The sequence below is a fragment of the Tasmannia lanceolata genome, unplaced genomic scaffold (genome assembly GCF_043159265.1).
Source record: "Tasmannia lanceolata isolate RefF3 unplaced genomic scaffold, GAP_Taslan_0.1 ptg000007l, whole genome shotgun sequence".
Classification (NCBI taxonomy): domain Eukaryota; kingdom Viridiplantae; phylum Streptophyta; class Magnoliopsida; order Canellales; family Winteraceae; genus Tasmannia; species Tasmannia lanceolata.
Window position 1 is genome coordinate 10853241 of NW_027518684.1, and position 72089 is coordinate 10925329.

The following is a 72089-nucleotide window of genomic DNA, read 5'->3' on the forward strand; positions in this document are numbered from 1 at the left end:
TGTTATGGTCACACCTTTTTCCTTGTACGAGTTTAGCAAGTGCAGATGACAACGACTTCCTTTTTATCGTTAAATATGGTGAAAAATAGCTTGTGTCAGCTTCTAGCTATGACACTAAACCACTAAACCATGGCCACTTTTTCTTTTTTTTTTCTTCCATGCCATCGGAAACTAACCACTAAACCATGGTCCCTCACCTTTTCTTTTATGTATAGTAAAGTGGGATATTCAATGCCCACATCTTTTTGCCTGAAGGCTGCATCAGCTTTTCGCCTTGCTATACCACTTCTTCAAACATGCCCTTAAAATGATAAAATTACCCTTTGCATGGCCTTGTAAATTCTGTTTTAGTCATTGAAGAAGACCAATGAAATACGAATCGCCAGTGGGGACCAATGTCATTACACAGTATGATCTCGACCGTCCATTACTGGGCCGTGGAGTCGTTTAAGCTCTTGTTCAGCTGGTTTATCCTCAATATGCAATCTAATGAATTTTGTATATTGAATTTAGACCATTGGACTACTTCTACGGGGTCGTTGGAACATCATCACTAGAAGCAATCCTATCACACACGGATCACACTCACGTGCAGGGGAGGCGGAGCCAGGAATTTACACTTGGGGGGGTCGGACTAATTTACACTTGCTAAGCATTCGTCATTGGGGGGCCATGCCCAAAATGTAGACGATGCCCCACTGTTTTACAGACTCATGATCAGATGGTCCTTCGAAATTTATTAAATAATATTTTTTAATTAATACCGAATTTTGGCGCAAAATTTTGGATTTCGGTGGAGTCCGAAATCAGTACCGAAACCGAAATTTAAAACCTTGGATGCAACTCCTACATGTTGGGCACATACATAAAAAGGTATGGAGTAAAGGCTGATGGACTTGCACTATCCATTCAATGTTCCCACTATGGATGGGCCCAATATGTAATGGTCACATTGATAAGTGGATCCTAATCCCTCTTTCCTCACACCAAACACGTTATAGCTATAGCAAAAAAAAAAAGAATGGCTAGGATCATCCCAATGGGGAGATCTCTAAGGGCAGTGCCCACATTAACACCTACCAAAGAAATGAGCTCTGATCAGGAGATCCAAACCATTGGTCCAGTGGGCTGATGAGAAAGTGGCTCGTCAACAGTGGGCCCCGACAGATACATGGTCCATGCTTTTGATAAGTCCTTTTTACATGGTCCTACAAACAATGTGGGCCCCACTGTATTTTTGGGCTGCACGTGTGTGCACGGCCCTCTACCATATAATTTCTCCTATAAATATAACTGGCACACTTCATTTCTTGCAGCGAGAGAGAGAGAGAGAGAGAGGCACACTTCATTTCTTGCAGCGAGAGAGAGAGAGAGAGAGAGAGAGAGAGAGAGAGAGAGAGAGAGAGAGCGAGAGAGAATGGCTGCCTTAATCACCAGTTTGTTCGCTGGAATGGTGTCGCTGCTGATCGCTTTGGTTGATGCAAAACGTAAGAGAAATTATTCTTATTTTTTTATTTATTAACGTTCTCTTTAAAGTGTTGGTTTTTTTTCTTTTTTTTTTGGGTATTTTTCGCCCACAGTGGCTCTAGAATCTAGACGGTGGTTTTTGTTCTTGGAAGTGTATATAAGAGGAAGAGAAGATGATAGTTGATATCTACAAATGAACTACTGAGAGATTAAAAAAACTCAAAAGAATGTTTCAACCAATCTCTCTACAAACTACTGAGAGATCTTAGTAATATGCTTTTCTTTGTTTTAAGTTTTGACCCTTGGAGGTCTGATAAGAATAACATAGTCTGTAAACTCTGTCCAGATTTTTCCGCAAGTTATTTGTTTTTGTATCCCTATCAATCTGCAGTCCTTTTTAAATGAGAAATGCTAAAGCGAAATTTTGTTAGGCAGAAAAGTCGTGAGATATTGATTTAAGGCCATTTTATATTGAGTTTGAGGGTTACTCTTAAGGGAAATGTTATCAGCACAACCATGTTTTTGATAGTTGCACTAACCCATCTTGTCTTTTATTATTTAGAGAGCCATCAAAGGTTATTACAGTTCCCAATAAGCTTTCACAAGCCAATTGGAGAAGAAAAGACAAACTAGGTATGTGCAATTATTAAAACAATATATTTTTTAATGGAATTTAATAAAACATGGTTGTGCTGATATCATTTCTCATTCTTAAATCTTAACAATAATAGGGCTTTTGGTTTATATGCAATTGCCCTTTTTTGTTAAGTATTTTTGTTACATTTTTAGTGACACTCTGAAAAGAACATGTTGAATGCCATTCAAAAAGAAGAAGAAGAAGGAAAATCTCCGCTGGTTTTGCTTAAGTAGTTGCCACTTTTTCTTTTTATTTGTAAAGGGTTGCTAGCAAAACAGGATCTCGTGGTGAAAAAAATAAAATAAAAAAGACGATGCACTTGCGCAAAGAACAAAAGAGAGAGAGAGAGTATCCCCATAAAAATTCAAAATAAAAGGGGGGTGAAAATGGCCTAATGGGTCGGTCATTTTCACCTTGTTCTTCTTTATTTCAGCACGGGATCCCGTTTTAGAAGTATCTTCCTTATTTGTATTAACCTTTGTTATTTATTTTTCTTGCAGAACCATATACTAAATTTGGTTACGTAGGCCTGACTGGCCCGGCAAAATGGGGGAGCTTGAGCCCGGATTTTTATGCCTGCTCGAATGGAAAGCATCAATCCCCAATAAACATAGTAAAGAAGGATGCCATCAGGAATCCGAAATTCGAGCCATTAGCAAGAGAATACAAACTTGCAAATGCTACGTTAGTTGACAATGGCTTCAATGTCATGGTTTGTTCTTTATCTTTCATACCAAAAAAATATATATATAATATAGTAAAAGATAGAAATTTTATGAGATCTGTTTTCTTGGGGAATTGAAATAAGCATGAGTATGTTTTAATAAGGGAAATGATATCAGCACAACCATGTTTTGATATTTTCACTAACATCTTGTCTTTTAGTATTTAAAGAGCTGTCAAAAAGGTTATTACAGTTCCCAAAAACCTCTCACAAGCAGATTAAAAAGGAAAAGACAAGCTGGGTCTGTGTAATTATTAAAGCCTTGTGGTGCTGATATCATTTCTATGTATGTCAAAGATTATTACTGTTACCAAGAAGAGCTCTCACAAGCCCATTAGACTATGTTTTAACAATTGCACAAGGCCACAAACTCAGCATGTCTTTTCTTTTTCAATTGGCTTTGAGAATCGTAATAACCTTTGACAGCTTTTTGAATGCTAAAAGACAATATGTGTTAGTGAAAATATCAAAACATGGCTGTGCTGATATCATTTCCCAAAGAGAGTAAAAGATGGTACGTAATTCTTACAAGAGGTGGGCCCACATTTTTTCGAAAGAGGTGCTTATCTCATCAGGCAAGTAGTGGGTGGGTCCCACTATCTGTTCATATTCAGGTCGTGATTTGCTGGTTGGTTTCATGGATTGTGTGCCTGCACTATACAGTTGGTCTATCCGGTATTTATGACTTTATGTATCAAGGAAATCATTCCTTTTATATCTGATATCTCTATAATACTTATGTAGGGACAGTAGTATCAACGGAATTGATATCCGAACTACCTTTTCGTGGCATCCTTACCTTTACTTTATTTAGTCCTAGTGACCTGTTTTTTCTGATGGGTACTCCCAGTGACCTATTAAACGGCGGTTGTGAATCTGTGATTATCAGAAGACACATTAACTAACCTGAAAGGTGTTTAATGCGGGGAGTAGTGCTACTGGTTGTTTTTTTTCGATAGTAGTATAATCATGAAAAAGAAAAATTGCCAACTGGGGACATCAAAATACGAGAATTACCAGAATTGATAACCCCCTTTTGAGAGTTTGATAACCCCATTTAGAGGGTTGATAACCCAATTGATAACCCCCTTTTAAGAGTTTGATAACCCCATTTAGAGGGTTGATAACCCCAATTTCGTTCCTCTCTAACAATTTTTCAATAGTGTCCCCCCGTTGGCAACTCTTGGCTATTCTCGTATTTTGGTGTCCACATTGGCAAGTTTTCCTCATAAAAAAAGGGGACGGGGACATCATTTCCAATTATATTCACCCCATTTCTTACTTGGGAGAGCCCCCTCTGCTGTATAACAGTAGAAGAGTAGTCTTAAATACACCAGAGGGTTGTCCCAAGTAAGAAAAGGGGTTGAATAAGTCACCTTCTTAATATTAAATGAGCTTCTACAGGTGAATAGAGGTGGATGCACTTAGCACGAAAAAAATCGCCGTTTTAAATGTAGGATGATCCTAACCCTCCGATTAATGAAGGTTTCTAAACTGTGACGTCCATTTTAAATCTCCACAAATCTGATAGTTAGGTTTATCTTCTGCTACTGGGCTAGGGTTTGGACCACCCCAACAATGTAGGCCAGGGTGGGTTTTTTGTTGTTGCTTCATGTGCAAGCACGGTCGTCCACCATATAAAAAAATGCAGCTTAGTATGTCTCATTTTTCTATTATTAGGGGGTGCCATGATACCCATTTTTCTTATTTATGTAATCCTAATAGCTAATGACTTCCTTTAGGGGTTCCATGATACCCATTTTTCTTATTTATGTAATCCTAATAGCTAATGACTTCCTTTAGGGGTATCCAAACAGGCCCAAAAACACAGGAAAAAAGAGAGGACATGACACTGCAACGCATTTTATATTATAGCTTTTGGGAGAGGAGACGAGGAATGAGGAGATCACATGTTATGTTTAATAAAGAAAAAGGGCGCTATGACAGAGTGGGCCCCACCTCTGATTGGTCTGGACCGTCTATCTGATCGACTCGATACTGGATGTCCATTCCATGAGGGGGGCAGTATTACTGATGGATAGTTATTTGCATGTACATCATAGATTGGAATCTGAGACAGTTTGAATTATTTAATTGGGATTTGCTTAATTAATACCGAGTTTTCTTTCCATGAAAAATGAGTGATTGCGGAGGGCATTTGGGTCATTTTGCAGCTACGGATGGAGAGTGATGGGGGAATGTTGAGAGTGGAGGGCAAGAACTATACACTGAAACAAATGCATTGGCATTCACCTTCGGAGCACACCATCAATGGCATCCGGTAACCCTCTCTTTCATTCAAAACCTAGTAAATATAAACATATAATTATAACAAGAAAGTGGTATACAATATCAATGTGAAAATTACTAGCTGTTATGAGGTCGAAATAGTGCCAAATACTGAGAATTTAGGTGAATAACAAAATGCATTTTATATGTAAGAAGGATTTAACAAAAATGAGAGGTTCCCTGCGGAGCTTCATCTGGTCCAGATGAAGAAAATGGTCCATGTAGACGAACCCAACTAGTATCAGGATTAGACTCAGTCAATTTGAGATGGATAGATCCTTTCCACCTTCGTCATGAAAATTTTCTAAAGGATTCAATAGCCGACCCCAACTAGTTTGGGACAAAGGCTTAGTTGAGTTGTGTTGAGTTTTACAGGTTCCCTGCGGAGCTTCATCTAGTCCATCTTAGTGACGATGGCAACTTCTCTGTGGTGGCAGTTCTCTTCCAATACGGGGCTCCTGATCCTTTTCTCTTCCAGGTAGTGAAGACATATAGTAACACTAGTAGCAAATGCATGTGAAAAAAAAAACACTTTCCTTAATGACAATAGATATATGTTCTTTGGAGATTGTAGATAAAAGATCGTATGAAACAACTGGCTAAGGAGGTTTACATGGGTGACGAAGCCGCACGTGTCCCAGTCGGAATGTTGAAGACCAAGGAAATGAAAAAGAGTACTCACAAGTACTTCAGATATTTGGGTTCATTAACCACTCCTCCCTGCACTGAAAATGTCATCTGGAATGTCCTTGGAAAGGTAAATTTTTTTTCTCCCTCCTTATCTAGGGCCTCTTTAAATACCTCTAAAAACAGGATCGATAAAATCTTATATGCAAATCAGAAAATGGCTTTGAAGTTAATTTGCAAATAATGGTGATAATAGTCATAGAAATTAGGGGAAATGAAAAAGTAATTGCATTTTGAATCTTAATTTACTAATGTCTGGTAGTTTCAACTCTTTTTCAGGAAGAGCCTCTTGCAGTCTGAAAGACCATTTTGGCGCTAAGGCCTTTAATTGTTTGCTGATTTGAACCCATGTTTTTGCTGCCCATTTATCCACAAATAAGTAGCTTTAATTAACTTCAATCAACATATCTTACCTTCTACTTCTCTGACTAGACAATGGAAAAGGGTGCATATATTGATGATTCAGTGTATACACTTTATCATTTTTTTTTAACAAAAGAAGTGGTATTCGTTTATTAAGCTAGCATGTGTGCATGTAGGTGAGAGAGTTATCCAAGGAGCAATTAGCTGAACTGAGAGCTCCCCTGAATAAGGAATGCAAGAACAACTCAAGGCCTACACAACCACTCAACGGCCGACACGTGGAGCTATATGAAAGCGAGGAGCACGTCCGTTGACGTCATGGTGCATTCATGGTCATGGATGTTTCATGATGCCATCCTTAATCAGCATCTTATAGACATAATGCCATCCTAGTAATTTTAAGAGAGAGAGAGAGAGAGAGAGAGAGAGAGAGAGAGAGAGAGAGAGAGAGAGAGAGAGAGAGAGAGAGAGAGAGAGAGAGAGAGAGAGAGAGAGAGAGAGGTAGCTCCTGTCTTTAGTGATCCTTTAGTGATCCACGAAGTGTTATGCAGCTTAGAGCCTTGCACAAATTGGTAATTGCTCCCCTGATCTACGCTTATTTTACATGGTGCATATGAGAGAGTTGTTGAGTTTGAGAGCTCTATGATTGATGTTTTTAGGGTCTCCAGCTCTTTATCTTCTCTCTTGACTGTGAACTAGAATGGATATATTGTTGAGACTTTAAAATAATTAAGGTGGGTTTCTCAGTGGGTCTGTTTGGTTGCACAATATCACCGGTTTTTACAGAGGTTTTGTTAGGTTTCTTGTTGTCATGTCAGCAAAACACTCTATTTGGTTGCATGTAGAGTTTCAAGTAGCAAGAGGCCACTTAGCTTGTTTCCTCCTTGTCTCTACTCTCTAGTGTGTACTAGTAAAATCCAAGCAAAAAACCACCTTTTGCTAGTAGAATCTCAGGATTAATGCTTTTTCTTTCTCTCTGTACTGGTAATGACACCCCATACCACTACCACGAGGTTGACAACCAGATACTACTACAAGTTAACTATATATACATGCTTGTCTCCGCACTTACTGCTATTTAAGTTTTAATTCACCCCTTCTCAACGAGGTAACTATCTGCAACCAAACTCACCCTGGTTTGAAGAGGATGTCTTTGAGGGAAGCCTGAAGCAGATTTTTTTTATGGAAATTAGAAATTGATCAAAGAGAAAGAGGGTTGACAAAAAATTTAAAAATAAAAACAGAAAATAGAAAATTTAGGGCCCAACCGGGTTCGAACCGGTGACCTCTTGATCTGCAGTCAAATGCTCTACCACTGAGCTATGGACCCATTAATGCCTTAAAAAATCCAATTAAAAGATATTAATAATATTTATTCATCCCAAATGTGGTGCATTTATGACTTAATTTTTTCAGAAAAATAAAGCTAGGCCCTAAAATGTAAGGTATTTAATATCTATAAAGGAACCTGAATAATAAGGTATATAATAATTATAGAGAAATTTACATGTGTTGCATATTTAGTAGTTATAAAAAATATTTATAAGATATTTAATATTTAATTTGTAAGGCTTTAAATAAACTTGGGGTCCCAAATATTTTCTCATCTATCTATCTATATATTATAAAGCTGAATGTGGTAAGCTGGGGTGGCACCACGTGGCACCCACACTGCATCCCGAAATATAAAAACACTTGGTATTCTCCATCCCGTTTTTATAACTTGTGAAAAAAAAGCCTAAAATCAAGGATTACAATCTCTCTCTCTATTGAATAGCCTAAAACGGAATGATAAAAATGCCTAAAATCAAGGATTACAATCTCTCTCTCTATTAAATCTATCTATATCGATGTGGTAAGATGGGGCTGTGCCACGTGGATTATAATCATAGAATTAAAAAAATGCCTAAAATCAAGGATTACTATCTCTCTATTAAATAAAGCTTTCTATAAATAAATATATATATATATATATATATATATATATATATATATATTTTATTTTTTTTTCTTTTCTTTTTTAGTTATAAAGCTTTCTTTTTTGGGCGGCCCCATGCATCGCACGGGACTGCAACTAGTTATACTTATATAGTACAAGAGAACAGCACACACTGCTATGCACCCCATAAAATGCCTCCTTTTATGACTAATTTTTCATAAGTTAAAAATAGATCCAATTATTCAAATGTAAGGCATTTATTTGCTATAAAAAATTTACATTTATATGGTATTTAAAAGTCAAAGGAGACTTTACATTTATAAATTTTTAAATAACCTCAAACCACCCAAAATTTCCCATCATATAGAACATAGATCATTAGAGAAATTTACAATTGCAAGCTATTTAATAGGTATAGAGATATTTACATTTATAAGAACATTAAGAGCTACCAAAAATTATATTTTTGTCATTTTGAATAATGTGGGGCCTCCAAAGCTTTTCCTAGATAGTAAAGGTATTCAATAACCAAGTGAAAGTTTAAATAGCCTCGAGGGCCACCCACATTTTCGGAATGTATGTAATATGTAGTATAGACACTATCCCGAGAGTTGCCCACCAGATCAGCTACCACGATCTACAAACATGCGAACATGCCACAAGTACCCTTTGGGTTGGCGAACATGCCACAATAAGAGAATGATAAGCAAGAACAAGATCTCCTCAAGGAGGACGAAAGTCAAAGACTCCAGACCGAGAAAGATGATCCGCCACTTCATTTGTCGATCTCCTCACATGTTGGTATCTCACTATATGACTGTCAACCCTATCCAAGATCTCATCAAAGACATTAGAAAATCTCCATGGGTGACCGGATCGACCCTTGAATCATCTGATGACAGTTGGGATTAGACTTTAAATTAGGTATTAGCTATGTTCGCACTTTTTTAACACTTAAAATTAGATATTAGTTATGTTCGAGATTGGGATAGCTTTCAGGGTAGTTTACTAGGAAACTATTATAGATTATTGTGAATATACATCATATAATATCGCAAATAGATTGGGATTAGACTAGTTTTATTTAGATGAAGGTTGTCTTAGATTGACTTATTTTCATCTTTAGGAATTCTATTTAAAGCAACAACACCAGAGTCAATTCTCATCTTTAGGTATTCTATTTAAAGCAACACCACCACTAAAATGTGGTAGAGCTTTGTATTCTTTTATTTTGATGAAATTCTGTACAATACAGCTCTCAAACATCAGTACCATTGTGAGAGTTTTTGTGTTCCATTATTCCTTTTGTGTTCTTCGAATTCTTCGTGGTATCAAAGCAAATGATCCATTATTCCTTAAGTTCACCATCGGATACCACTCACTTATTATATCTACAACCATCAACTGTTTGGTCTTTGGCTCATCATGGTTCTGTGGAAACTCATTCCTTTTTCCATGAGTCTGTGACCAATGGAACACCGATGGGGTGATACCTCATCAGCTGATTGTATAAGGAAGCGGTTAGAGTTGGTGTTATTTAATTGTTTATACTTGAACACTGCCCCTTACGTGTGGCACCTCTTTTCCCACCGCAAGCCATATATGTGGCACATATGACCCCTCTTTTGGGTCGGCCTTGCATGTGGTTTTTTAATATCAAGAAGTTGTTGGCTGTTGGCTTTTGAACCAATGAGGTGCTGTGAGGCAATAGCTCTGGTATCATTTGAAACAATCAATTTCTCGAAAAGATTAAGCTGTAAGAGTTGGTGTTATTTAATCATTTATACTTCGAGAGGTTCCAACCTGCATGTACTCAACTTCACGACCGTGTCATTCTTGGGTTCAAATGAGGAACCATGTGTACAAAGAAGACAACGAAAAAATAGCACAATGAGGTACTTTCTGGCCCAAGGCCATTTTGGCTCATGAAGAGGCACAAAATTAGAACACTAGAGACCCACTTTGTTGCCGCTTTCACGCATCTTCATCATCACAATTCACAAAATCGACAGGTGATCTAGTGGCGTGTACAGTCAGAAGATAGCGGTGTTTTTTATCAGTCTATCTTTCTCACTTCTCTCTATTGGCAATGACACCCCCTACCACTACCCTACAAGAATGATAACCAAACACTAATTAACTGGTAACTACAGGGCTTGTCACCTCTCTGTTGACTACTTGTACCACTACTCTGAGGTAACTACATGAAACCAAACTGATCCTAGAATATTAGCACTAAGATAAGAGTATTACTAATGTGACAATCACTGAGTCTACGACCAATGCAAAATCTGGCTCCTCTGTTGCCTACTTGCTCGCTTTCTGAAACGGAGTAGCAGAACTAAAAAAATTTCATTCCTAAAGTAACACAAAATGCTTAATCAGAACGGAATTTCAGTAGCAGCCACTTAAAACCCATATAAGAACCGTTTCTTATCATTCCACGGGCAGCCTCAAATGGCTGAATCCATAACAGAAGAGATTGAACATGAGCTGCAGACCTACAGAGAATATTCATCCAATGCGATCAACAGCCACACCATGGAAGTGTTTATAATACCATAAGAAATAGAAATGACTATTGCAGTAGCAGCCACTTAACAGTAAACAGAATTTAAAATCCAATCCAACTAAGACTGAATCACCATGTAATCCAAAAACTGCAAACTAAAGCCATCATCAGTTACTCCTAACAAAAAGGCCACCAGTTGGCTATCCAGCCCATAAACTAATGAAAAAGGACTACTAGGTATTGGTGGCTCTGGTGTAAATCTGCTGGCTGGAGTGAGCAGAAATCATCCTGATAGAACCTCTCGCCATTAGATCTTTGATTGCCCTCCGTGTGAGCGATCCATTAATCTGAAGATGATGAGACAAACAGCTTTCCATTAATCAATCATTACCAAAACATATAGTTATTTTACAGTAACACATTAACGCAACAAAAGAAGAAAAAAAAAGAGGAGCAAAATCTTGGTTTTCTATTGGTCACCCTTAAAACATATGCTTGATTAACAGACAATATATTGAACAGGCCTGAGGCCTCATTGGATGCAACCAAAATTGGTCCTTATTTGCAGATTAGATAATTCAAATTTACTCTTATTTGCAAATGGGGCATTAAGGCCTCTTTAGAAGTCATCAACTAGATCATTTTTTTTATGACAATCAATTGCATCATTTTTAAAACTACTATAACCATTATTTACAAATAATCATATTTAATTTCATGCATACAAGAATTTGAGAGGCCAAAGACCAAAGAACTCCCATCACAGAATTAGAGATGTCATAAAGCCTGAATCTAGTACTATGGACATAGTTTTTAGAGGTATACAAAGATGAATGAAAACAATCATGAATCTGTGCATATGTGGCATATATGCTCGTAATCGAGATGGTTGATCTTCTGGACCATCACAACACAAGGCAACCTAGTGGGCTTGGCCTGATGCTGAACAGATATCTCATTCGCAAGATCAATGAAAAAAATCAATTGCTTAAAGACATCTTGAAGGACAGCCTTTTCATCATGTTCGATCATAGGTCTAGACCAACAGCATCCATTTAAAAAAAGAACGGCATCCAAGCATATAATTGATGAGATCTTTATTACATCCCCCAGCTCTTCTTTCAAATCCCCAGTGGGCCCCCATCAACCCATTGTTTCAAAGTCGATCAATCGGGATCATTTTTCTAACGTGCAAGAATAAAAAACAAAATCATTTGTTGAGAGTGGGAGCCAGGGCAATATGCCGTACTTGTGATGACCAAAAATATTCATTGATCCAATCATCATACATGTCGCAATGGAACCATGGCGTGATGATTGTTTAGATTAGGGTCGAAGCCAAAGGACTATCAACAAGGAAACTAAAACGTCTCTCTCTCTCTCTCTCTCTCTCATTTCATCTTCCGTATTTTATTAAGAGGAAAACCTAACAACTTTCTCTCTATCTTGCCTTTTTTTCTTTTTCCCATTCTTTAATCTATTTTTCCTCAATTTCTTTTTCAAATTTGAAATTAATTTATACATAGTATTACAGAGGTTGAACCATGGTCCAATGGTTTGGACAGAACAGGTCGTTCTTGGTTGGAAAGGGCAGAGCTCCAATTGATGCGTGGGTCTATGGAGAACGGAAAAGACGTGTGGCTGAGCACAGGTAAGGCATTGTATAAGGGAACGAACATGTTTGAGTATGGATCGTACATTTCTTTCTCCACCGTGATCCATTGGTCGAATGCATTCTCGAATTTTTCTTGATTTGGAAGCCATACTAAGAAGGGTGTTGCATTAGGTTCGAAAGGCATGGTTTTCTACGGTCGTGCCCTTGACCCCCCAACTCATAACGATAGAAGGGCTGAGCTAAATTATGATAGGGCTCAGTCAATAGGTAATGTTCTCATCCAGATAGGCCCTGTTTGGTTCCATATGGTGGGTGGGGTTTTATTGGAATTAGAAGTCAAACGGGATTTTAACAGTATGTCAGTCAAACGGAAAGAAGGTGGCGTTTTTTAAAAGTGTCGTTTGGTTGACAAGATAAAACCTGAAATTTTGGTGACGTTTGCATACATTGTTGCATTTGTTGAAAAGCTAAAAGTTGAATGGTGTGTTTGGTTGCGAAGAAATGGGCATTTCAGTATAATTTCGATGAGATTTAGAAAGCCAAAGCATGTTTGGTTGTATTTTTTGGGTGAAGACCCGTTTTGACCACTCGGCTTGTCGGAAGCGTGTCGGCTGACGTGGCTTACAATTAAGAGTTCAATGGCAAACCATGAAATCAGAGTTTTTTCTCTAGAATCTTAAAATTCCAGCTGTAATGACTTTTCAACTTTTAGCTTTTCAACATATGCAGCAATGTATGCAAACGTCACAATAATTCCAGCTTTTATCTTTTCAACCAAACAACACTTCTAAAAAACGCCACCTTTTTTCCCTTTAACCGACATCCTATTAAAATCCTGTTTGACTTCTAATTCCAATAAAACTCCACCCACCACCATATGGAACCAAACAGGGCCGAAAAGTCATTTCAAACGTTGAAATTTTAAGATTCGAGAGAAAAAACTCAGATTTCATGGCTTATCATTCGGCTCTTAATTGTGAGCCACGTCAGCTGACGGGCTTCCGACAAGCCGAGGGGTCAAAACGGATTTTCACCTAAAAAATACAACCAAACGTGCTTCGGCTTTCTAAATCCCATCGAAATGCTACTGAAATGCCCATTTTTTCGCAACAAAACACACCAATAAGGATTTCTTCTGCTAAGCCAGCCCTATTAGTAAGCTCTATATTAGTAAAACATTGCACCTAACAAACCCAACAAATGAATGCAAAAACCAAAATCTCTACACCCACCTTGAGGGGCGACCTCTTACATGAACCCACATGTTTCCAAAACTACCTCGGTTCTCCCCCTACTAAACCATTCACAATCCTACACATGGACTCCATCATGAAGATCTGCAGATCTCCCATATTCAACACCAGAAACACTACTAAAGGTCCTTTTCGAATCATAAATCAATAAACCTAATCTGGAACTCAGACTAAAAACCAAATTACAATCTAAAACTGGATCAACGCGAAGTCAAGAATCTATTCAATATTTTCGTAATCATGAGCCCAAAATCCTAAACTAGACAGGATGTGAAAAATCAAATATAACTTTAAAAGCGATGAATAGTTTTAAAACTTCCCCGCATCCGTGTCGACTCCCTTTTGCCTTGGCTGTATTCCGTGTTGTGCCACATCCGCATTCCAAGTTCTGCCCTACAGAGTCGATAAAAACTCTTGGACTCTCTAGAATTATGACCGCATCGACCAAGTATTCGACCGCGTCGTACCAAGTCGACTAGGATTTTCTTCGGTCGCGTTCCGCGCCGCATCCATGTTTTTAAACACCGGTAATGACCATAACAAAAGCCTTTGTCCACTAAAAGTAGTGAATAGTAAGGAGCCCTTATCTACACTTATCAGACCCTATCAGGTAAGGGCATTAGGGCACATAAAGAAACAAACTACGGACTGCGGATTTAACCACCACCACCAAAAACACCACGACATACTAAAAAGAGGTAATAGATGTCCAGCTAAACAAATTCAAGCACAATTCTACACAGGTGAACACAACCAGCTCGAAAGATAGATAATGAGAGAGTGAGAAAGAGAGAGAGAGATACCCTCAATCTGTCCGACAAGATCGACGGAGTGATGAGCTTGTACTTGGGAACTTCGATAAGAAGCTTGTCATAACTACCCTGATCAAAGAGAACCATGTTGTTCACCTTCTCCTTCTGCTTACCTTTGCTCCATTTCTGCGAAAAAATGAATAAATATATCAAAAATTTTTTTTAAAAAAAATGCAGGGAGAGAATAAACAAAAACCCTAATAGACCGTTTGGATAGGGGCTGTTTGGATACACGGATTTTAGAATCCGGGATTTCTTCAAAATTGTAGCTAAGAGACAAGAGAAGAAGACCAGCCGTCATTTTTGACTTCTTGCCCTTCTTTATGTCAGCAAGAGAGTAGCAGATCCCATATTTCCAAGTTTTAGAAATCTCAGGATGCAGGAGAGATTTTTAAAACCTGAATTTCTCACTTAAAATCCAAGAAACACTGTCAGGACAGCATCCAACAGCTTGATCATGAACCCTCTTTTACACTGTTTTCAAACTAAAACCTGGATTCTAAAATCCCGTATCCAAACGGCCCCTAAGTGAATTTCATAATCCAGGATTATAATGTCCTGGATTTTACAAGCTATAACTTGTATCTTGTAGACTAAAACCTGGTTTTTATTAGCTAAAACTTGATTTCACAATCCTGAATCCAGGTTTTAGATTATAAAATCCAGGTTTTAGCTTCTAAAATCCAGGGTTTAGCTTGTAAGATCCAGGATATTACAACCCTAGATAGTAAAATCCTTGTATCCAACCCGACCCTAAATCAGAATCAACACAAGCATCTAAAATACTACAATCTCGATAATAAACTTCAAAAGCCTCACTTAGAATAAGTTCTTTACAAAACTCGCTAAGATCTACATCAAAGGTGAAACCCTAATACTGAATCCATACCTTTTTTTTCTGTTTTCCACCACCAGATTTAGCCGGCTTGGAAGATGGAGGCGGGGCCTTCTCCTTCTTAGGCGCCTGCAACAAAATAGGGTTAAAAGAACAACAGATAAAACGCCATTAAAGTGAGAGAATAAACTCTTAAGTGAAGAAAAATAACAGAGATCAAAGCAGATCGAGCGAAATAGAGGGAAAATTAGGATCTAAAGATTGTTTCGATTACCATTTTGCTGAGGCTATTCCAAAGGTTTCAGATCGGATGGAGCCTCTCGCAAAGATGAGCTGCTAGGGTTTTTTTTTTTTGTTTGTTTGAGGGGGAGGCGCTTTTTATTAGGATGAACAAAGCTAGGGTTTGGTTATGGGTGATTTGGATCGTTGAATAAGTGGTCCCTACTTGTAGAGCTCTAGATCGTCGTTTACAGAAAATGACAAACCATGAGCTGCAATTATTAGCCTTGTTTGGCGTGGGGATAGTTTTACCACGGATAACTGTTCAGATCTAACATCGTGGATCCACCGTTGATTTTTGACGACAAGGATAGATCCGTCCGTCCATCGTGGGAACGACTATAAAACGAGATCGTCAAGTGAAGGTTTTGTAGACACCCTCGATTTTGCACACCATGGTGGGGCACACCTTGTTTTGCTAACCAAATCGAGCTCGGATGATGGTCCATCACCTCCTCCATCCCATATGCACCCGAGAGGTTGAGTTTAAGGGCAAAAGGAAATCAGGGATTCAGGGAAGAATCTTAGGCCACGTTTCGATACCCACAAGATTTAGATTTGGATTTAGTTGATATTTTGAACTGGATCAGATCCTTAGATTTTTATATCAGCTACACCAGTGCAAGAAATTCCGATTTTTAAGTCTGTTCTGCGAGACGTTATTTAGAAACCAATGTTTGTGGGAACTTCCTTCCCCGTCGCTGCTCCTCGACGTTGCTCTGGGGCAGCGAGACCTCCCTCCCTCCCTCTTAAAAAATGACCATGAACATGATTGATGTATTTTGTATCCAAAACTCAAATCCAAATCAAAATACAAATGCATGAGGTATCGAAACGGGCCCTTACATTATTTCTAAATTTAGAAAAATAGGGAACGGAGTTTTGATTTATAAATAGGTTTTAGAACTAGTTACTTATGCTTGGCCAACCAACTAGTTTATTTACCCCTGCACATGAGGGATTTTGCAAGTCATTGGGGCAGGGTTGGTCGTGGGGGAGGGGGTGGCATTTAGCCATTTACCCCTTCACATGAGGGATTTTGGTGTTTTCGGGTGGGGGGGACTCCATGCTATTTGTGCATCCGCCCTTGTCTCGGATCATATCTAGAAAGATCTGACCGTGACCGTTGGATCATTGCAGTGGTAGATTAGGGAGTTATTTTTAGTTATAGATTAGGGAGTTATTTTTAGTTAATCTATTTTGAAATTTAAACACAAGTAGGTATAGGTAACTAAGCACGTGTTTATCATGTTTTTCATGTAAATACTTGTAAAGCTCTCTATAAATATATGCATATGCAACCCACATTGTATCTAGCTCTCCCTTATTTCCGTGCAATTTTCAATTATTTTCATGGTATCAGCGCCTCCAACCTAGGCCTGAAAAAAATAGCATTGATTCCATTTTTCGGCGGACGGCCCATGTAGCAGTCCACCAGTCTTCTCCTCAATCTCCTGATTTTTTTAGACCACGATTTGATTCATCCGTCGCTTTGTTCCATCTAGCAAACATTGTAAGAAAGCCTTCCTTCGTCTCTTGAACCCAAAAATAAACAAAAACCAGTTTCTATAGCCGGCAGCCAAGTCGGCCTCTATGTTCGAATGTATTGGATTAGATCTAGAAATATCTGTCCGTTGGATCATTGTAAGGGAAGATTATGAAGTTATTTTTAGTTATCTATTTTTAAATTTAAACACAATTACTTATAGGCAGTTAAGCGAGTATTTATCTTATTGTTAATGTTAATTGCTTGTAAAGCTCTCTATCAATATATGCAAACGTAGCCCGCATTGTATTGGTTTTTCTCCCATATTTCTCTGTAACTTTCAATCTCTTTTACTCTCCATTGCGGAGCCCTAGAGATATTCCTCTTCTTATTTCCTATTGATGCTCGTAATTTTTTCTTAAAAAATAGTGAACAATCCAAATTTGAGTAAGGATAAGATCTGAGAAGGGACATATTATATTGTAACTTTTAGGGCACGGGTATTGAGTTTGCCTAAGGGTGTCAATGGACCCCGACCATTTGATGGACCATCGGAATCCAAACTTAAATGAACATTATCCAGACATATTATCAGGATACATGAACCTGTCTTTTGCCAGAGCGAGAAGCGAAAGCGGGAAGCGAAGGCACCCGGGATGGTGGGAAGCGGGAAGCGTGAAGGGTCGGGAGCATAAAGGAAGATCGAAAACCCTAAAGTGACGACGATTTTTCTTACCCCTTCGTTAACTTTGCTCCCACGAAATTTCAATCGACTGAAGCATGCAGATAGTATTTTTTATATGGTGTCTGCGCGTTAGTTTTTCTATGTCGTCCGCGCGTTGCAAGGCTTGATTTGGGCCGCCCTTGATATATGGAGATTTTATGTGATCCGTGCCCGTGAAATGCAGTTTATGTTTCTTTTACCCTGGGCCCACTTCTTGGGATGATCCTAACTATTCATTTAAGGCCTTGCAATAGGTTGGGGCCCTCACCATTGGTTGTTACAATCTGAAACGAACAGGGCCTTCATTGCTGTGTCGATACAATCGATACTAATTTCGGATACTGTAATAGGGATCCCCTTGGTACTTTCGACTCTTTTTATTTCCAAGGAAGTTCTTCCGCAACCGCTCTAACTTATCAATGACACAAATCAGGCATATGAAAATTGACATAACGTACAATGGAATGAGGTAGAGAACAAGAGAACAAGGGAAACCTATGAACATGTTGGTAATTATTTTTTGGAGCGATTTTATAAATTCCTCACTCTAAAGAATGGAATGGTGTTTGGTAAAAAGAATGCGGCCTGAGTTTTCATTCCAAAAGCACACTTCAGGTGGAGTTTTGTGAACTGAAAAGGAGTTGCTTTCGCGATTCCATGCTTCGTTAGAATGATTTTGATACTCCACTGGAATGATTTCGAGAACGGTTTCCAAACAGGCCTTATATTGTTTGTTCTTCCTAGTCCCTAATCCTTTCTCCTTACTTTTTAGTGCTGAAGATTGTGTCATACCATGGGTTGGATTTACTGTAAAGGACATACAGTTTGCTCTATTTAGACAGCAACTAGCTCCAGTCAGGGCATTTTGCACACTTTTTAGAGTGTTGGGAAACCATGCGAATACCCCTATAGAAATGTACTTGGGGGCAGGAAATAATAGCTGCTCCCAATTATCCTGTATTGGCTAATGAGTGCGTTGGAACTTGGAAGCCCTTGAAGTATAAAAGGTGCTCATAGAATCTATTAATATGCTTGTCACTGCCTCTTATGCTCTGTTTGGTTGCTTGTAGATGGCTGGGAGATTAGGAGAAGAAGTTAGAGAGAATTAGACAAGCATGGAAGATGGAGAGAAGATTAGGAGGAAATTTGTGAGTAGTGTTTGGTTGCGCGAGAAAATTAGCGGAAGATGTAGGGTGTCGTTATCAAAATATAGGGGGGAAGAGAGAGAAAGGGAAGAGGGAGAAAGAGCGAAAAATAATAAGACAAGAATCTTCTCCTAATTCCCCACACAAATTTCACAATTTTGGTGAAAAAAGGGGAGAAGATTATGGGGGAAACATCTCCACCATGTAGGCGCCACCTAGGAATCTAGGATGAAAAGCAATAATGATGTCTAGAAGTTGTCGAGTGGTCAAAAGTCTAAATGACAACCAAACATGCTTTGGGGAGATCTTTGGAAGTTGTGCAATACCCCCAAAATGAGCAACCAAATAGAGCATTGTGGAATTGAGAAAGGATGCAATGGCAATTATAATGGTATGTGCACGAAATGTGTTTACCATATTGCATTATGCAATGGCTGATTGTGAAGATATGGACCATGAGAAGAGAACCATGCGACTACAGGATGTTTACAATGAACCCATATGACTATACAAGACAATATTCTTGATCTACATCCCTTCTTGGGTACATTGTAATATATCGTACTATGTTAATCGCGTTCTAAATAATGTTTTTTAATGGAAGTATTCTAAATAATGTTCTATTATATTTTACTATGTTAATAATAGAATTCTAAATATTATTCTTGGACAGGTGTTTTTGCTATGTCTTATTCCTTTTCTGAATGTGCTGCTTTACTTTTTCATGAGCATTTGGAACTCTCATAGGTATGTTCTATAGACTGAAGGGCTTTCTAGTACATGTCTTTCTCTCAATACAAACTGGACTTATTTACCGTGTTAAATATTATTAATATTGCCATGTTTCAAGTTAAAAGAGATTTCTACTGCATTTCATCTTCATACTAAATAATTCTATGGATGTGCTGCAGAAAACTGAGCAAGAGAAAATGGAGAAGCTTGCACGCAAGGTATGCTTCTAATTAATATTCTCGATTTTTCATGGGATTTTTTACCTTTTGTAAGTACTTTGTTATTTGAGAAAAGGGCAAAGATGTGGTTACTCAGCCTTTTCTTCTTCAGTAGTTGGCACAAACCGTACTAAAGTCAGACCCATTGCCATTTGTATAGAACCTAAACCTTGGGCTTGTATAGCTGTTGCTGCAGTTCACGGTTGACTTGCATTTACTGTATATATGCACGCACACACACACGCACACACAGCTATTTAAGCATGTTGCATTTTTTTAAATGGGCACTGTTTCGGATGTAAAACCACTCTAAGAAGTGTAGCAAGTTAGAAAAGGACCATTCTCCCATAATGATGGATGATCGATGAGTTAAGTCCAGTTTGGATGTCCAGGGAATCTCAGGTTAGTGCATCTATGCATGTAGGGTCAAAATTGTTGTCAAGTCTTTAGGTGTTTGCAAGAACTGTGAAACTTTCACTTCAAAGGAATTTTCACCCATGAATGTGAGTTTGATGAAAGTGGCATTTTCATCCAATCCGTGAATTGCATGGACACATGCGACTTTGTTCTGGAAAGGTGTGGTACCTACACAAGTCCTATACAAATGGAGGAAAGTAGTCTGAATTGAGAATTGAGAATTGGAATGAGTTACAATAATTGGGAGGATTTACCCAGCCCTTCTGGTTCTTGGGTTATGGGAGGGCCTCTAAATTATTCTTTCAAAAATTTATTTACCTCTTTATCCCTGTTAATTGGATGAAATGATCTCATTTGCTTCTTTAGTTGAAGCATCTGATCATTCCCTCGAACAAATCAAACCATCAACATTCAGCATATATCATTTATGTCGGTTTTGTTGAACTATTTGTATGTAAAACTAGTTGGTAGATGGTTGTATTTTCAGGGCTACAAACCAGGAGAACAACCGAAAACAGCTGCAGGGACAACAAGCACTAATGCTAAACCAAGTGGCCCGGACACTTCAACAGCAGGCATGTCGACTGGCAAAGAGTGGAATTATGCAGTTCTTGCTGGTGTGGTAGCCGCCGCCGCCGGTTTGGGATGGTATCTCAAATCAAGCTCCAAGAAACCAGGACTGAGCTTCTCTATGACTGGGGGAATAGGTAAGGCAAGAATGCTTATTTTGCTTTGCTATTCCTAAATTTTAGGTTCGGGAAACATAATGAGAAGCAAACAAGAGAGTTTATTTCAAAGATCTTTGTTCATATGTTTTCTCTTTTCCTGTTTCTCATTTGTTTTTGACATGAAGTTCCAAATGCTGATGGTTTGTTGGCACAAGGTGACGCTCAATTTAAATTTAACTACGGGCTTAAAAGAAATGATGCAAAATAATCACAAAATAATCACGCTTAGCTGGTTTGTAAAACAAACAACAGAAAGTAAAGGCCCCAAATTAGATTCTAAATTTTCTTACACATAAAAAAAAATAAGCGGAACCAACATAAACACTTTTAACTTAGAGGAAAAATCTTTTCCTCAAGAAATTCAACAATGGTTTTACAGAGGATGGGCCCACCATTTTACACCTCATGATTTTAATTGGGTGGGGCCCATCATCTCACACTTAAGATTTTGTTGGGGGTGGAGCCTAACATCTTTACCCAAACCTATGGATTAAGGTGGGGCCCACCATTTTAAACACAAGCATAGCATGGGCCCGGAATACTAGTAATATTCTAAACACTTTATTTTAATATCTTAAAACCTAAATCAACAAGGCCTTAGAGGGCACATCGTCATGTAATACAAGAGGCATGCGAATTTTACATAGTGGGTCCCACCTATGGATGATCTGGCCATCCATCTTAAATGGACTATGTTGGATATTCGACAGACCAAAAATCAAAGCTAATCAGACAATTTTTCCACGGTAGCCCAAATTGAACTATTAGTTCTCCAAGAGGGTTACCTACATCGGTGTAAGTGGGCCCGAAATTTCCGATATAACCATCTGTATCCGCTGATATCACGGATAAAACTCCGAAATATAAGCCCACATATCGGCCAAGCTTACCACAAATATCGGGCTAAAAAGTTTCCTGCATTGGCCATGAGCGGATGCCGAGATATTCGGAGATAAAAATACATCCCGTGCGAGTGATTTGAACTCAAGTAATAGTTTCTATTTAAACAAAGATCTCCTTCTCTATCTTAAACTCCCTCTACTTATATATTGCACTTGACTCTCCACTCTATATTCCACATATCTTCTCCTTCTAAATTTTTTCATAGCTCTATACTATCTAAAGCAAGCTTTCTACTTATTCTTCAGTAATGGCTAACGTTAAGTTGAGCTCAATGTCATTTTTTGTTCCGCGCGTTGATTGTTCTGAAGAACAAAGTGTATTAATCCGAATCCGCAATACTAGCGACGATGAAATCGTGGAAGAAGAGTTTTCGTACTGTCTCAGCCAAATAATTAAACCTGAGACATGTATGATGTTGGTCACTCATATGCTCTCCTCATTCAACATTGAAATCATGGAAAACATCCAATTTCTGCAAGACAAGATGCATCTTTTTTTGCCTCCAATGTGGAGAAGAAGCTGTTCAAATGGGTTCGATGAATCTTGAAATCATCTTTGAAGTGGAGGAATCAATTGCAGTTGAGTATTAGGAAGGAGAAGAGACCGACTTGGATTTGATGGAATCAATGAATTCTGGTCAAGAGGGAGGGTTCGGAGGGATTCCGGCATCAAGATCATCGATCGAGGCGTTAGAGACGTGGATTTGTGATGGGAAGGATTGTGAAAAGAGTTGTGTGATTTGTTTGGACGAGTTTTCAGTGGGGATGAAGGGTAAGATCATGCCATGTTCCCATTTATTTCACGAGGCGTGCACTGTTGAGTGGTTGGAAAAGAGCAATATGTGTCCAATGTGTCGATTTCAGATGCCCACTTCGTCTGATTAATCTTATTGAGTTTGACGTTTAACCAATATTGGAAAGCTAGTCTTCTAATGTTATGTTGTGGGTGAAATGGAATATCACCTGTCCATGTCTGTGTAGACTTGCCAACCTATTGGATGAGATAAAAGATCTATGTTTACTTGGTGATTGTTCTTTTTCTCTCATTCCCAAAAGTGCCAACGATTTGATTTGGTGGCATTTCCAAATCTGAGAGCATACTACCTCTAAGGAGAGTGTTGATTCGAGGTTGGATTCAGTGTTTTGGTGTTTTCATGCACTCGAGAGACATATCTCCATTTATATACTCTAGGGCTTAAAACTCCACAAATTCTCATCCACATAGATCTCGTTTGGAAGAATGTAGGACATAATTTTTGAAAATACTTGTTGAAAATATATTTTATGAAATTCAAGGAGATAAAAGTTAGGGATTAAAACATATTTTTGATGGAAAAGCCTTCCATGATTGAGCATCCAAGGACTCTCCTACTGACCTAGAAGTGTTAAAAAAAAATTAAGAGTGCATGGTCTGAAAAGGTTCGACGGTGTTCTTTATCACAACAACTAACACAAGTGTGGAAAAGTACAGAAATTTCCACCTGAATTGTTTAATAATTCATTTTTCTCAAATTTTGACTATGAAAAGTTTTCATATTGGTCTTATGGCTTTGCATATATATAATTTGAGGAAAGTGTTGGTGAGCTTAAGCTCACCCAACTTATGGTGAGCTTAAGCACCCCAATCACATGGGTCCCACAGTTTCTGTGGTGATCCAAACCATTCATTTGCAAGGCCCTATCATAGATAGGGTGTGTACCAAAAATCAGCTCCATAGGATCATCCTAACCCCTCCATTTGTGGAGGACAAAAATGGGCAGATTTGTGAACAAATAATGTCTGTCCATTTTGACCTCCACTAATTGGATGGGTTAGGATGATCCTATGGAGCTGATTTTTGGTACACACTCCATCTATGTAAGGGCCTTTCAAATGAATGCTTTGGATCATCCTAACAAAGTAGGCCCCAATGTGAATGGGCGCTTAAGCTCACCATAAGTTTGGTGCTCACCAACACTTTCCTCATATAATTTATGCTTATCGATCTATTTTAGGAAATTGAAAAGGTTTGCAACTGTTTAGATCTCTCCACTAACTAATCCAAACTGTGTATTGTTGTGAGTTAAACTAGGTTACGATCTCTAAGATAACAAATCTAATAAATCCAAACCGGATTGCAGCAATATTTTGGAAAGAAAAAAATATTTCTAAATTTTCTTACACGAAAAAAAAAAGGTTTAACCCACCTAAACACTTTTAACTTAGAGGGACCTTTAATTTTTTTATTGGAAATCTTTTCCTCCAGAAACTCGGAACTGGTTTTACAAAGGATGGGCCCCACCATTTTACACCTCATGATTTTAATGTGGTGTGGCCCATCATCATCTTACACTTCAGATTTTGTTGGGGGTGGGGCCTACCATCTTTACTGAAACCTATGGATTACAGTAGCTCCCACCATTTTACACACAAGCATAGCATGGGCCCGGAATACTAGTAATATTCTAAACACCTTAATTTAATTTCTTAAAGCCTAAATAAACATTTCTTAAAGCCTAAATAAACATGGAAGGGCTAGGCTCATTCTATTGAAATGATTTTTTGGGCACAACCTATTTACGTTATGGCGCATCACATGGACCGATGGACAGTTTGGATCATTCTATAGTGTGGTCCGTACAGTATTTTTTGAAAAAATACGGGACTATAAGGGCTTACACCATATAAAATCATCTAAAAAGTACTCATCTTGGATATTCAACAAAACAAAAATCAAGCCAATCAGACAATTTTGGCATGGTAGCCCAAATTGCACCATTAGTTCTCCAGGAGGGTTACCTACATTGGTGTAAGTGGACCAGAAATTTCCGATAGAACCAATTTTATGATATCAGATGATGTCAAGGATTTACCTGCGATATACAAGCCCATATATCGGCCTAGCTTACCACAAATATCGGGCGATACAAGTTTCTTGCCGTGTGTAGATGCCGAGATATACGGAGATAAAGATACGTCCCGTGCGAGTAATTTGAACTCAAGTAATAGTTTCTATTTATACAAAGGTCTCCTTCTCTATCTCGAACTCCCTCTCTTGATCATATATCTTTGCACTTGACTCTCCAATCCATATTCCACATATCTTCTTCTTCTAAAAATTTCCATAGCCCTATACTATCTTGATCAAGCTTTCTACTTAACTTTATTTTGAGTTCAATATCATTTTTTGTTCCACGCATGGATTTTTCTTCGGACCAAAGAGTATTAATCCTAATCCGCGATGCTAGGGAAGATGAAATTGTGGAAGAAAAGTTTTCATACTGTCTCAGCCAAATAATTCAACCTGAGACATGTAGGATGTTGGTCACTCATATGCTTACCTCCTTCAGCGTTGAAATTATGGAAAACCTACAATTTCTGCAAGACGAGATGCATCTTTTTTGCCTCCTATGTGGAGAAGAAGCTGTTCAAATGGGTTTGATGAATCTTGAAATCACCTTTGAAGTGGAGGAATCTATTGCAGTTGAGTATGAGGAAGGAGATGAGACCGACTTGGATTTGATGGAATTGAATCAATGAATTCTGGTCAAGAGGGAGGGTTTGGAGGGATTCCGGCATCAAGATCATCGACCGAGGCATTAGAGACGAGGATTTGTGATGCGAAGGATTCTGAAAAGAGTTGTGTGGTTTGTTTGGACGAGTTTTCGGTGGGGATGAAGAGTAAGATAATGCCATGTTCACATTTATTTCATGAGGAGTGCATTGTTGAGTGGCTGGAAAAGAGCAATATGTGTCCAATCTGTCGATTTCAGATGCCCACCTCGTCTGATTAATCTTATTGAATTTGTCCGTTAAGCAATATTGGAAAGCTACTCTTCTATTATTATGTTGTGGGTGAAAGGGAATATCACCTGTCCATGTGAGTGTAGACTTGCCAACCTATTGGATGAGATAAAAGAACTATGTTTTCATTCCCAAAAGTGCCAATGATTTGGCCGATGGCCTTTCCAAACTGGGAGCTTCTAGAGTTCACTTATATGTAGGGCATTCTCTCTCCCCTCAAGTACATTTGTAATCTTCTTTTATTGAATTAATGGTTTCTTTAATTGTAAAGCTTGTAATTTTAATGAAAGTCAGATTTATTTTCGTGCTCAATAGGAATAAAAGATATTCATGCTTATTCATCAGATTGTACTACTTTAAAATGCTATGATATGTTTAAATCAATTAAGAAATCAAATTCAAGTACCTCTTAAAAATGAGAAGTATCTTTAAAAAGCATCATTAAACTTTATCAGTTAAAATTAATGCATATCCACATATTAAGCTATGAGACTAATTACAAGGCACAACTAGGTAAGGTTTTAAATCAAAATAATTAAACTAGGATAATCACTTAAAAACACACTACCTCTAAGGAAAGTGTTGATTAGAGGTGTTTTGGTGTTTTCATGCACTTGATAAAAATATCTCCATTTATTAACTTTAGGGCTTAAAACCCCATGAATTCTCATCCACATAGATCTCGTTTGGAAGAATGTAGATTTTTTTTGCAAATAATTGTCGGAAGAGGATATGGTTTGTGAGCAGCTGCTCAAATAAAGCTTATCTGAGCAAAGCTCACAAACCATAGGGGGGGCCACATTTTGGGGGTGATCCTAAGCATTCATTTGGAAGGCCCCATCATGGATGGGATGTGTACCAAAATTCAGCTCCATTGGGTCATCCTAACCATTCCATTTGTGGAGGGAAAAAATGAGCAGATTTGTGGACAAACAGTATCTGCCCATTTCCCCTTCCACAAATGGACACCGTAAGATGATCCAATGGAGCTGATTTTTGGTACACACCCCATCCATGATGGGGCTTTCCAAATGAATGCTTAGGATCACCCCCAAAATGTGGCCCCCCCTTAATGGTTTGTGAGCTCTGATTAGATAAGCTTATCTGAGCAGTTGCTCACAAACCATTTAATATATTTTATGAAATTCAAGGAGATAAAAGTTACGGATTAAAACATATTTTTGATTGAAAGCCTTCCATGATTGAGCATCTAAGGGCTCTCCTACCAACCTAGAAGTGTTAAAAAAAAATTAGAAGTGATTTGACAGAGTTTGAAAAGGTTTGAGCGTGTTCTTTATCACAACAGCTGACTCAAGTGTGGAAAAGTACCGAATTTCCACATGAATTGTTTAACAACTCATTTTTCTCAAATCTCTTCGACTCTACCAAGAAATTCTGACCACTCAAGCTTTCTAAGTTTGTCCAAGGGTGTTTTCTTCAACATCTTTCTCTGTAGTAACCATTGTAAGAACCGACCAAGCATTCCTCAAGGGATAAAAAACAACTAATATTCTGTCCATTCCTAAATATAAAAACCCCATCATGGAAAATCGGGTGACAGTTTGACATAGAAAATGAGTGATGGTTATTAAAGAAATTGTAAGTCCAAGTTCTGTCCCTGCGAGGCCATGATAAATTTCAGTAATGCCAAAAATTTTGCAGTCTGAAGAAGTGGGAGAAGTTGACAAGGCAATGCCGTGAAGGGAAAAATGATTAAACAAAACTGGTAGTTGGATTATAGCTTTGTCAAGTGATTAAAGGAAGTGACATTTTTGTTGATTTTTTGAGACATTAACAACCAACCATCTTTGGAACAATGCAAAAGAATACTATGGGTGCAACTCGGGTCGGGTTGAGGCCAACCCTAATTCAACCCGAGATAGGATTCCCTCAACCCTAACCCAACCCAATCCCAGCCTCGGGTTGAGGGTGGTCAACCCTAGCCCAATCCGCCTCTAAAATTTTAAACCCTAACACAACCCATCTAACCCGAAATCGGGTCAGGTTGAGTCAGGTTGGATCGGGTTCACCTTTGGCCAAACAGAAAAATTAAATAACCCAAAGAAAATAAAGGAAAAATTAGAGGACGGAGGTCAGGTTGGGTTGCCAAGTCCTCAACCCTAACCCAACTTGAAATTAAATTGGGTTGGCTTTTCCCAACCCAACCCGTGGAAATGCAGACCCAACCCGAGCCAAGATGGGGTTGAACCAGTCGGGTTCGGGTTGAGCGCGACCCCAGTTACACCCCTAAGTAATACCTTCCAAGTATGTTATCTCTTGTATAGAGTGAGATATCTTCAGAATGGAGCCACATATGTTTTTTATTGAGTGGAAGGGGATGAACACAGGGGAATGGGCCATATTTTGCCATGCACAAATTGCTCCGGGAACCATATGGTTGGGTGTTGTTAATTGTATTAGGTTCTCTAATGTCTTCTAATTAAACTAGGAAAGGTGGTTTATATACTTCTCTCTAGTATTGGGATTTCTCAACTCTCTCCTCATTACACTAGGATATAGCATTTGACATAGTGGGTCCCACCTATGGATGATCTATCCCAACAAATAAAGCTAACGTCTCGACTCCAACTTCCTCTCTACTTCGTTTTATTTAAGTCACTGATATTGGCACTACCATTTTGCGATAATTGCACTAATTTAGATTGTCGTTTCCTTTTTAACCGGCTTCTCAAAGGTTTTTTTGGAACTGAAACAACCTTTGACAGCTGTTTAAATAATAAAAGAAAAAATAAGTTCGTGCAATTATTAAAACTTGGTAGTGCCAATATAAGTAGCCTTTATTTACAGGCAAAACAAAAAAGTAGTAGTATTTTTCTTGTGGGTACTCAAACGCACCCTAAGAACGAATTTCAACACCCTTTTTCTAATCTTCGACTCGATCTAGAGTCTAGGCTGTATCTCTGCTTTCGAGATTTGGGTTCGTCGTGAGTTTTTAATTTTTCCCGTCTTTTTCCCGATTACTTTCGCGCCAAGATGGTGTCTGCAAATCGGGAAATGGCGGTCTATTGCTTTGACACGCTCGTGGCTCATTACAATTGCCAACAAGCTCCTCCCCCCGCTTTTGATGAAGCCCAATAGTACGTTTCTGGGGTTTCAATTTGATCGTTAGAATTCCCAAACTCTCTCTCTCTCTCTCTCTCTCTCTGTTTTTTTTCCTGAATTTGATAGATTTTTATGGGTTTGGGTGTCCGAAGGTTTTAATCTTATAGGGTTTTTCTTTATCTAACTTTTTTTATGTTATCTCAGGATTTGATGTAATCTGATGTGTGTGTGTGTGTGTTTGTTGTTTAACTTCAGTCCAATAATCAGTTTGTGGGCTCACCATCGGTTGTCACAATCTCAAATGAACAGGGCCTTAAGATTATGACAACTGATTGTGAGTGCCAAACCTATTATTGGACTAAAAATTGTGTTTTAGTTTGAGTCCAATCATCAGTTTAGCACTCACAATTGGTTGTCGTAATCTGAAACGAACAGGGTCTTAATCCGATGCGATTATTAGGATTCGATATTCCTTTTTTCGTTCTGTTTGATTTGATGGATGAACTTCTTTCTTGAATTTCCTTAATTTCTATATTTTGTGCATTTAGATGTAATTCATGAGTTTGCTTTTACTTTTTTCTCTGTGATATGTTACATTTAATTTTCTGCATTGTGTTTTTTACACCTTGGCCTCACCTGGGTTTGGATGAATTTCTGAATAATCTCTATGTATTTTCCTTTGGTTCTATGTTTTATTGGTGATGATGTTACTTCTAACGGGTTTTACAAGGTTCGATTTAATTGAGTGACATTGTTATTGGTTTCTCAAATGATACTCTTCTATTGGTATTGCCTTTTTTGTTCTTTGCAATCAGTTACCCGCGGGTAACCGAGTTCAAAGCTCTGAAGAAAGCTACCTATGCACTTTGTCCATGTCTATCAACACTAGATTAGTTTTTTTATGAGTAAATGTAGGTTTGCTCCTCTGAAACTCTTCTGCAGTTATGTGCACTTCACTATAACGGCCTGTTTGGATACCTCAGATTTTGTATTTGGATTTGGAATTGAGTTTTCAGTACAAAATGAATAGATCTGCCAGCTCATGTTGAGGGAGACAGAGAGGGAAGGGGGTAATTCCTGCTGCAAGGGAGAGGTTGAGGAGCCTAGAGGGTGAAGGAAAATGCCAGATCTGTGGATTTCCAATTTCTTATTTCCACAGCTTATTTGGAAATCTGGATTTTTTCACTGTCGCTGAATTGGAAATTCAAGGATTTGATCGGGATCCAAATGTCAACGCAAAAAGGGCTGCAAATGTGAGAATTCCAAATCAAAATCTTCTCGGGATCCAAACGGGCTCTAATTGAACTAACAAAGCGACTGATTGTATCTGGTTTCATAAAGGTAAAAAAAAGATAGAGAAAATAAAACTCAGGCCAAATCGGTGGCAGATCAGGTAGCTGAAATTGGATAGTTTTTGTTGGCCTTTGTTTTGAACTGGTTCCTACTGAATTTGTTTGGTACTAATCGTTCCTACGATGGGCAGTTTATACCAAGGAAGCAGGATTCTTCCCTGGGAGCCTTCGATTCCCGCTCTGGCAACCTTGGTTTATATCTTATAATCGAAATCCAATTTTTATAGTAGTCCGCTTCACTATATTGTTGTCTGACCCTCTATGTAATTGAAAAAAATCTGTCTTTTTCTCCTGCAAATGCATTTATTTTAGTTGGCAGTTTTAAAGAATTTATCATCTTGGATATTTTAACTTCTCTTTTTTGTTTGTCCTAATTTTCAGCCCATTGTTTGTCACTTGGAAGAAAGCGGTTAATGGTGGGGAACCTTGTCTGCGTGGATGCATAGGAACCTTAGAAGCTCGTTGCTTGATCAATGGGTTCAAGGACTATGCTTTAACCAGGTATATTTTTGAAGCATGTGTTTTATTTTTGAAGCCATTGACTTCTATTTCTTTAAATTCATTGATTCTGTGCATGTTTTCTACTCTCCCCGTCATGTCTCATGTCAAACCAAAATGAAATGGGAATTGACTTTGAGTGAGAAGGATCTTTTTGTTCCCTGTTTCACTCACCTACGTGTCTCCCACATGTGGGATTTTTCTCAATCTTTTACGGTGCCAATTTTTGAAATATGTTTATTATCTTCTCCGTTTATGTACTATATTTATAATTTATATATTATAAACATGTGATCAAGTGTGTACGGACAGGCTATGGTTGGCTTGTTGGACATTTTAGATGGGCTTTACTTACGTTTTTATTATGAATGGGTCATGTATATGGATATAGTTACAAGTTAGTTTTATTTGGTTTCCTCATTATAACATTATTGTCTAATTCACTGCTCATATCGAAAATGGTCCTTTGTTGGTGGTTTTTTAACGCCATTAAAAAAAAATGGTCCTTTGTTGGTGGAAGGTGATTAGTTGGGTCCGTATCTCAGTGAATGCCCCTTACTAATTGTGTCTTTTACCTTTCAATAGCTCCATCACCTTGAATTTCAAGGTGAATCCATCTACACCCAACTGTGGGGTTACTATCCGATAATTTGACAAGTTCCTCGGTATTTTTCATGAGAGCTTCTGTCACTTCCATGGTTTTAAATTTCGGCCGAAACGGTTTCGACCGCGACCGAAACAAAATTTACATGAAGTCGTTTCTTTACAAGATTTCGGCAAAATTTCGCCGAAATGTCACCGAAATGTTTTTTACCCTTTTTTACAAAATTTCCACCGGAATTTTTAAAAAGTCCACCGAAATGTTATAATTCCCACCGAAATTTATGAAGTATTCACCGAAATAGCCAAAATTTCCACTGAAATCGCCGAAATTTACACCGAAATTTTAGACATTTCGGTCGAAATAAAAAAAAAACGACATCATAATCATATTTTTACATGATTTCGGACCGAAACCGAAATTTAAAACCTTGGTCACTTCTTCCATAGCCTTCCAACACTCTAGATGACCTAGAGTTCTCAACACCACTTTTGAGAACTTTAAAAGAATAGATTTTTGAAAGTTATGCCTTATAAGGAGACAAATACTGATAACACAAGGTTGGTTATAAGGTGGTGGGCACAAACACATCTTTCCTTGTAGCAATAGGGAAGTTAGCGGTATTGACATGGGAAGCTAGGTATCTTGAAGATATAAAATCACTAGTAATGAGAGCATCTCTAGTAACGGTTTCAACAACTAGTCTAAGAACTTTAGGAATATAGAAAGTACCTGGATCCATTGGGTTATACAAATGTTGAGAGCGGTGCAAATTATGCCAGCTTCTTATTCCTCACTCAACAGCTCTGGGGAATGTAAAGATGAATGCAAATATGAGAAACAAGAGAAGAGTATTTTGCCGTGTGGTCTGCCCTCAATGAAGGGTGAATCAGACTTAATTTTGACGGGAGAAGTAGATTTACCCACTCGATTAACACTTGCTCAGGCGGCTGGTTTCAGGGGAGTATTTGCTGAACCCAAAAGGAGAAATTCTTTTATTTTATGCAGATCCTTGTGGTGATGTGGATACAGTTGTGGCGGATGTTATGGCAGCGTGGAATGGAGTTAAATTCATATCTAATTCCGTCATACCTAAGATCTAGATTGAAGGAGATCCACGTAACACCATCTGCTGGCTAATCGGGGAATCCCTCCCGCTCTGGGAGTTTAAGATATATTTAGGGAACGAGGGATTTTATCTAAGTTTGTATTGGCTCAAGTGGCAACCCAAGAGGGCGTGGGGGGTGTGAATTGGGATTTTAATAACCTTTTGTTCTCTTAAAAATAATTCAGTTTAAAAGCAAGAACAAATTAACAATTAAGAACTTGGGAGGATAAAAATAGTAGATGCAAAAAAGAATAGAGAAAAGATTAAGAGAATATGCACCCGGATTTTTGTAGTGGTTCGGCCACACCCGGCCTACATCCACTCTCACGAAGATGTCCGCCCCCTCTTCGTGCTTCCACTATCCCGATCTTCGTACAGGTGAAGACCAAACCGTTGCAAGCTTTGCTCCAAGCTCCAATGGTTGATTCGGTGCACTCCCACCAAGCCAAGCCTTTATCCCCAAGCCTTGAGACTGAAGGTTGTTGCAGTGTCCTCACCAAATTACAATAAAGAAAGATCAAAATCACCTTTTCAAATTTGGATATACAAATTCAAGCTCACTACAAAGTCTTTCCAATAATACGAGTTGAAATCCTACTTTAATCCCTCAAGTCATATTCAGATAATGGCACAAAGGATGTTTGCACAAGTATATAGTGAAAGATGGTCTCAAGTGTGTTCTACATGTGTTTAGGGGTCATAGAACCCCTTGTATAGAGTTTAGAATGCTAAACTAGCCGTTACAGGGTTGTTAACGGGCAAAACGGACGAAGCCCGGAGGTCCGCCCAAATTTTTGGGCAGTTATTCGATTTTGTGTCAATCTTAAAAAATTCACATCTCCTTCGTTTCTTATCGGATTTTGACATTCTTGTGCATTCCGAAAACCTTAGGAAGCCTACTTTTTGTTAAAAATAATTTAAAAATGATTTGAAAATTATCCACATTATCCACATATTTACTTTGAGGGACTACAATTGCACTCTAGACTTGACCAAAAATTATCCACATTATCCTAGTACCATTATCCACATCTTTACTTTGAGGGACTACAATTGCACTCTAGACTTGACCAAAACTTCTTCAATTCTTCACTTCAAATCTTGAGATCTCATATTCTTCTCCATGGATCTTCTTCTAGCTTTAAAGTCTTCTCACTTAGCTCCATTTTCCATGGATTCAAGCTCACATTGTCAATTTGGCCCTTGCCTTTGTCCAAGGTTCTGTTTGATGTGATTTTCATCTAGCTTGCACAAGCACACTGAAACACATTCTACACATTAATATAAACACCTAAAATAATGTGTCAAATTGTGGTTGGAATCATCAGAACATAACTTAGAAGATTGCCAAGGTTGAACCCTTGGGCTTACCGTTTGAATGTTGCTTCTCATATCCTTCACGATGAAAATAGTTGGGCAAATCTTTGAACCAAATTTGGAGTATCTAGGGCATGAAATGCCTAATTTAAAATATTTTTTGTTCTATGTTTTTGTCCTTGTTTCATTGTATTGGATGCTTTCCTTAGCCTCATTTTTTGGATTTGTCTTCTTTAATTTAATGTATTACTTGTTACTGTTCAAAAAAAAAAATTAATGTATTACTTGTTCGGGAAAAGGAAAACCTTCTTATTAAACTCTTCTTTCGAATTGGCCTTTATCTTCTGAATTTCATTGTTATAGCTCCCAATTATTGGATTATCATCACATAAACCCATATAATCACTATATTACGTATTTACGTTTGTCTGATAAAGGAATATAATCTCATCTTTCGAGAGCCTGGTGGAAGTTGTGTATGTTTGTTTTGACCACCTCGGTTGTTTTTCTTGTATGTTCCTCTTTTCTTAATAAAATTTCACCTGCCATTTAAAAAAAAGGGGGTATATTACGCTTTGGTTGCACCATGCACGTAGTTTCTTCTCTTTTTTTTAATCTTTGGTGTCATTTGGCATATCACTGTTCAATTGGTTGTTTTATTTGTTGGCTGTTGTTGCTTTTATTAAATTATGCTTAATTGATTTTGTATTCCAAGTATAGTGAACGTGCTGTCATGGCTTGCTACCGATTGAAAATCTTCTGTGCCCGTTTAACCCTTTGTCTGTGATGGATTTATGTATCATTTTTTTGCTTGCAAAATGCCATTTCATCGGTTTCCTTCTGTGTTATCTTGCAGTGCTCTGAGGGACCGCCGGTTCCCTCCCATACAGCCTAAAGAATTGCCGTATTTAGAATGTACAGTTTCCATTCTGACTGACTATGAATCTGATCTCAACTACCTTGATTGGGAGGTCTGCCTCTTCTTTTCTGTTCAGTACTTTTCTAGTTTCATATTATTAGAATGAAAAATCAGATGAAGCTAATTCAACCCTCAAACTGCTACAAATTCCTAGGTAAGACAAAGTTACAAATAAAATCATATAAACAGTCCAAACTCTAACCCTAATCAACTATTGGAACTTTCCCAAAAATCAATAAATAAAATCATGGTAATTCTCCAAATAAATGAATGGCAGCTTCCCTAAATTTTGAAGCCTACGTTTGGGTCCTTCTGTTGATGTCAGCAGGTTGTCATCTATTTGGTCCTTCCCTTTTTTCTTCTATTAACATTCAGGCGTGCTGGACTTTTGAGTGTATTGTCCACCCCCCTGGGCCATTAAGATTGCTTCATTTACTAATTATATAGCCAAACACTTCAATTGTCTTCGCATCTATCTCCAAAGCTTCCTCACCAATCTGTGAAGCTTGTCCAATTGCTAGGTTCTTTCAGTGAACATGATATTGGATTGTCCAATCTCATAGGCATTGTCACCCAGCTTCTTCAAGATTTTGCACGGTCCAATCCTAAAGATAGCCCAAGTTATAAACCCTACAACTCCTCATTAAAATACTATTTCAAACTGCCCTAAGAGTTAATTAAATTCACAGTAATTCTGTAAATAAAAAAAATGGCTGGCTTCATTGAGTTTCAAAGCCAATAGACTACTATAGACCCCCACGCCCAACATCAGCAGGATGTACACTCCATTGGGATTTTATTTCCTTTTAGGACATGTTTGGCTACCATGATTTTTTTTCATGATAAACTAGTGTCTCAAAGTGGTGAGAGGGGTAGGGCAGGTGAAGTGGCTAAAAATCAGGAAAGTAGTGTCTCCAAGTGGTGAGAAGTGGCTAAAAATCTAGAAACAAAGAACTCCACTCAAAATCGGATCGACTTTTTCCTGATTTTTAGCCACTTCTCACCCTCATCTCAATCGTGCCCTCTCAAATCTCTCCTTCTCCCACCTGCCCTACCCCTCTCACCTCTTGGAGACACTGATTCGTCATTAAAAAAAAAATTCCTTGCGTCCACACATGGCCTTAGTAGTACTGTAAAGTTTCAGGGCTGCTGGACTCTTTTGGGTATTTGCAGGTGGGGCGTGTCGGCCCTCTAAGAATGCTTCAGTATCAAAATCAACCAGACAAAAAACAAAGGTTGCATTGCCTTGTGTTGAGTTTGCTTTGTAATCCATGATTGAAATATGCTCTCATGATCATTGCCGCAGGTTGGAAAGCATGGTCTAATCATTGAATTTTCTGACCCTGATTATAATATAAGGCATACCGCAACATACTTGCCTGAGGTGGCTGCCCATGAAGGTATATTCTGTTTATGGTTGATATTCATTCTGAAAATTTTAAGTTTACATTAAGTAGACAAACAAAGATAAAAAGGAAATAACTGTTTGCCTTCTAATAACAAAACCATTTTAAGCATTTAAAAAAACAAAGAAACAAAAAAAACAAAACCATGCTTACTTACTATGTAATTGTTTGGTTCTTGGGCTCGAAACAGGTTGGACAAAGACAGAGACAATCGACTCTCTGATGCGCAAAGCAGGTTACAATGGCGCTATCACTGAGTCGCTCCGCAAGCACATCCATTTGACGCGTTACCAGAGCACCCTCTACACATTGCACTACAGTGACTATGCCACCCATGTTAAAAGAACAAGAGGAGCTGTCCCTGCAGTTGTTGGATCCATGCCCAACTATTAATTTATCCTAATTTCTCCATAACCCAAGTTAGAAATTCAAAAGGCTTATTTAAAGCAGTTGAATGGTGGATCTGGTATTAATTCCATCTCTCCTGTTTACTTATCTATAAATTTGCATTTGAGGGAAATGAAAAGTAAGGAAAACGCTTACTCAAGAAATTGACTATATACAAAATTCAGTTCTGAACAGCTTCATATGTCAAGCTGTATTATATGAACTTCAAAACTTTGACTTAAAATATATTTATGGGTCTATTTTGTGCATAATCCACTTTCTTATTGATCATTGCATCATTTTTCGTTCAAATTCCCCTTTAGGGCTGAAAGAACTTGTGGCTTTTTTTAATACCTCTCTAAATTATTTGCATATAATCATATAAAAGAAGAAAAGTATATACTTTTATTTTCACAAATGTTTCAACAAAATTTTGAAAAAGGACGGGTTAAAAAACTGAAAAGAAAGGGAAATGATTTGAGAACAACTTGGGAGGTTGGCCACTGCCTACGAGCCCTACAATTGTTGTGCGCCGGTACGTGGACCAGACCGCACCAGGGCTGGGATGGCCACTGCCTATGAGCCCTACATGTGGAGACACTAATTTATCATGGAAAAAAAAAATCATGGTAGCCAAACAGCCCTTCGTAAAATGTATTTTCAGGGATATTTCAGGATATTTCATTCACCGCAACCAAGAATGTGAGCGTAGAATGGTCGAAGAATACAACCTAAATGTTGATCGTTGCCCTTTTCTTCTTCTTTTGAAATTGGAACGTCCATTTGCAGACTCATTGGTCGTGTTGGGCAAGGCTTCTCATTCTCTCTCAGCTAAACTGGTATGAAAAGATTAATGTGATTCTTCAGAAGCTCTAAAAAATCTCATTTCTTAGGCACACTAATGAAAAGTGAAAAATGAACATTGCGCATTGGGGTTGTTCAGAAGGCTTTTCTTTTGTTTGTCAGCTTTTATCACTCGCACGCTTCCTTGTAAAATTAGATCATCTTCAATATTATGGGAACTGATATATCCGCCCCTTTTGATCACCAGGAACTCCTCCTGTCAAGTGTTTGTGGCAATCAAGGGGCATTGAATTCTTCTAAATAAGTACAACAACTCCTCTTTAGTCATTGATACACTGAAAGGGGATGTTCCTGGTGATCAGAAGAGGCGGATATATTATTTCCCAATATTATCCCCAAAGATTAGTCTATAAATACCCATAAAATAACAAAGAGATTTTTGACATTTTGAAATTAGCATTAGGAATGAGAAGACTACTTGTATCTTCTCCTCTGGACGCTTTCCACGTACCTAAGGGGCATAGTATATGTTCGTGTTTGCAATTGCTTGTGAGATACTAAGAATTTTAGATTGGCCTGGTACGGGTGCAACTCAAGTCGGGTTCAACCTGAAATTTAGGCGGATTGGGTTCAACCTGGAATTTGGGAGGGTTGGGTGGCCCTTCAAGCAAATAGTGTTGGGTTTGGGTTGGGTGAAAACGAACCCGACATGAATTCGGGTTGGGTTAGGGTTGGTCTCATGCAACCTGACCCACATTGAAACTCAAAGAAAATTCAAATTTCTACAGTTTTGGCACTTTATCAATTCAGAAACAGAGAGAGAGAGATAAAAGTTGAAACTTGCTATTTTAAACAAGGGATTTGCTAGGGACCATTGCAGAAGGCATTTCATGTGTTGGCTGTTGCATGAGAGAGCAGCCACCTCAGACGAATTAAATGAAAAAGACAAAAATCTGTTGAAAAGTGAGCCTATGTGGCTGCTCTCTCATGCAACAGAAATGCCTTCTGCAATGGTCCCTAGCAAATCCCATTAAACAAATTGCCTAAAATTAAAAATTCTGAAAAATAAAATATAAAACCTAAAACTTGTACTAACCCTAAAATCTAAATGGTGTAACCCTAACTCGGTTGTTGCATCTCTCGCAAGTCCCGTTCCTCTCATCCCATCGCGAACGACCAACCTGTTTGGATAGCACCTAGTTGTCGCTGAACACTGAACTAATCTTTGTAGGGCCACGAAAATGAGAAACACATTGGTGGTTGTTCAAACTTCATTTTGGTCATCACTTGGGTTTCTTCTTTTTTAATTTTTGGGATTGAATATTCACAAAGCTTCTTGCATCTTCTCCGGAATGAGGGTCTTAATTACCTATAGTATCTGGACCACGGATCGCTTGCTTGAAGGTCTTAATTAGCTATAAGATAGGGTTTTATCTAGGGGTGCTACTCAGGCCGGAGTCAACCCGAACCCAACGGGTTGAACTCTAATTTCAGCCAGGTTGGGTTTGGGTTAAGCTCACAGGCAACCTGACCTGAACAAAAAGGATTTTTGCAAAAGCAGTCTTCTTACTTTGCTGTATTTGTAAAAAGGTCTCTTCTTTGTTTGATAATGCAAATATAGTACGTTACATTTAGAGGTGCAACTCGGGTCGGGTTGGGTCGGGTTGGGTCGGGTTGAGGCCAACCCAACTAATGCGGGTGCTTGAGAGGGAAGAAGAAGAAAAATAGAAATCAAGAACACAACAAGAGAAGAAGAAGAAAATGGGAGCAAAGCTCAATCCAATTGATATTCCATCAATTACATAAGTTTATCAACATCCAAAATCCCCTCTAAAGATAGTTTCTAACTCTTTAAATAAAAGAAAACTAAAGCAAATTCGTTCAAGCTCCTCCACTAGCTAGCTTAGGGACTAACATAACATTAATTGCATAGGAACTCATTAACTTTGACTGTTTTGGGAACCCACAGACATAGTCCACAAAAACTGCCATAACTTTCTACCCTCCTGTCCAATTTTCAAGCACAAATACTTGTTGGAAAAATCTCAAAGAGACCTACAACTTTGTAGTCTACCACTTTCCATAATTCTAGCATTTAGAGGTCCAAAAAATATATTAAAAAACGGGCCAGCAACATTACTGCAGGATTGCACCTTGGAACTCCACCAAAAACACCTAGGCTTGACATGGCTGCCATGTTAGCACTACATCATCATCTCCGGGTGAGAAAGAACTCGCCCACGAGTTCTCATCAAGGTCTCCATGATAAGTTGTCAAGTCTTTGACATTGAAAGTTGGATGAGTATTGATATTTGGAGGGAGCTCAATCTTGTATGCGTTGTCGTTGATTTTCTTGAGAATTTGACATGGACCAATCTTCTTCTCCTTGAGCTTGTTATAGGATCCGGCTGGAAATCGTTCATTCTTCAAATAAACCCACACAAGATCACCTTCATTGAAGATTTTGATTCGGCAATGAGTATTGGCCGCTTGCTTGTACTTCTCGGTATTTTCTTCAAGATTCTTCATGAATCTTTGTCATGGTAGTAGCAAAATTTTCCGCCTTCTTGTTGGACAACGATGGATCGGGAATGGGTGCAAGATCAAGATAGTGTTTTGGAGTTTTTCCATAAATCACTTCGAATGGGCTCTTACCGGTAAAACGATTCACAACATAATTATAAGAAAACTCCGCTTGAGGGAGCACCATATCCCATTGCTTGGGCCTCTTTGCCGCCAAACTCCTAAGCAAGTTTCCCAAAGTTTGATTCACCACCTCGGTTTGTCCATCGGTTTGAGGGTGATAGGCGCTACTATAGAGCAAAAGAGTACCAATTCTTTTCCATAAGCATCTCCAAAAATGACGCTTAACTACCTCATTTCCATAAGTATCCATATCCGAAACAATGGACTTCGGAACACCATGATGCTTAACTACCTCATTGAAATAAAGATTAGCAACATAAGAAGCATCCATAGTCTTCTTGCAAAGAATGAAATGGACCATTCTAGAGAAGCGATCAACAACTACGAAGATGGAATCATTACCTCTTTGAGTTCTCGGCAAGCCAACCACAAAATCCATACTAACATCTTCCCATGGAGCATTAGGAAGTGGAAGTGGAGTGTAGGTACTAGTGTTTTGAGTTTGTCCTTGCATGTTTGGCATATTCGGCATCTCTTCACATAACGCATCACATGTCGGTAAATGGTCGGCCAAAAATACTTTTCTTTCACTAGCAAAATAGTTTTGTCTCTTCCAAAATGTCCTCTCAAACCTCCCGAATGTAGTTCTTTTATAACATACTCTCTAAATGAACATTTTGGAATGCATAAGCGACTCCCCTTAAAGAGAAAATCATCTTGAAGAAGAAAATCTGCATGCTTCCCTTCTTTGCAAAGCTTCCAAATTTCACCGAAGTCTTCATCATTTGCATACATGTCTCTAATGGTATCAAACCCTTCAAGTTGCACACTCACAGAATTAAGAAGAGTCACTCTTCTACTAAGAGCATCCGCCACTTGATTGCACTTTCCGCTCTTATGCTTTAACACAAAAGTATATTCTTGTAAGAAAGAAACCCACTTTGCATGTCTTCGATTTAGGCTTCCTTAATTGTTGATGTGCTTGAGAGCTTCATGATCGGAATTCAAAACAAACTCCCTTTGAACAAGATACGATCGCCAATGCCGAAGTGCTTGAACAATGGCATAAAATTCCACATCATAGGTAGAATACTTCTTTGCTTCATTGAGTTTTTCACTAACGAAGGCAATGGGATGACCTTCTTAAAGTCCGGCAAAGCACTCCGCCAATGCCCACATGAGAGGCATCACAATCAACCTCAAATATCTTCTCAAAGTCCGGCAAAGCAAGCACAGGAGCACTAGACAACTTGCCCTTTATAAGTTGAAAACTCTTTTCGGCCTCCATAGTCCAACTGAACCCATCTTTCTTCATGCAATCCGTCAAGGGTAATTGTGGACCCCGATCCGAAAGAGAGGTGGGGGACGAGCCCCCAGCGGCCTCTTGGATCATCCACGTGTGAAGGAGAGCTCTACCAAGGAACTCTCGAAACGGATGCCACCCTCATAGCATAGCACGAGTGGCGATATAAAAGAGATACCTCTCGATTCGGGAACAAGTCCGGATTCGAATCGTACCTAAACAAACTCAGAGTCGCCATCCATGGTATACGGCCATGGATCCTCAAACAAAATATGCTTTGTATACCATGGATAACCAGAAATATATATGGGTTCGTGCCTGATTACGAATGGAGAAGGTCTGAAGAGCACCCCCAATTCATCCGAGTGCAAGCACTTGGTCTCTTATGCTATTTATTATTAACCTCGAAGAGTTTCGGGCGAAAATCATATGAAATAGGAACAATTCTCAGGAATCGTCTACCTAAGCATGCATTTCCTGAGGATAAAGAAATAAGCATACATAAAATGAAATGAAAGATGTGTCACCTAAGCAAAGCTAGGTTATGGGTGACATGTCTAATGAGTGTCTAAGTTCTGGTAGACATACACATGCAAGCTACAGCTAAATGTATAGTATCAGTACAAGAAAGTAAGAAAACACATCAAAACATAAAACACAAATTAATTCTATACATGACTGGAAAAGACAAATCGTAAAACTCTAATGCAGGACTTGACTCGGACCAAGATGGCCGTCCATCCCAGCTGCTCTACGTATCCCGGCCTCGGGAAGAATCGGAGTCAATGTAGTTCGATGACCTATTATAAACTACGATGCATAACCATCTAGAACCGCCATCTTAGACTCGATCCACAAGACTCGACTGATTTTTAAAGCTTTTTACACAATTGCTTAAGTTCATGTGAATTGTAAGTTTTATGACTCTCTATATGCCCTAACTAATGCAAGTTGGTTAGCCTTAAGCTAATGCAGGTGGGCCCTACATCCTATGTGTATCTAGGCTATGCAACCTAATGAAAACCATGGGCTTACTATATGCTTCCTAGTCTAGCCATCGGTTCGACTAAATGTCTAACCGATCGACTCGAGGCCTCCTAACTCTAGGGACACTCACACGACAGGACGCACCATATCAATACAAATCAGGACAGCCTCCTAACTCTAAAACACCCAAAACAGCTAGGACAGACTCCTAACTCTAGGGGAAGATCTTTTGAAAAGGTTTTGAAGAAGCTTTGTATTTTTTTGAAGGTTTGACAAATTTATTTTTAAAGGTTTGGCTGGACCTGGGATGTGGATCCCAAGCTGCATTACGTACCCTGTGGAAAGGGATCAAGCCAACGTAGTTCGGAACGAACTCTCCTACTACACTCCTAAAGCTCAAAATCATTTCAAAATGACTTAAGATTTTTGTTCAACTGTTTTTGAATTTTAAGATATTTCAATGTTTTTGAATTTTAAAATATTCAATTGTTTTTTTGTTTCAAATTTCTAATGTTTTTGTGATTTTAAATGATTTCAATGCTCTTGTGATTTTAAGATTTCAATGGTTTATGGATTTTAAAATTTTTAAATGTTTTCAACCTTTTGGTCAAAGGTAGGGAACACATAAAGCAACAAACTAGGGCAAAACCCTAAAGCTACGGGGAAACCCCGAACAAGCAAACTAGTGTCAAAGACACTTGAACTAAACCACAAACAAGTAACTAAAATTCAAAGAAAAAGAGAAAGGATAAGGTCTCTAACAAATCAAACTCGAACAAGACTAAGCTAGTCTCTAAGGATAAACCTCTAAACCAAGCGATACTAAACAGGGGTTACAAATTGAGGTACAAGTAGGGGAGGTTCTATAAATGAGACACTGTATGCCTCCTATGACCGAACTCCTCTAATGAGATCAAGATAGTCTCCTAAAGGCTTGATTTTCTGCTGAGACATAGCTTGTCTCTCTAAAAGGTATGACTTTCTACTGAGACATAGCTTGTCTCTCTAAGGGTATGACTCTCTACTGAGACATATCTTGTCTCCTTAAGGGTGTGACTCTTTCATTGCCCTTGCAATGAGGGATGACTCTATGGTTTAATGTATCTAAGAAAGACTGGGCAAGTCTTATAACAGAGGGGAGTGCTACTCGGACTAAGTAAGTCCCCTAATGAGATCAAATGACTCAGTCATTTATCAAAACTAGATTATTTTGAAATCATACCAAGAAGAAATATCCAAAATAATAAAGAATCACACTGATTAAACAAAATGCATAAGGAATTAAACAAATAACATTTATGTTATCACCTTCTAAAAAATACCATTATCACATATACATATGACCTAACTACTGAAGAATAAAGTGAAAGCCAATTAATGTTATCTCAAAAACATAATGAAACTGATTATCAAAACAACACAATATGCATGAATGAATTACAAGTCATATTCTATGTGAACTGAAACTAAGATAAAGCCAAACCTCCAACTATAACTTTAATATATCCAGGCACCTGATTATCAACCACTAAACAATGTACCATGTAAAAATGACATCAGTTCAACTGTATCCTACCACTTTCATTAGTAGTGTACAACAACTACAACCCCTAATAAAGCTATAAAGTGGCATTTAAGAATTTGATAAATGCAATCATGTTGACATCACTCATAAAAAGATAAAAACGTGGGCTAAAATAAACATGTACAAAGGTTGAAATCATGTAAACTCTATATATAATAAAGACATAAAGACATACAAACACCTTTCTACCATTTATGTGATGAGTTTGAGGAAAATGAACTGTGACTAAAACTTTTGTCCTGTACATTTCAAATTACCATAATTTCAATATAAAAAAGTAAACTAAGTTTATGACATGATACAATTAACTTTGTCTAAACTAATATATGATATCATCAATTTTTGTAGATCGAAAATCCAATCCAATTCGTCAAAATGAGGCAACCTTACAGACTGTTATTGCTCATAAATCCCCTACCATAGATCACAATTACACTAATGTGAGCGACAGACAAGACTTTCTAAAGTCCCTATTTCAATTCAACCTGATAGATGGGAAAAATCAATGTACTATCGAATTAATGACCAAGTAAAGGCTCTATCCAACTAAATAACACTAATTAGCCAAAAAAATAAAAAATAAGAGAATCATGATAGTGACCTCATAGACAAAGGAAAAGATTACCACGAGCATCTAAAATGTTTGAGGACTTATGATAAACCTTAAAGAATTCCAACAGATCATTTTAAAAAGGATAAAACTCAAAAATTGTTATCATTGACATGTGACAGTACATATGATTGTGGACCCCGATCCGAAGAGGTAGTGAGGTGAGGGAAACTGGTCCCCACACCACCCTCCGGATCATCCACGTGTGAAGGAGAGCTCTACCAAGGAACTCTCAAAACGGATGCCACCCTCATAGCATAGCACGAGTGGCGATATAAAAGAAAGAGATATGTCTTGATCCAGAACCGAGGTTCGAAACCGAGACATACCTGAAATAAACTCAGAGTCGCCATCCATGGATATGCCATGGAACCCTAAAATCAAATCCTCTGTACAATGGATAACCAGAAATATATATGGGTTCGTGCCTGGTTACGAATGGGGAAGGTCTGAGAGCACCCCCGATTCGTCCGAGTGCAAGCACTTGGTCTCTTATGCCATTTATTATTAACTCCAAAGAAGTTTGGGTAAAAAATCATCTGAAATAGGAACAATTCTCCAGAATCGTCTACCTAAGCATGCATTTTCTGAGGATAAAGATAATAAACACATATAAAATAAAATGAAAGATGTGCCACCTAAGCATAGCTAGGTTATGAGTGACAAACCTAATGGGTGTCTAAGTTCTGATGTGCAAACACATGCAAGCTACAGCAAAAGGTATAGGATCAGTACGAGAAAGTAAGAAAACACATCAAAACATATAATAACAACATAATAAATCCTAAGACTCTAAATTATTAGCCCGAGTCCTCGGATGGTCTGGTATTCATCCAAAGAAGCCTACGTATCCCCGCCTCCACGAGAATCAAGGCAACGTAGTTCTTCGCGCCTATTCTAAGCTATGATGCCTAAGACACCTAGCCCTCTATCCTAGACTCGATCTAAAAGACCGGACTAGTTATTAAAGTTTCTTGTACGATTATTTAAATTCCAGTGAATTGTGGATTTTTAGGACACCCTATATGCCCTAACTAAATGCATGTTAGCCCTAGGCTAATGTAAGTGATTCCTACAACCTATGTGTAACTAGGCTGTATTTCCTAAGGAAAACCAAAGGTGGACTAGCGTATCCTACTCTAGTCATCACTCGGCGATGTGGATCGCCGACTGACCGGACGGAGGCGCTCCTATAACTCTAGGACAGACCCCTAACTCTAAAACAAACACACAGCAAACAAACAATCAAACAACCTATCAAAAGGAAAACCCTAACTCTAAAACTCTCTATCTAGGAGAAACTCCTAACTCTAAAACTCTCTATCTAGGAGAAACTCCTAACTCTAGAGGAAGATCTTTTGAAAACAAGATTTTAAAGGTTTTTGAAGAAGGTTTAAAACATTTATTTACAAAAAAAGTTTGGCTGGACTTGGGATGTAAATCCCAAGCTGCACTACGTACCTCGGAAGAGGATCAAGCCAACGTAGTTCGAAACGAACTCTCAAAATAACAAACACTTACAGCAAATCAACTATTTTTTATGTTTTAAATTTCTAATGTTTTTGAATTTTTAAAATATTCAATGTTTTTGGATTTTAAAACTTTTTCCAATATTTTTGAAATTTAAAGAGTTTTCCACCCTTTTGGTCAAAGACCTAAGGGAATATACAAAGCAAAACCCTAGGGCTAAACCCTAGGGTGAATAAGGGAAACTATGCTCTAATATCACCGTTATAAGAGCAAACGAGTCAAAGACTCTCTAATAAGAGTAACTGAAAACACTGAAAATGAGATAACGGAGTCAAAGACTCTCTAATGACTGCAAAAGGAAAGGCGAGTCAAAGACTCTCTAATAAATCCAACTGAAAGTACAAATGAGTCAAAGACTCTCTAAGAAAGCTGCGAAAGAGATAAATGAGTCAAAAACTCTTTAATAACATCACCAAAGGAATAAATGAACCAAAGATTCTCTGAAAGAAAAGGAAACACAATTCAAAGACTCTCTAAGAGAGAAGAACACACGAGTCAAAGACTCTACCGACAACAACTAAAGGATACACGAGTCAAAGACTCTCTAAGAGATGAAAACACGAGTCAAAGACTCCACTGACAACAACTAAAGGATATACGAGTCAAAGACTCTCTAAGAGATGGAAACACGAGTCAAAGACTCCAAAAACACCGACTGAAGGATAAATGAGTCAAAGACTCTCTAAGAGAGAAAGATTGAGTCAGAACTCTTTAATAACAACACCTGAAAGACAAATGAGTCTAAGACTCTCCTACAACACTACTGAAAAGACAAATGAGTCAAAGACTCTCTAATAACGCCATCTAAAGGATGAATGAGTCAAAGACTCTCTAATCAAGGGCTGACTCCTATGCGAATTGACTATCGAATAATGAGAGGCTCACAAGTAATAAGGAAAAAGAGACCCTGTGCATATTTGGCAAAGGTAAAACACCCAGCAGGGCCGGACAGCTACCTAGCCCTAGGGTGCAACAAATGTGCAACCCAATACCCATAAGGGTAGGGGTATGAAGCCAAGCCGAGTAGGGTGTTCTCCCAAAAACCAAACGACGCACTAAGAGGGGAACTAGCGAGAGAATGAGACCGGGCGGGTCTGGCGGGTCTCCCAAACACACGCAAAGATGAGCTCTAAGCGACGAGGCTTGCTCCCAGAGGAGAACTGCCTAACGAGATAAAACGTGCCTCCTAGAAAGGAACTCTCTAATAAGACCAAATGGTCTCCTAAAACAGGAAAAGAAACTACCATCTAAAGGTTTCTAAAAACTAGAGAAGTCTGCTAAAAGAGAGGGGAGCACTACTTGGACTAAGCAAGTCCCCTGAGGCTAAGCTAACCTTACAGAAACACAAATCGTCTCTCTAAAGGGGAGGCTCCGACTATCGCCATCATAGCCCTCTTGCAATGAATAGAGAAGCAACACCAAAAGACTAAACAATTGCTGCAAATATTCAGAGCACTTAAAGGAATGAGTTCTACTCAAAGACCATATTTCATATCATGCAAACTTAACTAAATTACAACTTCAAAGCCTATAAACTGCAGGACAGCAATTATAGAATGATAAACAATCATTAATTAGCCCAGACCAGCCGCTGGTAGCCTAATGAAAATAAAAACAATATCAAACACTTCAAAGCCAACCACAAACCCCAATACGGGGACTCCGATGAAATCAGATGATGCCAAAGTAATCATCTGATATCAAATACACATGATAATATTTCTATATTCCGCCTTGAAATCAGACAGTACTCATGTCGATAATATCGAATAGAGTAGTCATCTGATTTCCTTCTTCCTATTAAACAATTTATTTAAGTAAAAAAAAATAAGTATAACCATGACAGTTCTGTATCACTGTGCCAGGATTGCATATTCCTCACATTTAACACCACAACATGCATCTTCAATACTACATAAGGCTTTTAAAGAATCCCCATTAGACATTCTCCAATCAACAAGTATCTACTATTATCCAAAATTGGAATTACTTCCATGTCAGTTCAACAAAAAGAATGCACATTAAGTTTAACCTGTCTTCTTATTATAACAACCAAATTTAGGGGGGTCATGAAAGGCCATTACCACACCCAGATAAGAGAAAATCAATAGGACACAGGACCTGATATATCTGAATCTGCTTTGCTCATATTTCTAAGAAAAATTATATGTAGACACATTGTTATGCCCATCCATCATTGCTCACAATCAAATTTTATTATGCACTGAAAAGGTATTCTGTTATGCTCCATATCATTACTTTACTGGAATAATGTCTAAACAAAACCTATTTCACCTCATATAACAACATTAATATACCTGTTCAAAGCATGGATAGACTAATTTCTTCTCAGATAAACAAAACAGGTTACACTACTCATGTTAAAAATCACCTAAAAACCAGATTAGTAATCATAAACAGGAAATCAAGGAAGCAAAAGTCTAACAATCGATACCTTCTCATCTAACAGAGTTGAATGAAACAAAGCAAATCTGTTGCCGCCAGAGGACAAAAACTGACCGGAGATAATGGCGCCATCCCCTGCTCAAAATTCCATGACACCCCTCAAATATTTATGGGTTGTATCTCCTATGCATAAGAGTAAAGGCATTGGTAGGGTAAATTCAGAGACAAGATGGGGTCAATGGCTGTAAATGGAGGAGGCTTGCCGGAAACCTAAAAGCTTGCAGGAGAAGCTAGCAGATTTTTTTTCTTCTACTCTCTACTTCTTTAAATGTAATGAAAGCAGATTTAGTAGCTTGGATCTGTGATTGGAGGATTTGGATCGAGAAAAAGAAAATGACGATGATCAGATTTCCGTCGGATCTAGAGTGTTGCCGGAGAAGAAGATGCCGGACGGAGCTCCGATGAACTCACCGGAGAGGATGACCGGTGAAGGAGACCAAAAATCCCTCTCTCTCTCTCTCCCTCTCTCTCTCTCTCTCTCTCTCTCTCTCTCTCTCTCTTTCTCTTGCTGCCTCAGATCTCTCTCTGCAATCTCTCTTTTTCTCAGATCTGAGATCTGAGATTTCTCAGCGAGATTTGTGATGAAGGTAAAGGTAATGGGAGTGGGTTTGATAGTGAGGATGGTAGGGTTAGTGATCGGAATCCATGGAGATAGTGGTCGGAGATGGTGGATGATCGGAATTTGCAGAGAGGAAGTAGACTGGAGTAGACGATGGAGATGGTTACGGTGGTGGTGAAAATGGAGATTGAGCGAAAGAAATAGAGGTTGTGGCACGAATAATGAGGAAGAAGAAGAAGTGGAGGTGGCGGTGGCCGATCGGAGCTTGGATCGGAGAAAGAGGTTGCCGGTGGATCCGATCGGAGAAGGAAAAGAAGAGGGTTTGCAGAAAAGGTGTTGATGAAGATGGAAGAAGAGGAGGATGATGGAGTGATGGTGGGGAAATGGAGGAGTGGGGAAGATGACCGGAGCTAGCCGGAGGTAGCCGGAGAAGGCGAGAAAATGATGCCGATCCCTCTCTCTCTCTCTCTCTCTCTCCATTTCAGACGAGGATGAACAGTCCCCCTTGATTTTTGATTTTTTTTTATATATTAAAACCACTGCGTTGATAATCGCACTCCCACTTAATGGGCGCACAAATTTTGATGGGCGCGCTCGCCAGATTTGTCCTATTAGGTCTGGGCGCGCCCCTCGCAGGATAAATCGCCCTCCTTCTCAGCGGGATACTCCCTGCTGCGGATAGATCACCCCCCTTTGGATTTACACTATGCCTCCTACTCTCGGCTCGTCCTATTTGCCAAATTGGCTCGGAATTTGATGAAATTTGGCGGGGGTCTTGGTGAGACCCCAATCTATCTTATGATGCAATCCGGGATCCTAGCTTGATGATTAAATGAGGTTTCGCACAAACAACGAACTTGGGTCCGGTCAAAATGGGGTGTCTACAGATGCCCCTCTTTGGCAGAGCGTGTGTAACACGCGAATGGCAAAGCTGAAAAGGCGACACATTTTGACTGACCCGAAAGCAAAGCAAATTTTTGGGTTTTCAGTTTTAAAACGATATTCACAAAGATAAAACTCTACCAACAATAGGGAGATAGCCTCTCACCGACTCTTAACTCGGCAACTAAGACAACTCAAGGAGATAGTCTCTCCCTAATACTCATGACTCAACTATCTAAACTAGTTAACAAAAAACGAACGAACGATTACAAAAACACAAACACACTATTTTTCTCTTTTTCTTTTTACAGGCTAAGCCAAAGTAAACATAACAATTGCTCAAAGAGCACAAACCAAACAAACAAACCAATCACTTCAATTGCTCAAAGATCTTTCATTTTTTTTAATTTTTTAAAAACCACGTTGCAATTTGTCCAAGACAAGTATAAATCCAAACACTCAAAGAGTTTCATTTTTTTTTTTTTTAGAAACCAAAATGCAACTCGTCTAAGACAAGCATAAATCCAAACACTCAAAGAGTTTTTCCTTTTTAGAAACCTGCCAAAAATAGGCCAAAGACCACTGTATTGAAACTCGTCCAAAACAAGTTCAAAACCAAACACTCAAAGAGTTTTTTTTTTTTTTTTGTTATAAACCTTTTGAAACTTGTCTAAAACAAGTACAAATTCCAAACACTCAAAGAGTAAAAAATTTTATCACGCCGATCAGTCTAAGACTTGACCAATTATTAGGGTATTCGAATATTTGAGCTAAACTCAAACATCTAATACCAAAGGCGAGACTAAGTCTCAAGCCTAGCGATAGTTATACAGATCATTGCTGAAAATAAATCTGTTTAACTATCCGAGTAATTCTGACTCCTCTCTTTCAAGGTAGCGAATCACTCCGGATCATGCGGTTCTGCTAAACAGTTCCACGTAAACCCAAATTCATATGTCCTGCTAAACAGTCCCATACAAACCTCTTCGCAGATACACATGACTCCTAACACGTTAGGAAGCTGCACATTGCGGAACGATGATTAGGTAAGTCACTTCTTGACATTACAATACTAATCATCAGGGTATTAAATACCCGGGAGAAGGAAGAAAAGACCAATCCGTGTAACACAGGATAGGAAATATTCCCCTATTAAAACCTTTCAAAAATACTAAACCGTGTAACACAGGTTCGGTAACTTCCATCTCTATTAAAATCTTTCAAAAAGACCAAACCGTGTAACACAGGTTCGGTAACTTCCATCTCTGCTAAAATCTTTCAAAAAGGACCAAACCGTGTAACACAGGTTCGGTAATTTCTATTTCATCGACTGGTCTAAAACTTACTCGACCACTTATTAAGGTACTCGAATATTCGAGCTAAACTCAAACTTCTAATACCCAAGGCGAGACTAAGTCTCAAGCCTAGCGATAGTTATACAGATCATTGCTGAAAATAAATCTGTTTAACTATCCGAGTAATTCTGACTCCTCTCTTTCAAGGTAGCGAATCACTCCGGATCACGCGGTTCTGCTAAACAGTTCCACGTAAACCCAAATTTGTATGTCCTGCTAAACAGTCCCATACAAACCTCTTCGCAGATACGCATGACTCCTAACTCGTTAGGAAGCTGCACATTGCGGAACGATGATTAGGTAAGTCACTACTTGACATTACACTACTAATCATCGGGGTACTAAATACCCGGGAGAAGGAAGAAAAGGCCAATCCGTGTAACACAGGATCGGAAATATTTTTCCTATTAAAACTTTTCAAAAAGACCAAACTGTGTAACACAGGTTCGATAATGCTCATCTCTTAAAAACACTCAAAGAGTTTTTGTCATTGAATTAAAATTTGTCAAAGCAAACAAAAACCAAACACTCAAAGAGTACAAATCGGATAAGTACACACTAATCACTCAAAGAGCCCCCTTTTTTTTATAGCTGTATTAAAAAAAAAATTTAGCAGAACAAGTGTAAACCAAAGGTTTTTTTTTTTTTTTTTTTTTTTATGATGGAAGAAAAAGATCGAACCGTGTAACACAGAATATAGTAATTTCTTCCTTTATTGAAAACTTTCTAAAACCATGGAAGAAAAACCAAATCGTGGAACACGGAACCATCAATTTCTATCCTTATTAAAAACCTTCAAAAGGAAAGAAGAATTTACCATCTTTGATTGATTTCAATAATGGGCCAGTCATCTCTTACCGAGAATAACTACGAGCGCATGATCTTTGCTGAAAGCAAAACTCAAGTAGATTGATGAAATTTTCAGGTGCTGACTCTTTTTAACAGGTGAAAAGCATTCTGATGAGGTTTGAAGGATGCAGGAGTAGATTCTATACTCCGCTGGGAATTAAAGTTTCTGAAACTGACTCCAAAAGACACAACTTGATCAAGGAATTCAACTCAAAGAGTATGTTCAAGCTTCTCTGGTTTCTATTTGCTAAGAATAGATATCCCAGTTATCATTATGTAATATCTTTTATGACGCAAGTCATAAAAGATGCCCCTAGTATGATGTGCTTCCATGACAAGGTCTTAAGAAAGCAGAACCAAGGTAAGTAGGAAAAAATTGAGTTTGCATGGGTTCTTTCTTTGGTATAGTGGTAAAACCATCTCCACAAAGGCTGAACGTAAGAGTTCTTCATTTTGCTCAGTGCTTGAGGCTTTGATGTGTCAGGCAGGTCTGAATAACAAATCTCTTGCCCTTCTTTGATTCTTAAACCAGGATCTACTCTAGATTTTTCTTTATATTTCAGAAGGTGTACACCCATTCTCTCCAGTGCCAAACACTTTGGATTCTAAAAGAAAACAATGAGAAACAAGGAACAGACTCCTAAGGACTCTTTCAAAGAAGACTTACAATATTCAAGGGACTTGACTAAATTTTGATTCACCCTTAGATAAAATGTGTTATTTTGTTATAGTAAGGTTAGTCACTCTTAGAGTACTCTAAAAAAACCATGTCAAGAGGACCTAATTTCCTCCATCGAGATTTCCGTCATGGTTATACCCCCTTTGGATTGCTCGGTTTCAATGCCCCTAGTTTAAAAAGATATCAAAGTAAGTCTTGTCGACACTACTCGGATTCCAGGATCCTGCCCTGTGTAGTGGTTGCTTCTCCGTCTCCTTGATTTCTCTTTTCGAAAGAAGTCAAAACTAATGCCTTCCAATTTTCGGTCTAAAAGACCACTTGTCTCAACTTTTGCTTTCCAAGTTTTCAGTCTAAAAGACCACTTATCTCAAATTTTGGTTGCACTACTTGCACTCAAACTTTGGAATTCTTCGCTACTGAGGAACTCCTCCTGCTTCCATTCAACTCAACTTTTCATGGGAAGTCTTTGCCTCTGAATAGATTGCATCTTCAAGATTTCAACCCAGCAGACCGCTACCCATACTTTCTGATAAGTCAATCCCTTTGCTTGTTGACTTAGCAAGAAAAACGACTTTCACCTTTCTCTAGGCCGCCCTTTCGGGTTTTCAACCTAGCGGGTCTTCAGACTCTCACTCTTTTCTTTCTGTTTTTCTTTTCATTCGCCTCGAACCTTTGCTTGTTTCACCAGAAGGACTTTCTAGGTGGCTTGGGTTCAAAGGGGTTGAATACCTAAGGTGCTAAGGATTTGGACCGAATCTGGTCTAGCCAGACTACCTACGTACCCCAAAAATGGAGGATCAGGTCCGCGTAGTTCACTTTGGATTTTTCAAAGAAAGGTTTAGCGTTTAGCTTCAAAATTTTGAAAAGGGGTTTTATCCCAAGGTTTGACCGAACCTGAATAAACCAAGTTGCCTACGTACCCCTGAAGAAATGGGGATCAGGTCCGACGTAGTTCGGGTACATAAATGCCCCGGGTTTATAATGTGTTTGAAAAAAAGTTGTTTAATTTTGCTTTTGGCCCAAAGGGTTTATAGAAGGATTTTTAAACGTTGGGATTTTGGCTATAAAAGCTCAAACGATTAAGGATGGCCTCCTGATGTATTTGATGTACAAGCTCTTTTGCTTAAGGTTCAAAGCCTTTGAAATTTTTTTCGAGGAGTCTGGCGGTTTTCTGGCAAAACTTCAACCACTGTGCTCCACTCCCATCTCGAAGATCTTGAATTTATGCTCAAGATACCATAACTTTGTCTGAAAATCTTCTCTCAATATTTCATCAGCTCCACAGGATGTCTGATGCTTATCTCTTTAAAATTGTACTCTTCAATTGGATGTCTAAAGCAGATGAAGTCTTGCTTTGCTCAACAACAGGGCATTCCCCTAGTTTATCCTTATAGGATCAAGCAAGACTACCTCAAACTCCTCTAAACAGGTTTATCAATTCTTTGCGCTCCTCAGGAGATAAAGTTTTGCCACTCCATCTTTCCCGAGTTTCGGATTTCGATACCACTATCAATGGCTTTGATTTCTTCTTTAAGTGGCTTTGCTCGACGCTCTTCCTCTCGTTTGACCATCTTTCAGATCTCGAGGTGAATTTCGTCTGCATTCTCATCCGAGAAGGGGGTCTTTAGTTATTTAAACATTAAATCTAAGAGTGAATCATAGAGTATCAAAGATACAAAATCAACCACTTTATAGAGTTGAAGATTGTAAGTTCATTGATGATTTTTGACACACCTCAATGGGCTTTTCATCAGTTCTGATAGAAAACAGAACGCTGACTATATATAAGAAAGACTGACAGATATGACACTTCTCTCTTTCTTTTCTTTTTTTTAACATCTACATAACTGAACTTTTTCAACTTAGAGAAAAGAAAGTTGATGTACTTTCAATGAAAGGCAAATCTAAAGACACAGGACACTTCTTCAAAGGTAGTGAACTGACACTAAAAGTTTATAGATGATACACCTTTCCTCATGAGAATGATAACTATAAAGTTCGATCCTGGAGTAGGAATCCCAGAAAAGGCAATTCCACAAGGTCTAGGTTAAATGGGGCAACCAAAGGCTTATATTGACAATGTGGGTAAAACAATAGACTGCCTGGATCAAGTGATTTGGATATGGTCAGTCTTTTGAAAGAATGGTCTTTCGCTAAACATAGACTGTTGACTTGGAAGCACACACACTAGATCAACAGTCATGGGATAAAGATTCTGAACAAATAGAGAAAAGAGTAATCTTGAAACACACCAAAAGGTATTTTATTCTGAAAATCCAAGAAATACTGTCTATGAAGGTTAAAGAAAAATAGACAGTGATAATGTGACCTACATCAACAGGGTCTCAATGAATTCTCAATCCACACCTTTAAGTCTCATTTGAGTACAAATGTTCTTCTTTTGGGTATGAAAGAGTCAGGAACGATAAACATCCCTAATCTAAATAAGTTTCGATCTCATCAATGATCATGCACTCAAAGAATACAGGTAAGATTAAACTTTTGCATCAATGATTTTGAAATGATCCAAGGGTAAAAAATATATGATTGGTAAACACGGATCAAATGAAAATCAATGGCTCAGATAATAGATCATGGCCATAAGAATGACAAAAGTAGGGTCAAAGACCAGATCTAAAATCTAAATGATGGATATCAACAACTGTACGATCAATATGATCAGAAATGATAGATCATGGTCATAAGGACAACAAACGAGCTATCGGCCGGATCTCAAGACAAAACAGGTAAGGATCTAATCCTACTGAGCAATGTATACATGGGAATCAAGATAAGGTAGACTGACTCCCAAGGATAGCAATCATGCTTAACATGCTTTTTTTTTTTTTTTTAAATCCAGCAGCACAACGGCTATACATGGAGGTCAAGGTAAGCTCATGGTTTAACTAACTCTAAAGGATAGCGGTTATGCTCAAAATATTCTGCGAAAAATTCGGTAGCATAACGACTAGACAAGAAAGTCAAGGTAAGGTAAACTCAATGGCTTTCCTAATTCTAAGAGATAGCAGTCATGCTCGAAAAAATATTCTGGATAAAATTCGGCAGCATAACGGCTATACAAGGAATCACCCTCGCTCAACCAAAGGTATGTGAATAACGGTTACCAGAAAAAGGTAATCAACTAAAGGACTGACCAAAGGTGAGAATATACAACAACGGGTCAAACCCTATAATCTACAGATCAAGGACAAAACATGGCCAAGGTAATGGCAATCAAAAGCCACTAACTAGATCTAGATCTGAAAAACGAATGGATACAACCGATTAAATCGAATAAGGAACTCTAACTAAGAGGAGAACCCTAATATATATAGACAGTATATATATAGGTATATATATATACACACAAATCCTAACCAGGGGCACCAGCCCTAATTCTAATCTAGCTGAGTCAAGAAAATCTCGACTCAAGACAGACTGATAAGTGTATACTAGGACCGAGTTGTAGCCATATAAAATGAGCTACCCTAGTCTACAAATGGGGCAAAGCTCCTAACTCTAGGCTCCACATGTGTAAGCAACACACGTTCGACCCTATATGAATGCAATACAGATGTATATAAACACAGGTACTTCCTAGTTGGATTTCACTAGGCCAGTAAGTATATACATAATATATAAAACAAAGTAAGGCTCCGGACTCAATCTAAAGGGTACTATGCGTATGAAACATACCTAATATGTATAACACAAGTACGCCCCGTGTCATACATAGTATGCTTCATTGCTCATCGGCTGCTGTAGACAAAAGTACGCCCAATGTCTACAACTGCAGCTATAGCGCATAGCTTGGAAATAGATTCAACAGTACCATCAGGGTGAAGACATCCCAGTCCGGTACGCATCGAATCTATCCCGTGGAGCCAAGAAGGAAAAACAATGAAATAAATAACAAATATGATAATGCTGGTGTGCAGTGTGTGAATCCCTTGTTTTAATTACGCACCTGTCTGGTGCCCCTGGATTCTAAGCGAAAAAGTTCCCATTTAAAATGATTTTAATCCAAATTTCTCCAAAGTTAGCAAAAATGGCATTTATATAGAGTTAGGCAATGTTTCAAGAACTCCCCAGCAGAGTCGCCAGCCTGTGGACCCCGATCCGAAGAGGTAGTGAGGTGAGGGAAACTGGTCCCCACACCACCCTCCGGATCATCCACGTGTGAAGGAGAGCTCTACCAAGGAACTCTCAAAACGGATGCCACCCTCATAGCATAGCACGAGTGGCGATATAAAAGAAAGAGATATGTCTTGATCCAGAACCGAGGTTCGAAACCGAGACATACCTGAAATAAACTCAGAGTCGCCATCCATGGATATGCCATGGAACCCTAAAATCAAATCCTCTGTACAATGGATAACCAGAAATATATATGGGTTCGTGCCTGGTTACGAATGGGGAAGGTCTGAGAGCACCCCCGATTCGTCCGAGTGCAAGCACTTGGTCTCTTATGCCATTTATTATTAACTCCAAAGAAGTTTGGGTAAAAAATCATCTGAAATAGGAACAATCCTCCAGAATCGTCTACCTAAGCATGCATTTCCTGAGGATAAAGATAATAAACACATATAAAATAAAATGAAAGATGTGCCACCTAAGCATAGCTAGGTTATGAGTGACAAACCTAATGGGTGTCTAAGTTCTGATGTGCAAACACATGCAAGCTACAGCAAAAGGTATAGGATCAGTACGAGAAAGTAAGAAAACACATCAAAATATATAATAACAACATAATAAATCCTAAGACTCTAAATTATTAGCCCGAGTCCTCGGATGGTCTGGTATTCATCCAAAGAAGCCTACGTATCCCCGCCTCCACGAGAATCAAGGCAACGTAGTTCTTCGCGCCTATTCTAAGCTATGATGCCTAAGACACCTAGCCCTCTATCCTAGACTCGATCTAAAAGACCGGACTAGTTATTAAAGTTTCTTGTACGATTATTTAAATTCCAGTGAATTGTGGATTTTTAGGACACCCTATATGCCCTAACTAAATGCATGTTAGCCCTAGGCTAATGTAAGTGATTCCTACAACCTATGTGTAACTAGGCTGTATTTCCTAAGGAAAACCAAAGGTGGACTAGCGTATCCTACTCTAGTCATCACTCGGCGATGTGGATCGCCGACTGACCGGACGGAGGCGCTCCTATAACTCTAGGACAGACCCCTAACTCTAAAACAAACACACAGCAAACAAACAATCAAACAACCTATCAAAAGGAAAACCCTAACTCTAAAACTCTCTATCTAGGAGAAACTCCTAACTCTAAAACTCTCTATCTAGGAGAAACTCCTAACTCTAGAGGAAGATCTTTTGAAAACAAGATTTTAAAGGTTTTTGAAGAAGGTTTAAAACATTTATTTACAAAAAAAGTTTGGCTGGACTTGGGATGTAAATCCCAAGCTGCACTACGTACCTCGGAAGAGGATCAAGCCAACGTAGTTCGAAACGAACTCTCAAAATAACAAACACTTACAGCAAATCAACTATTTTTTATGTTTTAAATTTCTAATGTTTTTGAATTTTTAAAATATTCAATGTTTTTGGATTTTAAAACTTTTTCCAATATTTTTGAAATTTAAAGAGTTTTCCACCCTTTTGGTCAAAGACCTAAGGGAATATACAAAGCAAAACCCTAGGGCTAAACCCTAGGGTGAATAAGGGAAACTATGCTCTAATATCACCGTTATAAGAGCAAACGAGTCAAAGACTCTCTAATAAGAGTAACTGAAAACACTGAAAATGAGATAACGGAGTCAAAGACTCTCTAATGACTGCAAAAGGAAAGGCGAGTCAAAGACTCTCTAATAAATCCAACTGAAAGTACAAATGAGTCAAAGACTCTCTAAGAAAGCTGCGAAAGAGATAAATGAGTCAAAAACTCTTTAATAACATCACCAAAGGAATAAATGAACCAAAGATTCTCTGAAAGAAAAGGAAACACAATTCAAAGACTCTCTAAGAGAGAAGAACACACGAGTCAAAGACTCTACCGACAACAACTAAAGGATACACGAGTCAAAGACTCTCTAAGAGATGAAAACACGAGTCAAAGACTCCACTGACAACAACTAAAGGATATACGAGTCAAAGACTCTCTAAGAGATGGAAACACGAGTCAAAGACTCCAAAAACACCGACTGAAGGATAAATGAGTCAAAGACTCTCTAAGAGAGAAAGATTGAGTCAGAACTCTTTAATAACAACACCTGAAAGACAAATGAGTCTAAGACTCTCCTACAACACTACTGAAAAGACAAATGAGTCAAAGACTCTCTAATAACGCCATCTAAAGGATGAATGAGTCAAAGACTCTCTAATCAAGGGCTGACTCCTATGCGAATTGACTATCGAATAATGAGAGGCTCACAAGTAATAAGGAAAAAGAGACCCTGTGCATATTTGGCAAAGGTAAAACACCCAGCAGGGCCGGACAGCTACCTAGCCCTAGGGTGCAACAAATGTGCAACCCAATACCCATAAGGGTAGGGGTATGAAGCCAAGCCGAGTAGGGTGTTCTCCCAAAAACCAAACGACGCACTAAGAGGGGAACTAGCGAGAGAATGAGACCGGGCGGGTCTGGCGGGTCTCCCAAACACACGCAAAGATGAGCTCTAAGCGACGAGGCTTGCTCCCAGAGGAGAACTGCCTAACGAGATAAAACGTGCCTCCTAGAAAGGAACTCTCTAATAAGACCAAATGGTCTCCTAAAACAGGAAAAGAAACTACCATCTAAAGGTTTCTAAAAACTAGAGAAGTCTGCTAAAAGAGAGGGGAGCACTACTTGGACTAAGCAAGTCCCCTGAGGCTAAGCTAACCTTACAGAAACACAAATCGTCTCTCTAAAGGGGAGGCTCCGACTATCGCCATCATAGCCCTCTTGCAATGAATAGAGAAGCAACACCAAAAGACTAAACAATTGCTGCAAATATTCAGAGCACTTAAAGGAATGAGTTCTACTCAAAGACCATATTTCATATCATGCAAACTTAACTAAATTACAACTTCAAAGCCTATAAACTGCAGGACAGCAATTATAGAATGATAAACAATCATTAATTAGCCCAGACCAGCCGCTGGTAGCCTAATGAAAATAAAAACAATATCAAACACTTCAAAGCCAACCACAAACCCCAATACGGGGACTCCGATGAAATCAGATGATGCCAAAGTAATCATCTGATATCAAATACACATGATAATATTTCTATATTCCGCCTTGAAATCAGACAGTACTCATGTCGATAATATCGAATAGAGTAGTCATCTGATTTCCTTCTTCCTATTAAACAATTTATTTAAGTAAAAAAAAATAAGTATAACCATGACAGTTCTGTATCACTGTGCCAGGATTGCATATTCCTCACATTTAACACCACAACATGCATCTTCAATACTACATAAGGCTTTTAAAGAATCCCCATTAGACATTCTCCAATCAACAAGTATCTACTATTATCCAAAATTGGAATTACTTCCATGTCAGTTCAACAAAAAGAATGCACATTAAGTTTAACCTGTCTTCTTATTATAACAACCAAATTTAGGGGGGTCATGAAAGGCCATTACCACACCCAGATAAGAGAAAATCAATAGGACACAGGACCTGATATATCTGAATCTGCTTTGCTCATATTTCTAAGAAAAATTATATGTAGACACATTGTTATGCCCATCCATCATTGCTCACAATCAAATTTTATTATGCACTGAAAAGGTATTCTGTTATGCTCCATATCATTACTTTACTGGAATAATGTCTAAACAAAACCTATTTCACCTCATATAACAACATTAATATACCTGTTCAAAGCATGGATAGACTAATTTCTTCTCAGATAAACAAAACAGGTTACACTACTCATGTTAAAAATCACCTAAAAACCAGATTAGTAATCATAAACAGGAAATCAAGGAAGCAAAAGTCTAACAATCGATACCTTCTCATCTAACAGAGTTGAATGAAACAAAGCAAATCTGTTGCCGCCAGAGGACAAAAACTGACCGGAGATAATGGCGCCATCCCCTGCTCAAAATTCCATGACACCCCTCAAATATTTATGGGTTGTATCTCCTATGCATAAGAGTAAAGGCATTGGTAGGGTAAATTCAGAGACAAGATGGGGTCAATGGCTGTAAATGGAGGAGGCTTGCCGGAAACCTAAAAGCTTGCAGGAGAAGCTAGCAGATTTTTTTTCTTCTACTCTCTACTTCTTTAAATGTAATGAAAGCAGATTTAGTAGCTTGGATCTGTGATTGGAGGATTTGGATCGAGAAAAAGAAAATGACGATGATCAGATTTCCGTCGGATCTAGAGTGTTGCCGGAGAAGAAGATGCCGGACGGAGCTCCGATGAACTCACCGGAGAGGATGACCGGTGAAGGAGACCAAAAATCCCTCTCTCTCTCTCTCCCTCTCTCTCTCTCTCTCTCTCTCTCTCTCTCTCTTTCTCTTGCTGCCTCAGATCTCTCTCTGCAATCTCTCTTTTTCTCAGATCTGAGATCTGAGATTTCTCAGCGAGATTTGTGATGAAGGTAAAGGTAATGGGAGTGGGTTTGATAGTGAGGATGGTAGGGTTAGTGATCGGAATCCATGGAGATAGTGGTCGGAGATGGTGGATGATCGGAATTTGCAGAGAGGAAGTAGACTGGAGTAGACGATGGAGATGGTTACGGTGGTGGTGAAAATGGAGATTGAGCGAAAGAAATAGAGGTTGTGGCACGAATAATGAGGAAGAAGAAGAAGTGGAGGTGGCGGTGGCCGATCGGAGCTTGGATCGGAGAAAGAGGTTGCCGGTGGATCCGATCGGAGAAGGAAAAGAAGAGGGTTTGCAGAAAAGGTGTTGATGAAGATGGAAGAAGAGGAGGATGATGGAGTGATGGTGGGGAAATGGAGGAGTGGGGAAGATGACCGGAGCTAGCCGGAGGTAGCCGGAGAAGGCGAGAAAATGATGCCGATCCCTCTCTCTCTCTCTCTCTCTCCATTTCAGACGAGGATGAACAGTCCCCCTTGATTTTTGATTTTTTTTTATATATTAAAACCACTGCGTTGATAATCGCACTCCCACTTAATGGGCGCACAAATTTTGATGGGCGCGCTCGCCAGATTTGTCCTATTAGGTCTGGGCGCGCCCCTCGCAGGATAAATCGCCCTCCTTCTCAGCGGGATACTCCCTGCTGCGGATAGATCACCCCCCTTTGGATTTACACTATGCCTCCTACTCTCGGCTCGTCCTATTTGCCAAATTGGCTCGGAATTTGATGAAATTTGGCGGGGGTCTTGGTGAGACCCCAATCTATCTTATGATGCAATCCGGGATCCTAGCTTGATGATTAAATGAGGTTTCGCACAAACAACGAACTTGGGTCCGGTCAAAATGGGGTGTCTACAGATGCCCCTCTTTGGCAGAGCGTGTGTAACACGCGAATGGCAAAGCTGAAAAGGCGACACATTTTGACTGACCCGAAAGCAAAGCAAATTTTTGGGTTTTCAGTTTTAAAACGATATTCACAAAGATAAAACTCTACCAACAATAGGGAGATAGCCTCTCACCGACTCTTAACTCGGCAACTAAGACAACTCAAGGAGATAGTCTCTCCCTAATACTCATGACTCAACTATCTAAACTAGTTAACAAAAAACGAACGAACGATTACAAAAACACAAACACACTATTTTTCTCTTTTTCTTTTTACAGGCTAAGCCAAAGTAAACATAACAATTGCTCAAAGAGCACAAACCAAACAAACAAACCAATCACTTCAATTGCTCAAAGATCTTTCATTTTTTTTAATTTTTTAAAAACCACGTTGCAATTTGTCCAAGACAAGTATAAATCCAAACACTCAAAGAGTTTCATTTTTTTTTTTTTTAGAAACCAAAATGCAACTCGTCTAAGACAAGCATAAATCCAAACACTCAAAGAGTTTTTCCTTTTTAGAAACCTGCCAAAAATAGGCCAAAGACCACTGTATTGAAACTCGTCCAAAACAAGTTCAAAACCAAACACTCAAAGAGTTTTTTTTTTTTTTTTGTTATAAACCTTTTGAAACTTGTCTAAAACAAGTACAAATTCCAAACACTCAAAGAGTAAAAAATTTTATCACGCCGATCAGTCTAAGACTTGACCAATTATTAGGGTATTCGAATATTTGAGCTAAACTCAAACATCTAATACCAAAGGCGAGACTAAGTCTCAAGCCTAGCGATAGTTATACAGATCATTGCTGAAAATAAATCTGTTTAACTATCCGAGTAATTCTGACTCCTCTCTTTCAAGGTAGCGAATCACTCCGGATCATGCGGTTCTGCTAAACAGTTCCACGTAAACCCAAATTCATATGTCCTGCTAAACAGTCCCATACAAACCTCTTCGCAGATACACATGACTCCTAACACGTTAGGAAGCTGCACATTGCGGAACGATGATTAGGTAAGTCACTTCTTGACATTACAATACTAATCATCAGGGTATTAAATACCCGGGAGAAGGAAGAAAAGACCAATCCGTGTAACACAGGATAGGAAATATTCCCCTATTAAAACCTTTCAAAAATACTAAACCGTGTAACACAGGTTCGGTAACTTCCATCTCTATTAAAATCTTTCAAAAAGACCAAACCGTGTAACACAGGTTCGGTAACTTCCATCTCTGCTAAAATCTTTCAAAAAGGACCAAACCGTGTAACACAGGTTCGGTAATTTCTATTTCATCGACTGGTCTAAAACTTACTCGACCACTTATTAAGGTACTCGAATATTCGAGCTAAACTCAAACTTCTAATACCCAAGGCGAGACTAAGTCTCAAGCCTAGCGATAGTTATACAGATCATTGCTGAAAATAAATCTGTTTAACTATCCGAGTAATTCTGACTCCTCTCTTTCAAGGTAGCGAATCACTCCGGATCACGCGGTTCTGCTAAACAGTTCCACGTAAACCCAAATTTGTATGTCCTGCTAAACAGTCCCATACAAACCTCTTCGCAGATACGCATGACTCCTAACTCGTTAGGAAGCTGCACATTGCGGAACGATGATTAGGTAAGTCACTACTTGACATTACACTACTAATCATCGGGGTACTAAATACCCGGGAGAAGGAAGAAAAGGCCAATCCGTGTAACACAGGATCGGAAATATTTTTCCTATTAAAACTTTTCAAAAAGACCAAACTGTGTAACACAGGTTCGATAATGCTCATCTCTTAAAAACACTCAAAGAGTTTTTGTCATTGAATTAAAATTTGTCAAAGCAAACAAAAACCAAACACTCAAAGAGTACAAATCGGATAAGTACACACTAATCACTCAAAGAGCCCCCTTTTTTTTATAGCTGTATTAAAAAAAAAATTTAGCAGAACAAGTGTAAACCAAAGGTTTTTTTTTTTTTTTTTTTTTTTATGATGGAAGAAAAAGATCGAACCGTGTAACACAGAATATAGTAATTTCTTCCTTTATTGAAAACTTTCTAAAACCATGGAAGAAAAACCAAATCGTGGAACACGGAACCATCAATTTCTATCCTTATTAAAAACCTTCAAAAGGAAAGAAGAATTTACCATCTTTGATTGATTTCAATAATGGGCCAGTCATCTCTTACCGAGAATAACTACGAGCGCATGATCTTTGCTGAAAGCAAAACTCAAGTAGATTGATGAAATTTTCAGGTGCTGACTCTTTTTAACAGGTGAAAAGCATTCTGATGAGGTTTGAAGGATGCATGAGTAGATTCTATACTCCGCTGGGAATTAAAGTTTCTGAAACTGACTCCAAAAGACACAACTTGATCAAGGAATTCAACTCAAAGAGTATGTTCAAGCTTCTCTGGTTTCTATTTGCTAAGAATAGATATCCCAGTTATCATTATGTAATATCTTTTATGACGCAAGTCATAAAAGATGCCCCTAGTATGATGTGCTTCCATGACAAGGTCTTAAGAAAGCAGAACCAAGGTAAGTAGGAAAAAATTGAGTTTGCATGGGTTCTTTCTTTGGTATAGTGGTAAAACCATCTCCACAAAGGCTGAACGTAAGAGTTCTTCATTTTGCTCAGTGCTTGAGGCTTTGATGTGTCAGGCAGGTCTGAATAACAAATCTCTTGCCCTTCTTTGATTCTTAAACCAGGATCTACTCTAGATTTTTCTTTATATTTCAGAAGGTGTACACCCATTCTCTCCAGTGCCAAACACTTTGGATTCTAAAAGAAAACAATGAGAAACAAGGAACAGACTCCTAAGGACTCTTTCAAAGAAGACTTACAATATTCAAGGGACTTGACTAAATTTTGATTCACCCTTAGATAAAATGTGTTATTTTGTTATAGTAAGGTTAGTCACTCTTAGAGTACTCTAAAAAAACCATGTCAAGAGGACCTAATTTCCTCCATCGAGATTTCCGTCATGGTTATACCCCCTTTGGATTGCTCGGTTTCAATGCCCCTAGTTTAAAAAGATATCAAAGTAAGTCTTGTCGACACTACTCGGATTCCAGGATCCTGCCCTGTGTAGTGGTTGCTTCTCCGTCTCCTTGATTTCTCTTTTCGAAAGAAGTCAAAACTAATGCCTTCCAATTTTCGGTCTAAAAGACCACTTGTCTCAACTTTTGCTTTCCAAGTTTTCAGTCTAAAAGACCACTTATCTCAAATTTTGGTTGCACTACTTGCACTCAAACTTTGGAATTCTTCGCTACTGAGGAACTCCTCCTGCTTCCATTCAACTCAACTTTTCATGGGAAGTCTTTGCCTCTGAATAGATTGCATCTTCAAGATTTCAACCCAGCAGACCGCTACCCATACTTTCTGATAAGTCAATCCCTTTGCTTGTTGACTTAGCAAGAAAAACGACTTTCACCTTTCTCTAGGCCGCCCTTTCGGGTTTTCAACCTAGCGGGTCTTCAGACTCTCACTCTTTTCTTTCTGTTTTTCTTTTCATTCGCCTCGAACCTTTGCTTGTTTCACCAGAAGGACTTTCTAGGTGGCTTGGGTTCAAAGGGGTTGAATACCTAAGGTGCTAAGGATTTGGACCGAATCTGGTCTAGCCAGACTACCTACGTACCCCAAAAATGGAGGATCAGGTCCGCGTAGTTCACTTTGGATTTTTCAAAGAAAGGTTTAGCGTTTAGCTTCAAAATTTTGAAAAGGGGTTTTATCCCAAGGTTTGACCGAACCTGAATAAACCAAGTTGCCTACGTACCCCTGAAGAAATGGGGATCAGGTCCGACGTAGTTCGGGTACATAAATGCCCCGGGTTTATAATGTGTTTGAAAAAAAGTTGTTTAATTTTGCTTTTGGCCCAAAGGGTTTATAGAAGGATTTTTAAACGTTGGGATTTTGGCTATAAAAGCTCAAACGATTAAGGATGGCCTCCTGATGTATTTGATGTACAAGCTCTTTTGCTTAAGGTTCAAAGCCTTTGAAATTTTTTTCGAGGAGTCTGGCGGTTTTCTGGCAAAACTTCAACCACTGTGCTCCACTCCCATCTCGAAGATCTTGAATTTATGCTCAAGATACCATAACTTTGTCTGAAAATCTTCTCTCAATATTTCATCAGCTCCACAGGATGTCTGATGCTTATCTCTTTAAAATTGTACTCTTCAATTGGATGTCTAAAGCAGATGAAGTCTTGCTTTGCTCAACAACAGGGCATTCCCCTAGTTTATCCTTATAGGATCAAGCAAGACTACCTCAAACTCCTCTAAACAGGTTTATCAATTCTTTGCGCTCCTCAGGAGATAAAGTTTTGCCACTCCATCTTTCCCGAGTTTCGGATTTCGATACCACTATCAATGGCTTTGATTTCTTCTTTAAGTGGCTTTGCTCGACGCTCTTCCTCTCGTTTGACCATCTTTCAGATCTCGAGGTGAATTTCGTCTGCATTCTCATCCGAGAAGGGGGTCTTTAGTTATTTAAACATTAAATCTAAGAGTGAATCATAGAGTATCAAAGATACAAAATCAACCACTTTATAGAGTTGAAGATTGTAAGTTCATTGATGATTTTTGACACACCTCAATGGGCTTTTCATCAGTTCTGATAGAAAACAGAACGCTGACTATATATAAGAAAGACTGACAGATATGACACTTCTCTCTTTCTTTTCTTTTTTTTAACATCTACATAACTGAACTTTTTCAACTTAGAGAAAAGAAAGTTGATGTACTTTCAATGAAAGGCAAATCTAAAGACACAGGACACTTCTTCAAAGGTAGTGAACTGACACTAAAAGTTTATAGATGATACACCTTTCCTCATGAGAATGATAACTATAAAGTTCGATCCTGGAGTAGGAATCCCAGAAAAGGCAATTCCACAAGGTCTAGGTTAAATGGGGCAACCAAAGGCTTATATTGACAATGTGGGTAAAACAATAGACTGCCTGGATCAAGTGATTTGGATATGGTCAGTCTTTTGAAAGAATGGTCTTTCGCTAAACATAGACTGTTGACTTGGAAGCACACACACTAGATCAACAGTCATGGGATAAAGATTCTGAACAAATAGAGAAAAGAGTAATCTTGAAACACACCAAAAGGTATTTTATTCTGAAAATCCAAGAAATACTGTCTATGAAGGTTAAAGAAAAATAGACAGTGATAATGTGACCTACATCAACAGGGTCTCAATGAATTCTCAATCCACACCTTTAAGTCTCATTTGAGTACAAATGTTCTTCTTTTGGGTATGAAAGAGTCAGGAACGATAAACATCCCTAATCTAAATAAGTTTCGATCTCATCAATGATCATGCACTCAAAGAATACAGGTAAGATTAAACTTTTGCATCAATGATTTTGAAATGATCCAAGGGTAAAAAATATATGATTGGTAAACACGGATCAAATGAAAATCAATGGCTCAGATAATAGATCATGGCCATAAGAATGACAAAAGTAGGGTCAAAGACCAGATCTAAAATCTAAATGATGGATATCAACAACTGTACGATCAATATGATCAGAAATGATAGATCATGGTCATAAGGACAACAAACGAGCTATCGGCCGGATCTCAAGACAAAACAGGTAAGGATCTAATCCTACTGAGCAATGTATACATGGGAATCAAGATAAGGTAGACTGACTCCCAAGGATAGCAATCATGCTTAACATGCTTTTTTTTTTTTTTTTAAATCCAGCAGCACAACGGCTATACATGGAGGTCAAGGTAAGCTCATGGTTTAACTAACTCTAAAGGATAGCGGTTATGCTCAAAATATTCTGCGAAAAATTCGGTAGCATAACGACTAGACAAGAAAGTCAAGGTAAGGTAAACTCAATGGCTTTCCTAATTCTAAGAGATAGCAGTCATGCTCGAAAAAATATTCTGGATAAAATTCGGCAGCATAACGGCTATACAAGGAATCACCCTCGCTCAACCAAAGGTATGTGAATAACGGTTACCAGAAAAAGGTAATCAACTAAAGGACTGACCAAAGGTGAGAATATACAACAACGGGTCAAACCCTATAATCTACAGATCAAGGACAAAACATGGCCAAGGTAATGGCAATCAAAAGCCACTAACTAGATCTAGATCTGAAAAACGAATGGATACAACCGATTAAATCGAATAAGGAACTCTAACTAAGAGGAGAACCCTAATATATATAGACAGTATATATATAGGTATATATATATACACACAAATCCTAACCAGGGGCACCAGCCCTAATTCTAATCTAGCTGAGTCAAGAAAATCTCGACTCAAGACAGACTGATAAGTGTATACTAGGACCGAGTTGTAGCCATATAAAATGAGCTACCCTAGTCTACAAATGGGGCAAAGCTCCTAACTCTAGGCTCCACATGTGTAAGCAACACACGTTCGACCCTATATGAATGCAATACAGATGTATATAAACACAGGTACTTCCTAGTTGGATTTCACTAGGCCAGTAAGTATATACATAATATATAAAACAAAGTAAGGCTCCGGACTCAATCTAAAGGGTACTATGCGTATGAAACATACCTAATATGTATAACACAAGTACGCCCCGTGTCATACATAGTATGCTTCATTGCTCATCGGCTGCTGTAGACAAAAGTACGCCCAATGTCTACAACTGCAGCTATAGCGCATAGCTTGGAAATAGATTCAACAGTACCATCAGGGTGAAGACATCCCAGTCCGGTACGCATCGAATCTATCCCGTGGAGCCAAGAAGGAAAAACAATGAAATAAATAACAAATATGATAATGCTGGTGTGCAGTGTGTGAATCCCTTGTTTTAATTACGCACCTGTCTGGTGCCCCTGGATTCTAAGCGAAAAAGTTCCCATTTAAAATGATTTTAATCCAAATTTCTCCAAAGTTAGCAAAAATGGCATTTATATAGAGTTAGGCAATGTTTCAAGAACTCCCCAGCAGAGTCGCCAGCCTGTGGACCCCGATCCGAAGAGGTAGTGAGGTGAGGGAAACTGGTCCCCACACCACCCTCCGGATCATCCACGTGTGAAGGAGAGCTCTACCAAGGAACTCTCAAAACGGATGCCACCCTCATAGCATAGCACGAGTGGCGATATAAAAGAAAGAGATATGTCTTGATCCAGAACCGAGGTTCGAAACCGAGACATACCTGAAATAAACTCAGAGTCGCCATCCATGGATATGCCATGGAACCCTAAAATCAAATCCTCTGTACAATGGATAACCAGAAATATATATGGGTTCGTGCCTGGTTACGAATGGGGAAGGTCTGAGAGCACCCCCGATTCGTCCGAGTGCAAGCACTTGGTCTCTTATGCCATTTATTATTAACTCCAAAGAAGTTTGGGTAAAAAATCATCTGAAATAGGAACAATCCTCCAGAATCGTCTACCTAAGCATGCATTTCCTGAGGATAAAGATAATAAACACATATAAAATAAAATGAAAGATGTGCCACCTAAGCATAGCTAGGTTATGAGTGACAAACCTAATGGGTGTCTAAGTTCTGATGTGCAAACACATGCAAGCTACAGCAAAAGGTATAGGATCAGTACGAGAAAGTAAGAAAACACATCAAAATATATAATAACAACATAATAAATCCTAAGACTCTAAATTATTAGCCCGAGTCCTCGGATGGTCTGGTATTCATCCAAATAAGCCTACGTATCCCCGCCTCCACGAGAATCAAGGCAACGTAGTTCTTCGCGCCTATTCTAAGCTATGATGCCTAAGACACCTAGCCCTCTATCCTAGACTCGATCTAAAAGACCGGACTAGTTATTAAAGTTTCTTGTACGATTATTTAAATTCCAGTGAATTGTGGATTTTTAGGACACCCTATATGCCCTAACTAAATGCATGTTAGCCCTAGGCTAATGTAAGTGATTCCTACAACCTATGTGTAACTAGGCTGTATTTCCTAAGGAAAACCAAAGGTGGACTAGCGTATCCTACTCTAGTCATCACTCGGCGATGTGGATCGCCGACTGACCGGACGGAGGCGCTCCTATAACTCTAGGACAGACCCCTAACTCTAAAACAAACACACAGCAAACAAACAATCAAACAACCTATCAAAAGGAAAACCCTAACTCTAAAACTCTCTATCTAGGAGAAACTCCTAACTCTAAAACTCTCTATCTAGGAGAAACTCCTAACTCTAGAGGAAGATCTTTTGAAAACAAGATTTTAAAGGTTTTTGAAGAAGGTTTAAAACATTTATTTACAAAAAAAGTTTGGCTGGACTTGGGATGTAAATCCCAAGCTGCACTACGTACCTCGGAAGAGGATCAAGCCAACGTAGTTCGAAACGAACTCTCAAAATAACAAACACTTACAGCAAATCAACTATTTTTTATGTTTTAAATTTCTAATGTTTTTGAATTTTTAAAATATTCAATGTTTTTGGATTTTAAAACTTTTTCCAATATTTTTGAAATTTAAAGAGTTTTCCACCCTTTTGGTCAAAGACCTAAGGGAATATACAAAGCAAAACCCTAGGGCTAAACCCTAGGGTGAATAAGGGAAACTATGCTCTAATATCACCGTTATAAGAGCAAACGAGTCAAAGACTCTCTAATAAGAGTAACTGAAAACACTGAAAATGAGATAACGGAGTCAAAGACTCTCTAATGACTGCAAAAGGAAAGGCGAGTCAAAGACTCTCTAATAAATCCAACTGAAAGTACAAATGAGTCAAAGACTCTCTAAGAAAGCTGCGAAAGAGATAAATGAGTCAAAAACTCTTTAATAACATCACCAAAGGAATAAATGAACCAAAGATTCTCTGAAAGAAAAGGAAACACAATTCAAAGACTCTCTAAGAGAGAAGAACACACGAGTCAAAGACTCTACCGACAACAACTAAAGGATACACGAGTCAAAGACTCTCTAAGAGATGAAAACACGAGTCAAAGACTCCACTGACAACAACTAAAGGATATACGAGTCAAAGACTCTCTAAGAGATGGAAACACGAGTCAAAGACTCCAAAAACACCGACTGAAGGATAAATGAGTCAAAGACTCTCTAAGAGAGAAAGATTGAGTCAGAACTCTTTAATAACAACACCTGAAAGACAAATGAGTCTAAGACTCTCCTACAACACTACTGAAAAGACAAATGAGTCAAAGACTCTCTAATAACGCCATCTAAAGGATGAATGAGTCAAAGACTCTCTAATCAAGGGCTGACTCCTATGCGAATTGACTATCGAATAATGAGAGGCTCACAAGTAATAAGGAAAAAGAGACCCTGTGCATATTTGGCAAAGGTAAAACACCCAGCAGGGCCGGACAGCTACCTAGCCCTAGGGTGCAACAAATGTGCAACCCAATACCCATAAGGGTAGGGGTATGAAGCCAAGCCGAGTAGGGTGTTCTCCCAAAAACCAAACGACGCACTAAGAGGGGAACTAGCGAGAGAATGAGACCGGGCGGGTCTGGCGGGTCTCCCAAACACACGCAAAGATGAGCTCTAAGCGACGAGGCTTGCTCCCAGAGGAGAACTGCCTAACGAGATAAAACGTGCCTCCTAGAAAGGAACTCTCTAATAAGACCAAATGGTCTCCTAAAACAGGAAAAGAAACTACCATCTAAAGGTTTCTAAAAACTAGAGAAGTCTGCTAAAAGAGAGGGGAGCACTACTTGGACTAAGCAAGTCCCCTGAGGCTAAGCTAACCTTACAGAAACACAAATCGTCTCTCTAAAGGGGAGGCTCCGACTATCGCCATCATAGCCCTCTTGCAATGAATAGAGAAGCAACACCAAAAGACTAAACAATTGCTGCAAATATTCAGAGCACTTAAAGGAATGAGTTCTACTCAAAGACCATATTTCATATCATGCAAACTTAACTAAATTACAACTTCAAAGCCTATAAACTGCAGGACAGCAATTATAGAATGATAAACAATCATTAATTAGCCCAGACCAGCCGCTGGTAGCCTAATGAAAATAAAAACAATATCAAACACTTCAAAGCCAACCACAAACCCCAATACGGGGACTCCGATGAAATCAGATGATGCCAAAGTAATCATCTGATATCAAATACACATGATAATATTTCTATATTCCGCCTTGAAATCAGACAGTACTCATGTCGATAATATCGAATAGAGTAGTCATCTGATTTCCTTCTTCCTATTAAACAATTTATTTAAGTAAAAAAAAATAAGTATAACCATGA

At 38.6% G+C, this 72089-nt stretch overlaps 3 protein-coding genes and 1 non-coding gene across 5 annotated transcripts; 2 read left to right on the plus strand and 2 right to left on the minus strand.

Annotated features, from left to right (window-relative positions):
• The first annotated feature begins 1366 nt into the window (after nucleotides 1–1366).
• Nucleotides 1367–6920, plus strand: ACA1 (alpha carbonic anhydrase 1). Of its 2 annotated transcripts, none has more exons than XM_077385177.1 (6): nucleotides 1367–1487; nucleotides 2605–2816; nucleotides 5003–5109; nucleotides 5493–5595; nucleotides 5692–5874; nucleotides 6344–6920. In XM_077385177.1, the coding sequence occupies exons 1-6, from the start codon at nucleotides 1418–1420 to the stop codon at nucleotides 6479–6481; spliced, it is 813 nt and encodes a 270-aa protein (XP_077241292.1). In that variant the 5' UTR covers nucleotides 1367–1417; the 3' UTR covers nucleotides 6482–6920. The 2 variants fall into 2 exon arrangements, with proteins under 2 accessions (XP_077241292.1, XP_077241293.1); XM_077385178.1 differs by lacking the exon at nucleotides 6344–6920 and adding an exon at nucleotides 6084–6319.
• Nucleotides 6921–7425: 505 nt separating this feature from the next.
• TRNAC-GCA (transfer RNA cysteine (anticodon GCA)) lies at nucleotides 7426–7497 on the minus strand. The gene has a single exon. It is a non-coding gene; the product is annotated as a tRNA-Cys (tRNA).
• Nucleotides 7498–10524: 3027 nt separating this feature from the next.
• On the minus strand, nucleotides 10525–15556 carry LOC143881861 (small ribosomal subunit protein eS25y-like). Its single transcript, XM_077385179.1, has 4 exons — nucleotides 15408–15556; nucleotides 15188–15262; nucleotides 14290–14424; nucleotides 10525–10965 (listed from the first exon to the last, which is right to left on the minus strand). The coding sequence occupies exons 1-4, from the start codon at nucleotides 15408–15410 to the stop codon at nucleotides 10852–10854; spliced, it is 327 nt and encodes a 108-aa protein (XP_077241294.1). The 5' UTR covers nucleotides 15411–15556; the 3' UTR covers nucleotides 10525–10851.
• A 12817-nt stretch (nucleotides 15557–28373) lies between these two features.
• Nucleotides 28374–36471, plus strand: LOC143881862 (uncharacterized protein At2g38710-like). The gene is made up of 5 exons (XM_077385181.1): nucleotides 28374–28646; nucleotides 30345–30464; nucleotides 34344–34458; nucleotides 35713–35806; nucleotides 36003–36471. Exons 1-5 carry the CDS (start codon nucleotides 28543–28545, stop codon nucleotides 36203–36205), a joined length of 636 nt encoding a protein of 211 aa, XP_077241296.1. The 5' UTR covers nucleotides 28374–28542; the 3' UTR covers nucleotides 36206–36471.
• Nucleotides 36472–72089: the final 35618 nt, after the last annotated feature.

What these genes read in the sequence shown, in the direction of transcription:
- ACA1 (XM_077385177.1), top strand. Translation starts at nt 1,418, where the DNA reads ATGGCTGCCTTAATCACCAGTTTGTTCGCTGGAATGGTGTCGCTGCTG. An exon ending in ACAATGGCTTCAATGTCATG is followed by an intron (nt 2,817 to 5,002) that starts GTTTGTTCTTTA and finishes GTCATTTTGCAG; the next exon opens with CTACGGATGGAGAGTGATGG. An exon ending in TCTGGAATGTCCTTGGAAAG is followed by an intron (nt 5,875 to 6,343) that starts GTAAATTTTTTT and finishes GTGTGCATGTAG; the next exon opens with GTGAGAGAGTTATCCAAGGA.
- LOC143881861 (XM_077385179.1), bottom strand. An exon ending in GTGGAAAACAGAAAAAAAAG is followed by an intron (nt 14,425 to 15,187) that starts GTATGGATTCAG and finishes ATTTTTTCGCAG; the next exon opens with AAATGGAGCAAAGGTAAGCA. An exon ending in TCTTGTCGGACAGATTGAGG is followed by an intron (nt 10,966 to 14,289) that starts GTATCTCTCTCT and finishes CATCATCTTCAG; the next exon opens with ATTAATGGATCGCTCACACG.
- LOC143881862 (XM_077385181.1), top strand. Translation starts at nt 28,543, where the DNA reads ATGGTGTCTGCAAATCGGGAAATGGCGGTCTATTGCTTTGACACGCTC. An exon ending in AAGGACTATGCTTTAACCAG is followed by an intron (nt 30,465 to 34,343) that starts GTATATTTTTGA and finishes GTTATCTTGCAG; the next exon opens with TGCTCTGAGGGACCGCCGGT. An exon ending in TCAACTACCTTGATTGGGAG is followed by an intron (nt 34,459 to 35,712) that starts GTCTGCCTCTTC and finishes TCATTGCCGCAG; the next exon opens with GTTGGAAAGCATGGTCTAAT.